Below are 72,089 nucleotides of genomic sequence, written 5' to 3'. Positions count from 1 at the left end.
TATATGAATTAAGAGGTGTGTAGTTAAAATTAATCTAAAAGCACGATTTCAGTGGATTGAGTCTTAATTTTTCATTTATACATATAAATAGCCGTTTATATTTAATTTTTGGTTATATTAAGCTCCATGATCACTAGAAGAGTCAGTTTCAAAAAATATTATTTCAAACTATAAAAAATAAAATTCGAAAGAAATGTTCATTATGGTTATACATAAATTGTAAATTTTTTAATTCAAACTGTAAATAATTTTAAATATTAAATATATATAAAATGAATAACGCTTTTTAACTAAAATGGATGTTCACCACTAACTCATTTATCAAATAAAAAAATAAAGATTTTAATATATTGAAATAAAAAAATCGAAAAACACAATTCAAATTGGAATAACTAAAAACCTAATAATACCTTTTGCCTTAAAATAATATATTTCACTAGGAGAGAATTATCCTATGCTAATTAACCAATATGAGATATCAGATGCCTTATTTAAAAAAAAAGGAAGAGTTGTCTTATTTTTTTTTTTTTTTTTGGTAGGCTGAAGAGTTGTCTTATTTAAATCATACGGATTGGTTTTAAATTATTGATATTTATTAAACAATGTTATAGGGAATATATACATTTAAATAGGAAATAATATATATATATAATCCATTATATTTGGATATGCATGATATTATGATGGCTTAATACATCATTTCCCTTCTGAACTTGTGAAAAAGTTTGATTATCTCTCTAAACTTTTAAGGTGTCTCGATAGCTCGCTCAACTTATATAAAAATCTCCATCAATTTGCGTAAAATATAACCAATTAATTACTTGGTTGTAAAAAAGTATACTGCATGTAAAAACTGTATTATATGCACTTTAAAATGTTATTACATAATCCAGATAATGAATTAAAACATATTAAAAATGAAGTTATTACTTGCTCAACCATAAAAATTATCTTCTCTAATACTATAACCGGATACTCTGACATTGGTTTTTTTACTTCTCTAAGATGCGTGCAAGACACCTTCCACATGTAATTTACTTTTTCTTTTGCAACCGAGTAACTAATTGATTACATTTTACGCAAGTTGATGGAGCTATCTGAATATTTTATATAAATTGAGCGAGTTATCGAGACACTTTAAAAGTTTGGACAAGTTTAAGGAGGCAAATGATGTATTAAGCATATTATGACATATACATGGATGGATGGTAGTAATAAGGCTTAATACATCAAGAGCCCTAAACTTTTTCCAAAAACTTAATTGATCCAATAAATTTTTAAAGTGTCTCGTTAGCCACCTTAATTTGCTTAAAATAACCTATTAGTCACCTATATTTGTTTAAAGTGACATGTTGGCTCTTCTGAACTTACTTACAGTGATCTATTGCCTTATAACTTGTTTCAAGTGATATGCATTTCAATTTATCTAAATCTATAAAAAAAAAAATCAAAATTTTAAAAATAAAGCCATAATTCGTGATTCTGAGTCTTTAAAACAAATTTACTTTTTATTTTGTACATTTTATGACGTTTTTATAGATATAGGGACTTAATCATGACACTTTAAGCAAGTTTAAGGAGTCAATGAGACATCATATAAGTTCACGGGCCAGTCAAGTTTTTTGGACAAATTCAAGGAGCATGTGACCTATTAAAATTAGTAATGATGAGAGATGTATGAATGGTGTTAGGGTTGTCAATTGGCTGAGAATTCTCCATCCTCGTTGGAGACCCGCCCCCGTTAGGGACGGGAAATCCCCGTTTGGGATCCTCATGGGACGAGAATAGTTTTTATTTTATCTCTGATATCCGGGAACGGGACAGGTATGGTTATAAATGTCTCATCCATATCTCTGTCCCCATCCCCAAATGTCCCCAATGGATCCCCAACTAAATACCCGAATATAAAAAAAACTAAAAAAATATATATGTGATTTACATAAACTAAAAAGATTTGAACTCCATTTTCAGAATTTTTTACTATAGGTTTAGGTTTTGTCTAATGCGAGGATCACAAGATGCAGCAGCAACCGCAGATGATGCCTTCATATCCACCATCAAACATAACCACTAAGCAAAACCAAAAGTATGATGAAAATAAAAAGTTATGGCAATTTTGGAAAAAAAGTTAAAAAAAGTTAAAAACTTAAACAAGGATTGAGACTCTTCGCGGGGCAGTAATGGTAACCAAATTTTTTCCATCTGTTATTCGGTGACGGAAACGAAAAATCCCCGATAAACCAGTAATCTGGGATGGTTAATGCAATCCCCGCTAACTCCATTTACAGTCGTAGATGGTGTCCCTGTGAAAAGATATTCTTAGCACCAACTACCGTTACCAAATTTGATGACAATATTTTTTAATTTAATATTTTTTTCTTCTTTTTCCTTTTAAAATATAGGCACAAATCATTAACAAGTAACTAATGATTTATTTTGGGGAAAATTACAAAACTAGGTCAAATGGGAGGCCCATTTACATATTTAACCCATTTACTCAACCTATTACATATCTAGATTCATTTTATGTGACTTTCCAAAAATACCCCTAATATTTACGCGCGGCTCGCCCCATCCCGTCTGACTTCGCATATTCCATACTATGCGAAGTCTGCGAAGTAAATGTTTGGGTTTGCTTGATGAATTTAGTTCGCATATGCGAAGCCTGGATGTGTTTTGAAGCTAATTCGCGAAGTAGTATATAACAAAAAAGGGCAAACAACAACGGATTATAACATTCAAATCATAACATTATCAAAATTTACAAAAAGATTGCCACAATAACAACATTCAAATCATAACATTATCAAAATTTACAACAAGATTGCCACAATAACTAATCTGGTACCAATTTTGAAACGAAGATTACTCATCCGCTTTAAAATTGGCACCGGATTAAGTTAAGTCCACTTTGAAGATTGGCACCATAGGATGGACGTGTCCCATGGTGCACCCCGAGATTGACACAATCTCTCCTAACGAATCATTTCAGGAGTGAATGTGTCAATCTTGGGGAAGTTCATCCCTATACAGGAAGGAAAATCATCTTCCCTGCAGCCCAGTACGTCGCCTTCCAGAAAGGGATGTTACGTATTCAACCATCTACAGAAAAAATTAACCGTGTTAGTTATGAAAAAGGACGATTTTAGATTCGCGAAATGAAAATTAGCGAAGCATGCGAATGTAAATGTGCATGGGAAGAGGTGATTTTACTTCGCATAACGATTCTTTCGCGAAGTCTGCGAGGTCTGAAATGTGACTATCTACGTCGCATATCGATGCTTTCGCGAAGTCTGCGAGGTCTGAAACGTAAGGATCTATTCGCAGACTTCGCGAACTAATAGATTCGCGAGGTAGATCCATACGTTTCAGACTCTTTCTCTTCGCAGAACGTCGCGAATTCATCGATTCGCGAAGTAGATCATCAAGTTTCAGGCTCGTTCTCTTCGCAGATCTCCGCGAATTCATCGACTATGCGAAGTGAATTCATGGAAAACGCAGGAAAAACAGCAGATACTTACATTTTTCGCTCCTAACAGTATGATAAACTGGGAAGAACGATGAAAATAACGTAGAATAACCATTTCTGGAATGGTAACAAGAAGAAAGAAACCAATTAACGAACAGGAAGATGAAGAACCATGGCTTCGTTTTCTAGGGTGAGGAAGTTGCAGAATCAAGAGATGAAAAGAGAACTTCATTGTGATTTGGAAACATGGTGCAGATTTCATGCAATTTAAAGGCAAATAGGAAGATCAAAAGTCTTCAAATCATTAATGGAGGAGCCAAACCGTTTTCGCGCACCAAGGAGAACAGGGGAGAGAAACCGATAGAGTGAGGGGAAGTGGGAAGGGTAGGGGTATTACGGGAAAGTCACACAAAATGAGTCTAGATATGTAATAGGTTGAGTAAATGGGTTAAATATGTAAATGGGCCTCCCATTTGACCTAGTTTTGTAATTCTCCCTTTATTTTGTTATATTAAACATCTCATCTTTTAGTTACGTTAATCGAGGTAATAAAATATAGAATATAAAATAGAAATAGAAGAATGAATATACTATAAGTTTGTATTTCCTGTGTGTTGAACATTAAGTATATATTTAGGCTTAATAGGCATCCAACCCTTTAATTTTTTTCACCTGCCCCCTCAATTTAGAGGACAACCTCTCAACCTCCTCAACTCTCCAAAAACATCAAATACAACCCTTTACGCCACTATGTTCGGTCAAAATATTGACACGTATAGAAAACGCGTTTGACTGTTGACCACACCAATACCACATGTCATTTTTTATTAAATTTTTCCATATTCGTGCGAGGTGATGTCACTGTTTGTCGTCGCAACCTTATTGAGGTGCTGAGGTTGGCGGTAGTGGTCGTCGAGGTGAAATGTATCCAAGTGATTGTTACAAAAATGACACGTGACATTGGTGTGGTCAACAGTCAAGCGCGTTTTCTACACGGACCAATATTTTGACCGAACATAGGGATGAAAAGGGGTTGTATGTGATGTTTTTGGAGAGTTAAGGGGGTTGAGAGGTTGTCCCCTAAATTGAGGGTGTCAGATGAAAAAAAATTACAAGTTTAGGAGGTTGGGTGCCTATTAAGCCTTATATTTATAAGTACAAAAGGAAGGATTTAGGATCACAAGATAAGAATAACACGTAAAATACAACTGGATATAAGAAATAATTATGTGCATGAAGGAATGTAAATCACTTAATATTTATCACAAAAAATATTTGATTAATACCAAATATGATATTGGTTAACACTCTCTCTAAGTTGATGTCCTTCTGAAAACGTATTTTTTAAGGCTTTACACTCGCTATCATTACCAAATTTGGTGATAAGAAGTTTTAACTTAATATTCTTTCAATACTTTTTCCTTTTAAAATATAGGCAAAAATCATCGAAAAGTAATTGATGATTCACATTTTGTCACATTGAACATCTCATCTTTTATTTAAGTAGCGTAAGTTTATAATCTTTTATTTTTAGTTACGTTTAAACTAAGAAAGTATAGAATATAAAATAGAGAATAAAAGAATGAATATACTGCAAGTTTGTATTTCTCGTGTGTTGGACCTTGAGTATACACGTTATATTTATAAGTAGAAAATGAAGGATTTAGGATCACAAAATAAGAATAACACGTGAGGTACAACTAGATACAACATATAATTATGTGCATAAAAGAAATGTAAATCACTTTATATTTATCACAAATAATATTTTGGTTAATACTAAATGTGATATCGGCTAACACCCCTCTTTAGACCGATGTCCCTCTGAAAACGCATTCATAGGGCTTTGCACCAGCTATCATTGCCAAATTTGGTGATAATAATTTTTGACTTAATATTCTTTCTATTGTTTTTCTTTTTAAAATATAGGCAAAAAGCAAAACGATTCGCATTTTGTTATATTCAACATCTCATATTTTATTTAAACAGGGTAAGTCTATGATCTTTTATTTTTAGTTACGTTTATTAAGGTAAGAAAATAAAGAATATAAAATAGAAAGGGAAAGAATGAATATACTGCAAGTTTGTATTTCCCAACCTGGAGTATATGAGTTATATTTATAGGTACATAAAGGGAAGGATTTAGGTCACAAGATAAGAATAACACTGTTACACCTAAATACAAGAGATAATTATGTGTATAAAAACTTTTATATCTTTATGTAGTTTTTTTCACTTAGGCAGATTATATATAGAGAAATTTATAAAATTGGGTTAAATGGGAGACCTATTTATATATTTAGACCAATTACCCAAACCATATCCTATCTAAACTATTTATCTGTGACTTTTCCAAAATATTCATATATATATATATATATATATATATATATATATATATATATATATATATATATATATATATATAACTTAGAAGTTTCTTACTCTTTCTTCTTTCTCTCTTCGGTTCTTTCTTAGTTTGCGAACTTGGCACTCCGTTTTTAATTATCGACTCATATATACGTAAAATCTGTCTTCTTGCGAACTTGGCACTCCTTTTAATTATTTTGTACGTTTTTCCCAGGATAATACTTTCAGTACATGATTTTACTTCGCAATTTCGCAAACTGCGAAGCCTGTGAAGGTAAATACTACTTCACAGAATGAGTTTTTTTCGCAGTTTTCGCAAAACATACATTGGCCGAATTTTATACTAATGTTTGGAAAATATTCGTGCACATGTTCGTGTTAAAGTACGTGCTAAATGAGCGCTAAACTACATGTTAAAGCAACACTAAAACTTGAGCTAAACTAAGACTAAACTTAAGTTAAACTAAGGCTAATAAGTTAAAGCCAAGTTATTTTGAAAGTCAACTCTTCCTTTTTGTCAAATTTGGCCGATATGATATTATACATGTATGCAGGGACCAAACCTGCTATTTATAGATAAAGTTGATTACAAATTACACTGTGAGTCCTTAATAAAGATGTTATATCACCACTCTTCATTTGCCTATAGATAGATAGGCAATTCTCATTATGAAGGTTGTGGAAAGAATTCAAAATTGTTGTGAAGAGAAGAAAAGCTACATTATTGTTGTGCTCAAAGCTTTGCTTGTCTTCTATTCATTCTTTTTTCCTTCCTAGAGAGATCAAAGAGAGAAGAGTGTTAGAATACAAATATACATTCTTTCATATTTGTGAGAAAGATCAAGTGTGTAGCTTGGATCTTCTTAGATTCTCACTATCTCCTAGAAAAGTGTGTTAGGTTCTTAAGCACCTGTAAGCTTAAGGTTGTAAAAGTTTCTCAATTAAGCTCTGTAAAAATTGAGGGATGAGTTTTTCTCGGTATAGCTCGTTAAAAATTGAGAGAAGAGTTTCTTAAACACTCAATAAATTTTGAGAGAAGTGGATATCAGGGAGATATTCACTTGGGTAGCTTTTAGGTTGTAAAAGGTCCGCAGACTTGATTCTTGCCCGTTAAAAGAATCACCGTGGAAAATTTAGAGAGGTTCTCTCGGGAACAGGACGTAGGCTGTAGTTGTCGAACTTGGATAAATCGTGTGGCTAAGTTTTTCAATCCCTACTCTATTTATTATCTTTGTATTTTGTTTGCAAATATTCCATTGTGATAACATTTATTATTTGCTTAAAAAGGTTTTAAAGACAATAATAAATATCTTTTATTAAAAGTACTTGATTTTCACATTTATCTAATTCTTCAAATATTTATATAAGAGTGCAAATTAATACCATTGAGCAACTTTTTAATAAGCAAAAGATATAAATTTTAAAAAGGCTATAAATCCTATTCACCTCCCCCTTTCATGTAGCATTTATATTGTCATATTGGGCCAATAAAAATTCCTTCACAAAAAACTTCAACCTGGTAATGATGATAATTAGGGCTCGTATGGTTTACATATTATTTGATGTTATTGTTTGTTGTTTGCTGTTACGGTTTGCTTTTGAAAAAAACTGCTTTTCCAAAAACTAGAGATTCTCTGCTTTTGTAAAAAACTATTTTTCATGTATAAAATGCATGTGTCTAACCAAATACCTAAAATTCTTCATTTTAAAGTGAAAAGGTAAACAGAAGAAGAAAAATGAGTAACCAAACACTCTTTCAGTAACAAGTTATCCATCTTGCTTCATTCGCATAAGGAACCATATATGATATCTCTATATTAATTGTGATATAATTTGCACACAAAAAGAATCAACTTCATTCAAAATAACTCTCATCTTCTCTCTTGAAAGTCTTGCAATTGGGAATTGAGAAGCTACGAGAGAGTTTATATATTACTTCACCCATATGATTAGGACTCTAAGAACGATAATAGAAATCGTGATATATATACATGTCTATCAAATTGAATCCAGATAAGAGTGCTATAAAAATAGTTTTCTTACCGTTGAATCCCATAGACTGAGTAAAATTATTTGATGTTATATAGTTAGAGTAAAATTTCACAACTTTTAATAGGTTGTCCGTCCAACTATCTAGTAGTATGAACATCGCTTTATCTATGAGAGCTTCACGGTTTAAGTTTCTACTCGTATAAAGCTTAGAAAGAAAGAAAGAGAAAACTAAAAAAAATAATAAAAAATAAAGTAAAATTGACAAATCAGAAGTGCTCCTATTTATTCTAATTTTGTGAATGAAGAAATTGATAAACCTCTACCTGACAAATTAGAATCACTCATCAGCGCTCTTCCACAAAAGAACCATCGCAGCTGCTGCTGCTGCCACCACTACTCTATTTCTTTCTCTCTCTTTTTCCCCCTTTCTACTCTTTTAATCAGGTTTATTTAGAAGAGAAAGAAGGAAATTTTTCTTGCTTCTTCTTCCTCCCATTTATATTTTAGATTTAGTTTTTATCTTCACATTTGCATTTTCTTGTTGATTTGAAGTTTATATAACTTATCGAATTTCTTTTTCCTCTCTTTATGGATCTTGTACTGGATGTAACATTTGTTGTGGATCGTTATGATGAAATATCTACATATTGTATGACTATAATAACATTCTGAATAGGAGATGCCTTCTTTGGTTGATGTCTATTCATATATAAATAAATAAATAAACAATTTTCAATATGAGTCACTCACAATCTATATATGTAAAAATAGTGCATATAATAAATAGACATAACTTTTTTCTAGATTTATAGTTGTGGATCACTTGTACTTGAAGTGCACTTTATAAATTTCTCTTTTCCAATAAAAAGGACTTTTGTTGGTGCTACTCATTATTTATTCCAATTTAATTTTGGGATGACATGAGATTGCATTTTTAAGACCTAAATAATTACTTTGAAAAGCATAAGATTAACAAGTCAAATGCACTAAAGACATGTTTTGAGAAAATGTTGGGTAATCCATTATCATATCCTATCTAAAGATGGAGACAGAATTTCATTATCCCACTTTCAGTTATCTCAAGGAAGATGCATATTCTAAATGCTAATACTAATAAGCAACCACCACCTTACATTATTTGCTTTTTCTTTTTTGTACTATTTAACAATATCCCTGTCCTATTTAATAACAGAATAATATTCTACACATAGACCAATTAAATACTAATTCCATCCACTATACTTTAACTTGGCTTATCCATTGGTTCTAGAAGAATTTAGCCCACCTCATCAATCAATTTATTGGGATGTTTGCTAAAATAATATCAAAAAATAAACTATTATAACATTGAAAACCAAAAAGAATCTATAAAAATAGTCAATTAAAAAAAAAAAAAGTACAAATCAACACAAAGAATTCATCTTTAACCCATCAACTAAAAAAAAATGCTATTTGAAGACTTAAAGCTTAAATTGCCTCAACTTATATTTTAGGACATCTCCAATGAAGTATCAAAATGTCTCACTCTATAAAATATAGTAAGATTTAATGATTTTTTCTAAATATATTTGTTTATATATTTTATATTATAAAAAAAAACAATAATTTATGAGTTTTGTATTTCAATGTGTATGTGAATTATATTATTTAGATAAAGAAATTTATTTTTTTATTGGTATTAAAAATTACAATAATACATATTTATTATTGAATAATTAATTTTTAATTTTAATAAATTATTAATTATGTTGTTGTTAATGAAATAAAAAATATTACAAAAAAATTGATAAAAGTTAATTTTAATTAATAAAAAAATAAATGGCATATAAAATTAATGTAATAATATTAAAATGGTATCTGTTAATGAAAATATTCTTTTTGGAATTATAAATGGAGTAAATAGTTGGAAAATATTGTGCGGAAAAATATATTTCTAATTTTATGATGTTTGTTTATATATAAAAAGAAGGGTAAAATACATGAATATCATAATTAAGTACAACATTACAACTAAGTCATATCACCAAACTTAATTCTTAATATGTCATTATTTTCTATATATTATAATTTTACACAATAATTTAAAAATTCTAGACCCTAATTCATGAATCATAAACCCTGAAAAATTTATTCTAGACTTTTAATTTATAAATTCTAATCCTTAAAATATATTAAAAGTACTGATTTTACTAGTTTGACATAATTTAAATTCATTACTTGACATAATTGTAGATAGTTTTTTAAAAGTGAATTTATATATAAATTTTTCTAAAAATAAGTAAATGGAAAATCTTAAGTTAATTAATAAGAATATAATATGAAGAAAAAGTAAAAAAAAAAAAAAAAAGTTTTAGGATAATGCATTAAAATCCTAATAAGGAGACACATACTAAAGAAAGTCTACTTTGTGGATTCAAATAGTATTTGATTTGAAGAGTCTTTCCACAAAGACTCGATATACAAGCACTAAATCTAAATGGACTTAATTGCTATCTATGCGACCTTAACAGTAACAAAATAAAACATCAATACACTAAGATGAATTAAATTAAAAAGAAATTATATGATTGGAAGCTAATTAAGACTAATGAATCTCTTAGCCTAATATATAGCAGCCGCTACTTTGATATCTATCAATCTGCAAAATGCAATGATCAGGTTGAATTTAAAACACCTGAGCCGAATGAACAAACGGTCAGAGAGGAACCGGAGTACGGCGTTCTTTCCCCGATGCTTAAGTCCCTAAGATACTTAAAGAAAGCAAATAGACTTAAAAACGAAGTGTTTATGTATGTGATTACATATCTTGTGGTATCTCAGGAATGATTATTTATAGATAACTTGGAACATACCTATCATTGAGTAGCATTTCCATGTGTAAATGGCTGATTGGCTTATGCTCTATGTGTCATTCCCTTTTCCGCATTTTACGGCGTGACATCAGGATTAGGAACGTATCTTTGGAATCCGGCTTTGTTATTGGTCCATGTGTACAAGTAGTTATGCTTTATGCCTAAAACTCTTTATTGGTACATGTGTCTGGGTCTTAATTCCATATGATATGAGATGTCCCCTTTTTGTCTTTGAACACTCACTTTCGCTTAGTTGTCCGATCTTCCTTTAGGCCTCCGACAATGACGCTGATTACGCCTCTAGGTGTGCACTCTACCTGATGCTTATCCCACAGCTCTCTTGCTTTGATTGCGTTTTTTAGGAACTTGTCCAGCTTTCATGCCTCAACTATTTTGTGAAGTTCTGCCTGTAGCTGTCTAAAGTCTTCAATATCATGGCATTTGTAGACACTGGAGTCGAAACCTTATGATGAAAACTTTTTAAAGATGATTGCAAATATGATCGAAAATGGATCACGGAAAAATCTGTCGTTAAAAACTCAACCATACTCATTCAAAGCCAAAAAATTTAGAGTACCAAATTGAATTTTAGGATATCTTAGTGAGTCATTGAGAGTGTCATAACGCATTTTTCCGGGCTCAATTCGAAAGTCTAACGAAGAATTTGTGATTAGTTGAAGTTTTCGGGTAAAATTATGGATAAAATGAATAATAACCTTAGTTCGGGTCCATTTTAGCCTCGGACCATTGGACACAAAATTATCTGTCTCGTCGAAATCAGAGGTCGTTAAGAACATTTTTAGGACTGAAACGTAACTAAGAAGTGAAAGGAGGATGGCGCTATAGCGTGACTGGCATGCTCCAGCCACGCGCTAACACATGGCTGGCATGCGTCAGTCCTAACAGCCCTACTCTCCTCCTTTTGTTGCTTTCCGCAAGAAGCTTTTAAAAAAGTTGAATGAATCTCCTTTTACTCCCTGCTATATTTAATTAATTCCAACTTTAACCCTGAACTCTAATTTGAGCCTATAAATAGCAGCTATTAGATCAGTTTAGGGACAACGAAAATACACTGAGAAATAGTCAAAACTCTGCCAAACCACTCTGAATAAATTCTAGCTGTTTCCAACCATCACATGTGTTCCATTATTTGTGATTTTTCCAATAATCTCATAACCTAAGTAAAGGTTTCTGAGGAACAAATCATGTCTATTATTTAATTTTTTTACACTGCAAAATATTGATTGCTTATCTTTTTTATTTTATTTTTTATTATTGATTTTTATTATCAATAGGCTGTCAAATATATTTTCTGCATATATTCAATCCCTAAATTGATCTAATTTAACCCTAAAAACAATGATTTATAAGTTAAATCACTTGTTTTGAGTCTTTTTATTTATTCTAATTAATCTGTTCTCTCTTTTACACTTATATTTTTGAATCTGATATTAATAATATTACAAGTTAATATTGTTGATTTAATTTATTCATTTTATTCATAACGATGATTTAAGATAAACGAACCAATTCGAGATCAATTTTATCTCATGGTCGTTTATGTACCAATAGTTATAAAACTAACTTTATTTTTATTCGTTTTTATCCCTAACCTTTATTCATTTTTATAATTTCTAATCTAATAACTTTATTTCTATTCTCTTTTAATTTCTAATCTAATAAATTTATTTTTATTCATTTTAATTCCTAACCTAATAACTTTATTTTTGTTCACTTAAATCCCTGATTTAACAAACTTTATTTATATTCACTTTAATGATTAATTTAATACTTTTTATTTTATTCGTTTTAGTCCATAATTTAGAACTTCTTGTTTTATTTATTTTAGTCCCTAATTTAGAACTTTATCTTTTATTCACATTAGTCCCTGGTGGGAAGTTTTTCTCTTTCTTTCAATTTGGTCCCCGAATAAACTTTCAAGTTTATTCAGTTTAGTCCTTTGTCCATTTTTACACCATAATTAATTGTATAACTATGTTACTTGTTTCTAACCTTATATTTAAGTGGATGTGAGTATAGAAGAACATTGTTTTGGTGCGGATTGAAGACCTGGGAATGTCCGGATGTAATTGTATTTAATTTTTTACCTATTTCATTGCTTTTGAATTGTAATATTTTTGTTGTTTATTTGATTTTGTGTATAAATGTGCAATATGACATAAAAATGATTTCCCCAAACAAATCAAGCATTCAAAACGAATTTAAAAAGGTTAAAAGAGTTATTAATAGCCTGAGTGTATTTAGAAATGCTAAGTAGGAGGCCGGTGGGTTCACCGAGCGATTTTGGGGTGCTTAATATTTCCTTTGGAGAAGATATTAACCTTCCCCAAGCGTACCTAACTTTCTGAACCCACTTGCTTCCTGCAAGGAATCTCGGTAACATTCTCAGGCCTAAAATCTTGGTGGCGACTCTTTCTCCGACACCGGTCCTACCGAGCTAGTCGTTTTCTCTATTGGACATCGAGTCCAAACAGCACCATAGTAGTTATGACGAACCTCCCGTAGGTGAAAGCCTAGCGAGGTAGGTTTCGCTATAGTAGTGACTCTACTGGGGATGTAGAGAAGTTGATTCCGAAAAGCATTTTCTTTTGTACATTTGGAACTATTCTTACTCTCTTTTAAGCTCGCATAGCATTTGCATAAAATCAAGAAAACCCTTTTGGGAAATTCTCATGAATGTGCTTCAAGATCCATTCGATACTTGGAGATTACCTAGTATCAATGCCCCCTTGTAAAATGTTTGAACTATTCTAACTCCATTCAAAAGGAATAGTTTGATCTTTTTTCAATGGTCCCCATGTCTCAAACCAAACCTCATATAATGGCTTTAGCTACTTCTCCTAGGATAAAGCATGGTTCTAATACTGATTTGAGTTTCCATTGTATTTTGGCCTTTGTTTGTCATTTGTTATAGTGTATAACATACCTGAAATTTCATACCCCTCTCAAAGAGATTTTACTTCTTTATTCAAACCCGGAAGAGGAAGCAAAATTCCAATCTAGTATGACTTTTTCTAAAAGAAACTAAGTAGTCGCTTTAACCATGGCTTATACTAGACCCAAAAGTTTCACATACCCAAAAGAGAGTTTACCTTTTTTATTAGAAAGGGAAAAATGAAATCTAAGATTGGTATGAACCATAATTCAAAGACACCACTTTGACATCTTTTGTTCAACTCATCTCATATTAGAATTTAAATTTCAGTTTGCTATAATCTATGTCAAAAGAATAGGGTTTCGTGTCTTTTAGTATAGTGTGTATTACACATGAAGTCTCCAAAAGATCATTTTACGCCTTTCAAATCAAAATAGTAATGGAGGTCAAGGTTGGTACAACCTATAGTAAATGAAACGAACATGTTCTCTAAGGTAGTGCACATCATACTTGATGCGAGAGAAAACCTTAGTAGAGATTTCAACTCTGTCCTAAGGGTACTCTCAAAACTAAAGTTGACATAACCTATTTTAAAGGACATCGACTTGTTTGGGATGACCTTTGCTATATCCAAGTTTGGGAAAACACTCTGAGGAGGCTTAAAACTCCAAATGATGAAACAAGTGAACTCCACATACTAGATTGGTATAGTTTGTCCTAAACAAGACCCTAACCGTTAAGATAGCCCACATCGTATCCCATGGTGCCACATGACCTAAAAAAAACTGATATGGTCTATCCTAAAGGCAACCTTGTATGATGATTGATTTACATTGCTTTGAGAGTTATGCATGTCGTCGGTTTCATGCACCCCATGTTGATGCAAAATGAACCAAAGCCAAAAATCCTAGGAAAGGACCTAAACCAATACGTTTATGGGAGGAATAAGGTTGGAAAAAATAATGTTGTGAAATGTGTTATGTGTGTTATGACTAATTGTTTGTTGGTTTTGTTTTCCTTTTTCTTTCTTTTTGTAAAAAAAAAACCACACACCACGAATCATGCATCCATATATAGAACGCACAAATATGTAGTTCTAGCATTCTGTTGAGCGATTTCCGCAAGTGCACGGTATACGCTTGTAGTAATAAAAGATATCGAACCCACAGGGAACGCTTTTTAACTAAAACTTTATTTAATTCGGTTTAATCACGTGTTTACGTTTAATAAAAGAAATACGTTTAGTTGATGAATAGGTTTTGGTAAATTAGGATTAGATAGAAGTATTATATCGAGTTTAGAGAACAATTCCGTTTTGGAATTTTGATTACAAAACAGATATTTCCGTAGTTGGAATAAAATAGATCTTATTTTCATAAAGCAAAGTAAACAACTTTAACTTTGTGAGATTATGGACATGTAACAATATAGCGATTTGCTCAATTGAATGGCTTCGAACTATAGAAATCCCCCTGGCGTTGAGATGATTCCTACCTTAATCAAACTAGTGTTTTATTTCTGATAAGCCGCGATCAGCGATCATGTCATCCATAAAAACTAAATTCGTTAAGTGTTCAACAAAGTTCTTATATGAATAAGATGGAATAGAACGTTTTAATAAAAACACCAATTTATCATTTTGAAAATCATTTTGTCAGAACAATATCAAAATAACAATAGTAAGAATGTATTGAACAAATAAGTATATCATTAATGAAATGTGAATTTCCACAAGTTAACAGAGAAGTAGAAACTTGGATAGCATTGCAACGAAAACTTTGAGATCCGGGTCGTCAATCTTTCTCTCAAACTCCGTAGGCTCGTCAAACCTCATGCGCTTCAGCCGTCAATTCTTCTCGCTGGATCTTCGGAATAGAGACTGGTCTCGTCCACTATCAGAATGAAAACTAAACTAATACTGTGTTTATAACTAATCTAAATACAATTCGTGTACAACACGATTGTTTACAGAAATGAAATCTAACTTTCTGATTCTTTTCTGAATCAGAAACTCAACATAACAACTTTCTTCTCTAATTTCTCTAACTTTTCCAACTTAACCAACCTTGATTTCTGAAATGGATCACGTATTCATAGTTGTTGAAGGGTTGTAAATGACGGGTTGTGTCTGCTAGTGAAGGGTCGCTTTTATCCGAACGAATAGACGCGTTTTTCCGAATTTAAACATGTGTTTTGTGTGCAGGGAGGTTCGCTGTCGCGACTGAGATTCTGAAAATCTCAATCACGACAGGGGATATAGGGGCGAGCTTGAAAACTTCATTTTCCCCCGATCTGGCCTCCGCAAGTCGCGACTGAGATTATGAGAATCTCAGTCACGACAGAGAGATGTTCTCCCTGTCTCTCGACTGCTTTTCGTCCTCCTCGAGCGTTCTTCTGACTGATATGCATTCTCGGTACGTTTTTAAGGTTTTTTGTCCATTTTAGCTCCGTTTTTTCTCCTATTTGGATTTTACCAAATATTTAGGTACCTTGCATCAAAGAAGTAAATAAAGACGTCAAAGTATTCCAAAGGAATATAATTAGCATGATTTTAATGTAAATTTAACGTATTTATATAGGATATTTTAGGTATATTTTGGGCTTAACAAACTCCCACACTTAAGCTTTTGCTAGTCCCGAGCAAAAATTTCACTGAATTTATTCTTTAATCAATCTCTTTATAAATAGAATATATACCCATATATTCCTTTTTGAATTAGTTAAACCGAAAGATAAACTTTTCATGGTAAATTTATACGCAAAGTATCAAACTAGCTAGTGTAAAAGAGATATATTACTCGTCTTGTATTTCAATTTTTATATTGAAGTATTCGGGACGGTGTAAGCACGCATGTTTCCGAATCTTTTGTCTCAAGGCATTTCTAAGCACAAAATTTCCTTTCCCAAACCTAAACTATTACAAATATAGATTTAAGGACTTAGGTTTAATATATTTGCTTAGTTACGCCCAAGATAAGGGTGGTCTCGATCGTAACTTTATACGCATTAATTCGCTTTCGTGTTCGTTTAAGAGGTACCGACCATGCCATGGATGGACGCAATCGTTACTTAAAACTTTAAACACGTTTAATTTTGCTTTAATTTCTAACGTTCCTTTCATACCTCGACCGTGATAAGGGTGGTCGCAATCGTGGCCAAAAGTAAACGGTACTTTAATGTTCTTCCCTTTCATACCTCGATTGTGATAAGGTTGGTCTCAATCGTGGCCAAAAGTTAAGAATACGACTACTTGATTTAATTAACATGAAAATAAAATTGGGAAAGAAAATAGCACATTCATCCTATATTGACTTGAAATTCAACATGTATTATGGCTAAAGTTTCCTTAAAAACTTCAATTGGTTTTTAATGTAAGACGAAAAATAATATCGAGCTAAAAAGCTAAAGTTGTTAGTTTGATTTATGCCTATAAACCTAATTGAAAATTGAAAATAAGATTTATATTTATCATGAATTCATGATATAAAGTAGAGATTTGAAACTAAAGAAATTTTACTTATATACATTTACTCGAGACGTTTTTGATAAAATCGTATCGGAGACTTGTAAAAAATATTTGTAAAAATATAGCCCGTATAGAAATATTATTGATAACCTTAAAATATGTTTAACATAATTTTTTAAAATTTATGTGTTTGAAACATATGAAATCAAAAAATATATGTTTATGAAAAATTGCTATTATTTTTGAAAAGTGTTGCACATTATATGAAAATGTTGCATTTGTTGTTTGAAAATGTTGCATATTATATTTTACTTAAACTTGAGTAACAATATGCATTTATACTTTAAATAAATAGCATTCATTCTCATTCGTGGCATTCATTCGTACTTAAAAACAAAATGATATATGAGATATCTCCTCCCACACTTAATTTGGACCATGTCCTCATTGGTGCAAAAAGCGATAAAACACGAAAAATAGTACGAAATAAATCATACGAATTAGAAATGAAAAAGATAGTACCATAACATTCAAACATTAATAATAAAGAGAATTGTATGAAATATAAGTAAAAATATTGTACCAAACCGAATAAAACATAATAATAATAACGAAAATGAGTTAAAGAGAGAAACGATAAAACCTATCAAGGTGATGGTGGTGGAGAAGGCGTAGTCTCAACTCCTTGGCGTCGGAAGAAAGAGAGCATCCGGCGACGAGTAGACTTGTGCTCACGACTCAACGTAGTGATCCTTGAACTCATTTCGGCATTATTGGCAACGACTTCATCTAACCGCAAATTCATGTGACAGTTATGCTTGTTCATTTGTGTCAAAACACGTTGCCATCCAACTTGTTCTTCTTCATTTGGTTCCACATTTACTTGTTCGTTGGCATTAACATCAACATTCTCCTCCTCCTCTTCATCTTCATTAAATTCATCTTCATCTTCCTCATCATCATCTTGGGCACCTAAACCTTGAGAACCCGAGGCTTCACTACTCATGGTAGCAAAAACACGTCTTGTGCGATCCGCATAAGATATAAAAGCGGGTGGTCCCATTTTCTTCAATAAATTGGCCCTTTGAAGTGCCGTGAGATCCAATGAAGGTAAACCAACATGAGACATATTTTGATAATCCGCTAATTCACCTCGAGCGCCCAAAACAATGCCGGTAATCAAATTACCCATAGGCACTTGCTTATTGCGGGACTTAGAAGCTCGAACTAAGTTAGTAAATATCATCTCAATACTATCAATTGTCAAACCTTTAAAAATAGCATCAAACACAACCAAATCACGAACTTGCACTTTTGAACTTTCAACCCGACCAAATAAGGAGAATGATAAAAACTTGTGAAAGAAGAATACACAATCATCCTTAATTAGTTTACTAGATGTATTCTTTGGACTAAAAACATCTAAACCGGTTAAAGTATTCCAAACCGTGTGTGAATCAAAAGGCTTTGGCTTTAAATAAAAATTTCGAGTAGGAAAACCAAACCAACGGTTCATGGCCGCATATCCAACATCATAACGAACTCCATCACTCCGAAAAGAGATAACTCCTTTCTTCTTGTCATAGGTTAGAGTAACCAAAAACTCAATAATATGCGATTTAAGACTAGGAAAACGCATACTAGCAAATCGTTTCCAACTAAGAACGGTAAGAAATTCATCAATACGCTCGGTAAAAGAAAGAGTATTTACCGTGTCGGTGTCAAGAAAAGGCATGTCGACGAACTCTATTAGGACATTAGAGAATCGGCGATATTTGCGTCCTTCGGCTTCCGACGGAATATCGAACGGTGCGTCATATTGAACCCGTAATCGATTGATTTCGGTGGCCTTGGCTTTGTTTGCAACGGTCTTTTGTCTAGGCATATGGATTTGTTTGTGCAATTTGGGTGAATGGAATGAAATTTGTGTGAAATAGATGAAGAAAATATGAAATAATGAAGGTAAGAGTAAAAGATAATGGTGGTGAATTGGGGAAGAAGATGAATAGGGTAAATATTTATGGGGAAGATGAGTGAATCTTGTTATTGGGAAGAGAAAAGATGATTGATTGGTGTAAAAATAGGTGATATAAATAGGTGTAAGTAATAGGTATTGATTAGGATAGTTGAATAGGTAGTAAATAGAGTAGGAATAGGAAAAGAGGGTGAAATTTCGCCCAATCCCGCACCTGCAGGTCGCAAGTCGCGACTGAGATTTTCAAAATCTCAGTCCCGACAGCAAGTAGGGAAGGGGCGAAATTTTGCCTAAAAAAAATTTCCTCCGCTGTCTCAACTGAGAATTCGAAATCTCAACTGAGATTCTGAAAAATCTGGGTAAAATTGAGACTGTTTTTTATGATTTTAACACTTCAAAACCAATTCCTCCGTGAAGTAAGTGACATTAATGTAAATATTAATCCCTGAAACTGAGATAAACAAAACTGAAAAATTAATTTGAAGGAAAACCAAAGGTTGTTCCTTAAATAAAAGAAATAAACTAATGAATTAATGCACTTTTATTCACTATTATAAACAATACCATAATATACATTTATATAGAAACATTATAAAAACATAATTTACAAACAATCACTCATATATATATTAAAAACAACAAACAGAAACACATAAAATATATATATCCCTAACTAGATGACAGACGACGTGCATTGGCCCTGTTAATCTTCGTTTGAACGAAGACTTGCCTCTCTGGTGCAGAAAGGAATGTTGGACCAGAACGGAAAACTCGTTTGACAAGTCCCTCGTTCTCCAAGAACTCGTAGTCTAAAATCGGGAATGGTTCTGTATCAGTCCAAGGAACAGAAATAGTTTCCTTGGCTCCTAAAATTATTCCACATATGATGTTGGCGAACCCAATCTTCCGTTTCTTCGAACGAGAAGCAGCAACTAACCCCTCCATTAAAATCTTTGAGGAGTTCACTGAGTTGCCTTGAAAAATGTCGCCCAACACATAAAGATCAGTATCTTTCACAATATTGCTACTGACTCGACCAAAAAGGCTGTGACAGAGGAATTTATGCAGATACAGCATGGACTTAGAATTAATGGATTTGTTGAAGGCAAGACGTGGATTGAATTGCCAAAATCCTGTTAGCATCCTCCATATGTCTCTAGAAGTCATATCCCTTCCAGGATGGTGTTGAGTTGTGTCTCGGGGTGGAAAGCCAACCCAATTGTGAAGTTCTGGATATCCAAAAGTGAATACCTCCTCCTCACAACGAAAACTGAGACGAACACGTCTCTTGTTGACGAACCTAACGGTGGAGAAAAATTCCAGAACCCAATTTCCAATTATAGGAAATTTCATAGAAACAAATTTGGTCCAACCCAAATTAGTCAGATAGCGATCAATGTCTTCGCTTATCCCGAGTTCCTCGTTCAGAAACTCGTCCAGATACATCATGCCAAAGAATTGAGCATATCTGAATTGCAGAAAGCGTTTCCCCTCATCATGGTTATAAATGGGAAACCATGCACCATATCTATCGGAGATATCAACTCTCCATTTTTGAGAAGAATTGTGTTTCTGAACGTTCTTCAAAGACTTAGTCATGTCTGTGATAGAAAAGAAAAATGAAGTCTGTAGGATTTGAGAATTTGAGAAAGAAATTTAGAAAGATGAAGTGAAAATGGAAGAAGTCTGATCCTACAGGAATATATAAGAACTATAAGTGAAAGGTTGTGTCTGTTAGAAAGAAATAGGTGTCAAAGTGATACCTCTTCGATTTAACTGACAGAAAATTTTGAAGAAAGAAGACTGTAATCCCTTACAGCTATTTCAAATGTAAAAAGACAGAAAATTTCTCAACTGAGATTTTCGGAATCTCAACTGAGATTTCCAAATCCTGGAACATAGAAAATCTCAACTGAGATTTCTGCATGTATAATTTCTCAACAACACTTAACACTTAATGAAAATTTCATAACATGACTAAATTAAAATTTTAATGTGAACAAAACTCATTTGTACTTAATGATAAATATATAAAAATAAAAAATTAAAGTAAATAAATTAAATTAATTAAAAAAACAAATAAATTAAAAAGAAAAGAATAAATTAAAAAGAAGAAGAATAATAATTATAAATATAAAATAAATAATAAATTAAAAAACTATAAATTAAAAACATGAAAATCAAAGAAATTAATTTTTATAAAATTTATCCACGGATTCAATTGCTTAAATAGGAACTCCGTCAAAATAAATTTTGCAACGATTACCATTGACCTTAAATCGGTCGCCATTAGACTTTTCTAGCTCCAATGTTCCGTAATCAAATGTTTGAACAACCAAAAATGGTCCAGCCCATCTAGATTTTAGTTTACCTGGAAATAACTTTAATCTAGAATTAAAAAGTAAGACATTATCTCCAACATTAAAGTTTTTAATTTTGATTTTGGCATCATGCCACTTTTTAATTTTCTCCTTATAAATGCTCGCATTTTCGTAGGACAAATAGCGTAATTCATCCAACTCGTTTAAGTCAAACAAACGCTTTTTCCCTGAGCTTTGCAAATCATAATTAAGGGTTTTTATAGCCCAATATGCTTTATGTTCTAATTCAACCGACAAATGACAAGCTTTACCATAGATTAATCTATAAGGTGTCATCCCGATAGGCGTTTTAAATGCAGTACGGTATGCCCATAGTGCATCGTCAAGTTTATGTGCCCAGTCTCTTCTAGAAGACGAAACTGTTTTCTCAAGTATCCATTTGAGTTCTCTATTTGAAATTTCTGCTTGACCATTCGTTTGAGGATGGTACGGTGTAGAGATACGATGGTGTACTCCGTATTTTTTCATAAGTAACTCAAAAGCTCTATTTACGAAGTGAGTACCACCGTCGCTTACCATAACTCTAGGAACTCCAAATCGACAGAATATTGAATTTAAAAACTTAACAACTACTTTAGAATCATTTGTCGGGGTTGCAATTGCTTCAACCCACTTTGAAACATAATCTACGACTACTAAAATATAATTTTTGCCAAAAGAAGGAGGAAAAGGACCTATGAAATCAATTCCCCATACGTCGAAGATTTCAACTTCCAATATGTTCTTAAGAGGCATGTCATCTTTCCTTCCTATATTCCCCGTTCTTTGACACTTATCACAGCGGATAATAAATGAACGGACATCTTTAAACAGAATAGGCCAAAAGAATCCGCATTCAAGTATTCTAGCTGCTGTTTTGCTTACGCTATTATGACCTCCGTAAGCGCTAGCATGACATTCTATCATTATAGAGTCATGTTCAAACTCACTAACACATCTCCTAAGTATTCCATCGCCGCATGTTTTGAACAAGAATGGATCTTCCCAAAAATATTTCTTAACTTCTGAAAAGAATTTCTTCTTTTGCTGAGAAGTCAATCCATCTGGCACAACATGTGCAGCTAAGTAATTGGCTACATCCGCATACCATGGAGTTATGACACTTTGTAATTGCATGAGATGTTCATCGGGGAAATCATCTTGAATGCCTGATGTTTCACCGATGGGACCGTTTTCATCCTCAAGTCTTGATAGATGATCGGCGACCAGGTTTTCAACTCCCTTTTTGTCTTTAATCTCAATGTCAAATTCTTGCAATAGTAAAACCCATCTAATAAGACGTGGTTTTTCATCTTTCTTAGCAAATAAATATCGTAAAGCTGCATGATCAGTATAAATGATAACTTTAGATCCTAACAAATAAGATCGGAACTTATCGCATGCAAAAACTACTGCAGTTGTGGTGTAATTTAGCTGTGCACCGGACAAAGTGTGACTCGCATAATATATAACATGAAGTTTCTTATCCTTCCTTTGACCTAATACACATCCTACAGCTAAGTCACTCGCATCATACATAATTTCGAAAGGTAGATTCCAATCGGGTTTCGATATTATAGGTGTACTGACTAAAGCCGTTTTCAAAGTATTGAAAGCTTGTAAACAATCTTTATTAAAATCAAAAGTTGAATCCTTCATAAGCAAATTAGTAAGTGGTTTGGAGATTACAGAAAAGTTCTTTATAAACCGTCTGTAAAAACCTGCATGACCTAAAAATGATCTTACTCCCTTAACAGTGGTTGGTGGGGGTAATTTTTCTATAACTGAAGTCTTTGCTCTATCCACTTCTAAACCTTTTTCAGAAATCTTATGACCTAAAACAATTCCTTCGTCTACCATGAAATGACATTTTTCCCAATTTAAAACTAAATTCGTTTCCTCACATCTAGACAATACTTTATCTAAGTTCTGTAAACATGCATCGAAAGAATCTCCATAAACTGAAAAGTCATCCAAGAAAACTTCCATTATGTCTTCAATGAAGTCATTAAATATTGCTGTCATACATCGTTGAAAAGTTGCGGGTGCATTACATAGACCAAAAGGCATTCTCCTATATGCAAAAGTTCCGTAAGGACATGTGAAGGTTGTTTTATCTTGGTCATCCGGGTAAATGTAAATTTGAAAGAATCCGGAGTAACCGTCTAGGAAACAGTAAAATGCATGACCGGCTATCCTTTCGATCATTTGATCAATGAAAGGTAGAGGAAAATGATCTTTCCTAGTAGCTTTATTTAGGTTCCTATAGTCTATACAAACCCTCCAACCGGTGGTGGTTCGTGTAGGTATCATTTCACCTTCATCATTTCTTACAACAGTTATGTCTCCCTTTTTAGGTACACAATGGATTGGACTAACCCATTCACTATCCGAGATCGGATAAATGATTCCATTGTCTAAAAGTTTAGTAATCTCATTTTTGACTACTTCTTTCATGTTCGGATTTAAGCGTCTTTGCCTATCCGCTTTAGGTGGCTTATCCTCTTCTAAGTGAATTCTATGCATTACTATACTAGGATTAATTCCTTTTAAGTCTGAAATTTGCCAACCCATACTTCCTATCCTATTTCTAACAACTTCTTTCAATTTTTCTTCTTGATCGCTTGTTAATTTGTTAGAAATAATTATAGGTAGAGAATCGCCTTCGCGTAAGAAAGCGTACCTCAAATGACTGGGTAACTCTTTAAGTTCTAATTTAGGGGGTGTTACAATTGAAGGCGGAACTGGTCCATCTTCTCTAATCAAAGGCTCTGGGTCCTTATCATCTAATTCCTCATCTATTATAGGTTCAATTATTTCTTCACTTTGAATTATATCATTGACACATTCCTCGACTAAATCAAGTTTCATACAAGCGAATTCCTCCATAGGGTATTTCATCGCTTTGTTCATGTTAAACTCGACCTTATCTTCTCTTATCCTTAAAACTACCTTCCCTTCCGACACATCTACTAGAGCGCGTCCCGTGTTCATAAACGGTCTACCGAAAATTAAAGGACAATTTACATCATATGCAAAGTCTAATATAACAAAATCGGTAGGAAAAATAAATTTATCGACTTTGACTAAAACATCTTCAATTATACCATATGGCCTCTTAGTGGTTTGATCCGCTAATTGCAAAACCATATTGGTACGTTTGATATCTTCTTCTAAACCTAACTTGTTAAAAATAGACAATGGCATTAAGTTTATACTTGCTCCTAAATCACAAAGACAACTTGGGAATTCAATATCTCCCAACTTACACGGAATAGTAAAACATCCGGGATCCTTGAGTTTAGTGGGCAAACTACTTGATAATATTGAACTACAGTCTTCAGTTAACGAAATGGATGAAATTCTTTCCCAACTGATTTTCTTTGAAATCAAATCCTTTAAAAACTTACCATAGTTAGGAATTTGTGTTATTGCATCCATAAATGTCAAATTGATATGCAAATTTTTAAGTTTATCCAAAAACGTTAGAAGTTGTTTATCATAGTCCTTATTTCGGACTTTGTGTGGAAAAGGTGGTTTGGGTACAAAAGTTTTGGTACCTGCGTCAGATGATGAAATATTTGTGTTTAAGATATCCTCTTTGGACTTTGGTAAATCATTTCCTGATAATGTTGCATCTTTGGGCATTTCAGGCCATTGATAATTTTTCCCTGAACGAAGAGTAATACCCTTCACCTGCTCTTTCGGATTTTCTTCCGTATGGCTGGGAAGACTTCCCTCTTTTCGGGATGGAATTGATTTAGCAAGTTGACCAATTTGAATCTCCAAATTATGGATGCTAGATGAGTGGTTTTTAATAAGCTGATCGAATTTATTTTTGATCCGTTTAAAACCATCGTCGTGATTACTTATTTTTCCACTGATAGCATCTTAAACTTGTCGATTTTAGAAGATAAAGTGCTAATCGTATCTCTTGACTGATTTTGATAATTAGTGGTACGATTTTGATTAGCACTGATATTATTGTTACTGTTATCTTTCCAGTTAAAGTTAGGATGATTCCTCCATCCAGAATTATAAGTATTAGAATAAGGATTATTAGTTTGGTTTTTCCCTTGGACAAAATTTACCTGTTCGATCTCACTCATATTTTCATAATCCACATCCGTTTGGATTGGATTGCCATTGGTATCTCGCGGTGCCATAAATTGGTCAATTTTGTGCGATAAAGCAGAAAATTGGGCTTGTAGCATCGCGACTGGATCAAGTTCAACTATACCTTTAACTGATGGTGAGGCTGAGGATGATGGTTTCGCCACTGGCATATGTCCACGTTCCGCGGGCCACATACTGCTGTTGATTGCCATTTCCTCCAAAAGTTCTCTCGCTTGGGCTGATGTTTTCTTCATAAATAGCCCTCCCGACATAGCATCTAATGAACCCCTAGTTGTAGGATTTAGTCCATTGTAAAATGTTTGCATTAAAAGTTCAGCGGGTAATTGGTGATGTGGGCATAAACGTTGAAGTTCTTTAAAACGTTCCCAAGTTTCATAAAGAGTCTCATTATCATTTTGAGAAAAAGATGTTAACTCCTTTATGACTCTTGCGTTTTTGCTAAAGGAAAATATTTCGATAAAAACGCTTGGGCTAATTGTTCCCAAGTGGAAAAAGTTGCGGCTGGCATAGAAGTTAACCATTCTTTGGCTCTATCCTTCAAAGTGAAAGGAAAGAGGCGAAGTTTGATTGCTTCTGCAGTCACATCTGGGATTTTAAAAGTGTCACAAATTTCTAGGAAATTTGTTAAATGGGTGTTAGGATTTTCGTTAGGTAACCCGTAAAATGTTACATTATTTTGCAACATATTAAGCAAAGCTGGCTTAATTTCAAATTGATTTGCGGTGATTCTGGGTCTAACGATACTATTGGTTACACCGGCCACACCTGGCCTAGCGTATTCCATAAGTGTTGGTGGGTCTGCCATTTTTTCTGGCTCGGTATGTGTTTTTACTGGGGTCTTATTTTTGTTTTTCTTATTTTTCTTGTTCTTCCTAATGGTTTTCTCAATTTCTGGGTCTATAGGGTCTGGTACAATGCCTGAACTTCGAGAACTGCGCATGAACCTGAAATCTTGCACGAACCGAAACTACCTACAAAACAGAATTTTGAAAAATAAATAAATTAGTAAATGAAAACTATTAAATTACAAAAGTTAAAATAAGTATGTTTAAACCTAGATTCGAAATAAAACACGAAAAATTTAAAATTTTGTCAAAAATTTTGGCGTTCCCCGGCAACGGCGCCAAAAACTTGTTGAGCGATTTCTGCAAGTGCACGGTATACGCTTGTAGTAATAAAAGATATCGAACCCACAGGGAACGCTTTTTAACTAAAACTTTATTTAATTCGGTTTAATCACGTGTTTAGGTTTAATAAAAGAAATACGTTTAGTTGATGAATAGGTTTTGGTAAATTAGGATTAGATAGAAGTATTATATCGAGTTTAGAGAACAATTCCGTTTTGGAATTTTGATTACAAAACAGATATTTCCGTAGTTGGAATAAAATAGATCTTATTTTCATAAAGCAAAGTAAACAACTTTAACTTTGTGAGATTATGGACATGTAACAATATAGCGATTTACTCAATTGAATGGCTTCGAACTATAGAAATCCCCCTGGCGTTGAGATGATTCCTACCTTAATCAAACTAGTGTTTTATTTCTGATAAGCCGCGATCAGCGATCATGTCATCCATAAAAACTAAATTCGTTAAGTGTTCAACAAAGTTCTTATATGAATAAGATGGAATAGAACGTTTTAATAAAAACACCAATTTATCATTTTGAAAATCATTTTGTCAGAACAATATCAAAATAACAACAGTAAGAATGTATTGAATAAATAAGTATATCATTAATGAAATGTGAATTTCCACAAGTTAACAGAGAAGTAGAAACTTGGATAGCATTGCAACGAAAACTTTGAGATCCGGGTCGTCAATCTTTCTCTCAAACTCCGTAGGCTCGTCAAACCTCATGCGCTTCAGCCGTCAATTCTTCTCGCTGGATCTTCGGAATAGAGACTGGTCTCGTCCACTATCAGAATGAAAACTAAACTAATATTGTGTTTATAACTAATCTAAATACAATTCGTGTACAACACGATTGTTTACAGAAATGAAATCTAACTTTCTGATTCTTTTCTGAATCAGAAACTCAACATAACAACTTTCTTCTCTAATTTCTCTAACTTTTCCAACTTAACCAACCTTGATTTCTGAAATGGATCACTTATTTATAGTTGTTGAAGGGTTGTAAATGACGGGTTGTGTCTGCTGGTGAAGGGTCGCTTTTATCCGAACGAACAGACGCGTTTTTCCGAATTTAAACATGTGTTTTGTGTGCAGGGAGGTTTGGTGTCGCGACTGAGATTCTGAAAATCTCAGTCGCGACATGGGATATAGGGGCGAGCTTGAAAACTTCATTTTCCCCCGATCTGGCCTCCGCAAGTCGCGACTGAGATTATGAGAATCTCAGTCGCGACAGAGAGATGTTCTCCCTGTCTCTCGACTGCTTTTCGTCCTCCTCGAGCGTTCTTCTGACTGATATGCATTCTCGGTACGTTTTTAAGGTTTTTCGTCCATTTTAGCTCCGTTTTTGCTCCGTTTTTGCTCCTATTTGGATTTTACCAAATATTTAGGTACCTTGCATCAAAGAAGTAAATAAAGACGTAAAAGTATTCCAAAGGAATATAATTAGCATGATTTTAATGTAAATTTAACGTATTTATATAGGATATTTTAGGTATATTTTGGGCTTAACACATTCATCTTGTACATTCATTTCATGATGTCTAGAATGTTTCACTCATGCATCTTTACCTTTTCCTTGGCTAGATTATAATCATGGCCCAATCTAGTGGTTTATACCATAATCTTGAGAGCGAAGTGCAAAAGACCTTAGTGAAGTGCCTCCTTTCTAATGAGTTCAAGAATGCTCTTAACATCTAGAAGGCTTCTGAGAATGATATGACTGATGAAACAACTAGTCGATTTGGGGAATTAAGGAAGCAAGCTTAGAGCTCCAAAGGGATAGTAAGAGATCTTGACCTCCGAGAAGCAATTAAGCAAGTCCTCCCTGATATTCTTGCTTCTATTGAATTCAAGACTGAGCTAAAAAAGTTGATTTGAGAGACCCTAAATGAGTCGTTGATCATTGAGACCCCCAAAGCTGCTATTGTGGAGCCTATTTTCCAGTTGATACCGCAGTTTTCCCCTCTAACATCCATTCCACGAAGACCTGCCTCGCATCTATCTACTCCTCAACAATAACAAGTTCCACCCAATTGGAGGAGTAAGTTTAACAAAGTTGTTCACCCTTCATCACACCCTCAGTATGTTAAGGTGAAAAGGAAAATCTCCATTTTTACTCAACCCTTGTTTAAAGTGTTCAGAAGGCTACAAATGCATAATTTTCTCCATCCTTTGCCAACTAGTGATAATTTAGCCTCTGTCCCAGCTAAATGTAATGGATGCTACAATTTCCACCAATAACATGGTCATGAGACAAACTATTATACTAGATTGAAGCATGAGATTCAAGATCTTATTAATGTGGGAAAGATAAGTGATCCAAATTCTTCCCGCAGGTGAATCCTTCAACAAAGCCTTGAACAAAGAAACTCTAGAATGAATCAGAATGAGCTAAAGAAGAAGTTCTCAAGATCGAGGATGCTAATAAAGTAAATGGACCTAAAGCTCCGTAAAGCAACATGAGAGTGGAAGATTTAAATTTTAGTCTTTTGTTTTTTATCTTTCTTTTGTTCAAGAAAAAAAACATTATGGGCTATTTCTTTCAATTTTAATAAAATTATGTTTTTTTTTGTGCGAGATTGATAATTTTGTACATTCTCATATGCACCACATATCAGCATTTGACATTCACTTGTTTGAAACACTTCCATTGTTATCATGGCATGGATGAAAGTCCTAAAAATATGCTTATTGCTCAGAACTTAACCAATGAAGAGAGAAGATTCATGGAGTGAATAAACAAAATAAATCATGAGAAGTGTTTCCTTGGCCTTACAATGATAAGCCAGACATGGATTCATTACGCAAAAGAGTTCTAACCTACTTGCACAAAAAGAAGGTTGAAAAAAAAAAAGAATTGGCAAAGTTCAAATAAAGAAGAGAAGAGGCGAGTAGTAAGGCAAAATCATACTAGTCAAGCACTAAGATTTCAGTGATTAGGTCACCTCCAATTCCAAAACGGACACGGTTATATGGATACACCATTCATGTTGAAGCAGGAAGGAGCAACCAACCCATAGATGATAAATGATCCTATTCCATTAGAAACAACATGGTTTATATCCATGATGTGATGATCCAATACTAAAAAGAAGTTGCTAGAAAATTTCAGGGGCAAAGCCTAGCAATAAGAAATCAAGATAAAGCCATCCAAAGCCATCTTGGAAGAAAATCCTTCATAATTCGAATGAGATTAAAAGCCAACACCATCAACTAAGTGGCTTCAAGGTAAAAAAAAAGTGAACAATAGTGCTTCACAAGTGGCTAATCAAGCATTCAAGGAAAGCTCACTTTAGTCAAGGAATAAAATGGAATCTATCAATCTTGCTATCAGAAGTTCATATCCAACATGGAAATTCCAAGCCAAGATCAATAGTGCAGTTAAGTGAAGACAATGACGACCACAAGTTCGGGAAGACAATCACCCTTAGTGAAGCCAAGAAATCCTTCCCATGAAAAAATATCAAAAAATTAAAAATGAAAAATGAAAATATCACAATAGGTTGAAAATCCACAAAGGACAACCTATGCAATAATAAGAGACTTCCCAATGAGTGAAGACCCGCAAATGGCATCCATTTGAAAATTCGGGAACAAATGTGAGAAAGTAAAATAGCTGAAACGTGAAAAACTGAAAAGGCACGTTTCAGTAACAATGGTTAGGAATCTGAGCAATATACAATTCAATGTATATTTATCAAGTGTTTTGTTTGAGTTTAACAGTTATAAGTTGTATATACGATGAAATGTTTGAACCAATAAATATCATACCCCAAGTGAAAAGAAAAAAATTCAAATAAATAAAATCGGAGTAAAAAAGACTACTCCTCCCTCTATATGCTCCTTGAAGCTTGGTCTCTCTGCTCCTCTGTTGTCCTCTTAAGAATTGAATTTGACTGAAGCATCTTGCTTTTGTAATCATCAAGAGTAATAAACTTGAGTCCAAATATTGAGTTCTTCTCTCCTCATCAGTATACACAGGCTGGCCAACACAATGTGTAACAAAGGTTCACTTCCAACGGTGGTGTTCCACAATATAAACGTAAATAAGGCCTCACCTCAAGTTTTTTAGGGGCATCCACCCACATGAACCTCTAGTTAGCACCCAAGCTGTAATCAGGGGTACATCCACATGATCTAATCACCTGCCAGCCAGTTCATAAGGCTTTTCCACTAGTCAAAAGATTGAGCACCAACTCACCTTCGATGATAAGTGTGGAAATCAACAAAGAAATGAATTTTAGGTCCATGCACTCCAAATTATCCAATTTCTCTTGCATCTGTGAAAATAAAGGAAAAAAATAATGTTGGATTGAAAAACCTCAAAAGAGGTTGTCCAAGCAAAATGAGAGATAGAGAAGAAACTGTGAGATGTTAAAAAGTTGAATTGAAAACCCATAGGGGCAGTTCAGGCAAAAGGAGAGATATAGAATATCATAGATATCTCGTTAAGTTGAAAACCCGAAAAGGGCGACTCAGGAAAATATTAGGGGAAAATGAGCACACGAATAATTCCTAGAAAAAAATGATGACCTCATCAAGCTGAAACCTTTCCTCCAGAGCTTCTTATGCCAGACCTATCTATCCTCGTCATTTGCAGACAGTCTAAGCTCTCACAAACTAGGCATGTCGTCAAAACATGATTTCCTAATCCTAAAGGCGCGTCATCTCTCAAGTCTAGAAAAGAGAATCTATGAAATCAGTCCATGCATACATGCATAATCTTCATATGCATCTACCAATATATCCACACAAAGTAAAATGCACGTGTAGTACATTCACACACACATACTTTCATGCATCCACGCATAAATACTTTAAGAGATTAGGCCATACCCATCAACACGCATAAGCTCATATGCATCACTAAACATAGTCATTTATCATTTCATTTGATTACTGCACGAGAAAATGGGAATCTTGCTTTAATGCAGGGAATACCTGAACTCCAGGACAATCGTCACCACAAACTAGGGGAACAAGGTTAATCTTGATAATAAACAATCAAAGGTCATTCAAGAGATCTACAACCACATGTCGATGAAGAGACATACAATCAGAGATCGTTCAAGACATCTACAACTATAGGTCATTGAAGAGACCTACAATCAGAGATCGTTCAAAAGATCCACAACCACATGTCGCTGAAGAGACCTACAATCACAGATCATTCAAGAGATCTATAACTACATGTCGTTCAAGAGACCTACAATTCAAGATCGTTCAAGAGATCTACAACTACATGTCGCTGAAGAGACCTACAACCATAGATCGTTCAAGAGATCTACAACTACATGTCATTCAAAAGACCTACAATCCAAAATTGTTCAAGAGATCTATAACCACAGGTCGCTGAAAAAACCTACAATCACAGATCGTTCAAGAGATCTATAACTATAGATCGTTCAAGAGACTTACAATCCAAGGTCGTTCAAGAGATCTACAATCACAGGTTTAGAGTTGATAAACTTCGCATTTTTTTAGAATATGTAAAAAGAGCATAACCATATTTGCACTATTAATATTAATTACTAAATTTGTATTTTTATAAATTAAATATGCATTCATAGATGTAACTTTTAATTTTTATTATTAAAAGTATTTTTATTTTTTATTTTTTAGGTAAGTTTACTTTGGTTGGATTTGGAATTTGATGTTTGAATCCAAACTCAAACAATCCAAACCCAACTAAATTAACAACACGATGGATCATGTTTGGATTGAGCATTTTTAAATAAAAACCTAATGACTCAGCCGGGCTCAGCCCATTAACAAGTTTAATCAAAGCTAATACACATCAATGAACACAACCTGATATCAGAGCTTTATTCTTTGGACTACTTTGCTTAGTTTTGGGCCATTAGAAATAAACTTCAAACACTAAATTGTAGGCTTATGGATAAAATTTTACTATTTAGTAGGTTAAGATAAATCTACACTTAACTATGATTTAATGAAAATGAAAGTTATGAGACAAGGTCATCAGTAAACAATATTTTGGGATAATATACTTCTCAGTATTCTTTCATTAAAATTAAAACATTTCCATAAGGTAAATTTTATGAGTGACTAGAAAATAAAAATTGATGTAAATTTTATACCCAGGTATTGCAGACTCACCCAATAAATGTGTACACTATTTCTAGTAGATTATCTTACTTTTATTGCAAACAACTTTGAAATCTAATCATGTAGGATTTATATAACAGCCATATACCTCGTTAGCTGTCTGAACTTACTACACGAAATTACAAATATTGATCAATTTTAGAGTCTACTTCAATCAGCAGAAGCAGATTGCATAGACTCATTTCACAACCATAATAACACAAGTTTGGAATGAGATTCAAACTTCCACTGATATAATAACATACATACATACATAGCATATCTCAATCAAGAATGATCTGTAATTGTGTACATTATTCCAGAATACTGTAGTAGCAACAACTCTTTAAATAAAAAATGTTCAATGATCCAGCAACAATGCTCGCTGGTAATAATAATAAGTACAGAGATACATGCATCTCTCAATCAAGAGTCATCTTCTTCCATTTCTGCTGAAGATGGCCCTTGATTTTGAATGCATTGCGGAAATTTATAAGGAAACTTAGTCAAAGGCTTACCATCCGATAATCCTTGACATGAAATTCCTAAACTGTGTCCTAATGCTAGAGCTACAGGAACAGCTACTGCATTCCCAATTTGAATGTACCTGAAACATAGATTCCAATTGCCACTCAGATAATAACACAAATGGATTCCAACCCGATTGACATGACTCGATTATACTTTTTGATAAATTTAGATAACATAGCACGGATATAACGGAACAATCCAAATTATCATGTGATACAGTATTAAGTTATTTGAGCTTTTGTTATGATCCGAAAACCTCATATGGGCCTAAGTCAACCCAGGCCTGCTACGATGATTAATCTTGGCCGTAGCTTGACCAAAGTCAGGACTTCAGACACCTTGATTGGCGGAAGGCTGTCTTCGGAGATGTATTTGGAAACAGATGGATCAATAAGCACGTTGGATTCCAAATACACACCCCTCGTTTTCAAAAGTACAGTGGCACGGAAAGATAGGGTCAAAAGACCAATCAAGTGTTGCCACATGTCCAAGGTACAGTATTTTATCTCTAAATAGCAGAGACATTCCATAATCTTATTGCTTCGCTTCTCTTATTTACATTAGTCTAATATGACTTTAGCATCAGAGAGGATTTGCCGGAACTCCAACCCCTTTTCTGACGTTCTTTGTAATCTCAGGTGACCGGAAGATTAACAGAGAAGCATTTATCGAGAATTGCGATAACACCATATATTAAGAAAATAAATACTGACCTCTCTTTGATTGGTCCAAACAGCTTGTAACAATCAGGAAAACCTTGTAACCTTGCAATTTCACGGATTGTGAGGACTCGATCTTGTAAAGGATGTATGAAAGCCTACAAAAAGATTCAATTCGACACATTTAATAGTAAGGACACAAATGCAATGCAACAGAAGATGGTAGGTTTAAAATGTGTAATAAAACAAACCTGATTATGAGGTTCTGCCCTTGTCACAACAGTTGCAATAATTTCGTCCCACCATAGACGACCAAATGGCCTACATTATTCAGTTTATAATCTATAAGAATACTAAAAAAAATTTGAGCAATCAAAGAAGAGTTAAATGTAGAAAGCAAAACACTTACTTGGTAGATCTCCCATGAACGAATTTCATGGCATAATCAGGAACCTAAAATCATAATTAACAATTAGATATAAGTTTTGGAAAACCAAAATTAGGAGCGAGTCATATATCAATTATACATACCAAAGGTTTGCCAGATGGAAGCATCTCTCTTTCCACTGATTCATCCCACACTACCCTATTTTTAGGGCCAACCATAACACCTGGTAGATCTCTGAAATTTGCACCCTGAAATAAAAAGAGGACAGAAAAATTAAAAGATAATACAAAGTGTACTAAGCTGTGTCTGTAAAATCATTTTGTAATGCAAATTAGTAAGAACCTTCTTCTTGGGAATGCGGCAAACTCGTTGATAATCATCATCATTCAACTTCAAAGGTCGATGATCATACAACATTTGATGAATTGGTGTAGTTTTAGAAGCACTCCCGTTACCTACAACATCTATATAACAAAATAATTTAATCATCTACACTATAACATTGTAGACTGAGTAGATAAAGATACTAAGCATTGCAAGGTAAGAGCTGTAAAATCTCCAATATGAACAGTCCTAGAGGCAAGGAAAATGTGTATTTAATTTAGGATAAATATCTGCTTAGCTATATTAACACCGATAAGATGTGAAGAAAGTGAAACCTAAACTGTGTTTTTTCTCTAGAGATTAGCTATTATTCTGTTAGTTGTTTTTGGGGAATACCCGCCTTGTTGGGGATTTCCAGGGGCTGTCCATGTGGGTGTTCTTTCCTTATTTTCAGTGAAGGTAGGGGAGACAATACTGTAGCTTGACTTAAGTTCTTATCTTTGTTTCTGAGTTTGCTGTTGAGTTCTTATCATTTGGTCCGACCTGCCGAATGCCCAGAACAGGCGACGACATGGACCCTCAGGTCCAAGAATGGATCGATGCTTTGGAGATCAGGTTTGCCAGAGTTGATGAAAAGTCTGTCAATGTGGAGAGGCAACTTTCAGCAATGGGAAATCAAGGATAACGCTTAACCCATAATGTTACTGCCTTACAAACTTCGCTGGATGAGTTGAGATTTCGATTCACGAGTCGAATCATTCGACAACTATGATAGTGAGTGACCGGGATCCGATTTTCTAGAGCAAATTTTGGTCTGAACTTTTTAAACTTCAGGGGACTCAATTGATCTCTATGTCGAGGCTTATTTGTGTTGTTTTCCAATGGAACAACCTAATTCGTGGGTGCATTGGCTGCCATGGGCAGAATTTGGTTTAACGGTACTTTTCAAGTATCATCGGGTATGACACAGATCGCCAAAAGGTCCTACACCAATTGCAATATAATTTGGGAAAGGCACAGCAACAAATGAAATTGCAAGTTGATAAGGATAGAAAAGATGTGAATTTTGACATGGGTGATTGGATTTACTTGAAATTGAGGCCTTACAATCAGCAATCGGTTGCAAGGAGGGTTAATCAGAAGCTAGCAGCCCGTTTTTATGGCCCTTTTCAAATTCAATGCCGTATCTACCCTGTTGCTTAAGAGCTAAAATTGCCTCAAGACGCCAAGGTGCATCCAGTTTTTCATGTTTCCATGCTTAAGAAGGCGAACCACCCAATCCAAGTTGATCCAACTCTTCCAGAGGGCTTTGAGCTTCCACAAGATGATTGTCACCAGCGACAACAAGGGTTAGGCACTCAATGGCTAGTTCAGTGGCAGGGCAAATCTATTGATGAAGCTACGTGAGAGGATGAGATCACTATGCGTTCACAGTTCGGGCAACAATGTTTGAGATAAGGAGGGACCCAATGTTTTAAGGGTCTATACCAGAAAGAAGAAAGGCATGCATGGTGTTGTTTTGTCTGTTTGTTAGTTAAGCTTATGAAATAATGCTTGAGGTGACTTTAGAAATTAGCCATTATTGTGTTAGTTGTTTTTTGGGAATCTCCAACTTGTTGGGGATTTCCAGGGCCTGTCCCTGTGGGTGTTCTTTCCTTAATTTCAGTGAAGGTAGGGGAGACTAACACCATAGCTTGACTTATCAATATTATAGTATTACATATAGTTTCTTTCTCTAAACTTCTTACCTTGGTGTTGAGTTCTTATCAAAGACCAATTAAAGCAAAAAAAAAAAAAAAAAAAAAAAAAAAAGAGCTTACCATCTCTTTTTAGTCGAATATATCTTTGAAACTCTGTTTTAGGAGTTGTTCCATACTTTCTCTCATCTTGAGGCTCATCATTTGCAACCTAGAATGTTAAAGAATGACACTTTTGTTAAGAACTCAAATCTCATAACTTATTTTTACAACTAAACAGAAAATAACCAATAAAAATAAAACGTACTTCTGGGAGATCGGATATGGCATCTCCAAGGGTAAGGGCTTTTTCTAATGGAAAAGAATCATCTTTTCCATAAGCAACGCAAATTTCCTGAATTCAAGTAAAGTTAACATATAAATAGATACAAAAACTAGAATAACTTTCACCATCAGTAATTAAGCATTAGTTGTACCTCAAACTCCTTTGGAATTAGCCCTTTATTAATGACATCATGGGTTGGTAATGGATATTGAGGCAAGCACTGAATATTGAGGCAAGAACATAAATATTAGGATTCATAAAGGATTTATTGTTTGCTAGTTCAAGAGATTTTGGAAACTAGACTTGCCTCCAATGGATGAGAACCCCACAAAAAAACTCTCCTTCGAAATTGTGGCAGCCCGTAAGATCCGGCAGCCATCATCCCTAGTCGGGCTTGATAATTCATAGAAACAAGACGACCAAGGGCGTAACGACCCAAAAGTCCACCAGCAAACTTTAAAATATCAACTACATTCTCCATAAGGACATGCTTTGGTTTTAAATATTCAACAATATTCATGAACACAACCATTTGTTGGTTCTTGGGATCATCCAATGGAGCTTTTGCATTTCTAAATCGATTAAAACCGCTGATTCCCTGGCATGGAGGCCCTCCACATATAAAATCAGCATTGCCCTATGTATGTGAACATGCAATTAGACTTAGAACATGATGAAGAAACACTTTTCAATTTGTGAAAAGAGAAATAGTATTTATCGAGCTTTTTAAGCTATTTTTTGCAATAAGTAATAAAAGACTCACAGGAAGAGGCAAAATGTTTGACTTGAAACCTTTTGTCACAAAATCCTTTAGCTTCTCCTTGCAATCACTAACATATAGAGAACACCAGTAACAAACAACAGTTCAGATCAAGGATAACACAATCTTTTGACGATAAATGCAAAGAAGAATAGTACCTCAAGCCTTTAATTGGCTCCCAAGTATCCTCACTTGGACCGTAACCCATCCAACGCACCTATTTCATCGCAAAAAACACTATTAGAAGAACATAATAATAATTTAAACCAGACACAGAAATCAAGCATCACTGAACCAAGCCATTGACAAATAGCACAGAACCATAACATTCAAGCACCATATTTGTTAAAAGTGCACCTCAGAATGCCATCGGAAGGCACTGTTCCATAGACACCCGCCTAGGCATGTCCTTGGACGCCTTTTCCATAGTTATGACACTCACCTCTGTGATAAACATTGTTGGAATCTAGATATGATCGTGCTTTCCGTTTTTATTGGTTAATTTGAACAAATAACTCCAAAAATTAGGAATTAGTTTGGGAAACTAAAAATTGAACATTGAACTATTGCAACTTTAATACTACAACCGCCTATTCAGAATTGTAATGGATGAAAACAGTATAGCAACTGGATATTTGCTTCAAAGAACAATTGATACTATCAAATTATTAATTGTTAATTGTAACACTTGGAGGTTCAATTCCAAGAGACTCATGTAAAAGCATGCTCAACTTAGCTCCTCAAAATTTAAGATTATATACCTTAAAGTACAATCCGGGTTGCTTAATATTATTAGGATCCCCATAACATACTGCTAGGAGCCTCTCCACTTCAAATATTTCACCGGAAGTTTCAGACTCTTTATCATTGTCTTCATTTTCCCCCTCCTCTTCCTCACTTTCTTCACCATTTTCACTTGCAGAATCAGCGCTCTGTTCGGGATCTTTTTCCGAACCAAACAATGAAAACTTCCTGCAGAGTTTTTCCCATTCCTTTAATAGAAACAGAAAATCTTCTGCAGCCTCATTTCTCACCTAACAATCATTTGAAAACAGAACATTTTATAAATAGAATTGTTTAACCATATGAACATAACACAAATAAAGATAACTATAAATAATACCTCGGTTTCGGGATGATTAATTTTTAAACTTTTGCATGCATTGGGATTTAAGTCAACTGCCCATCTCTGCATCACCAATAACAAGCATACTCAATTTAAGAAACATATATATAATAAGAATAGTATTAGCAAATAAATAGCAATGACAGTAAATGAATACTGGCTAAGTTCATAAAAGTAAAAGCCTAAGCATTTTAAACCTCAATGAGTAGCAAAAAGAAGCACAATTCTTTTGCAATAAATGTGTATCATGCATTTAAAAAAAAATTTACAAATACAAAAACCCAGTAATGCATTTGGTCTGATATCAACTAAGTTTAAAACGAGCATTAGTTCACTTACAGTCACTAATTTTACACCAGACAAAGCAGCACCCATACACAGGCCAGTGGACATGGCACCACAACCGGAATACAGGTCCAACAGATGCATCTCTGACTTTTCGCACGTACGAACTTCTGAAGGCTTATCAGAGGTGGCATTATCAACAGTTTGGTTGTTTGATTCACTGTCACTTGATATAGTAGATGTTGAGGCACTATTGCATCCAAAATCATCTATGGTTACAAAAAAATACCTCAAGTTATTAAGGAATATCAACTCCTATCTTATAACCCAAAATCACAATTTAAATTTCTAAAAGTTGCAATTCGAACAGGCATAATCTCAATGGAAAAAAGAATTACCATTTTTTATTGTTTCAAAAGTCAGATAGGGCAATGTGTATTTCATATCATAGTATAGATCACAAGGCGGGATAGTTTTCTCCTTTTCAGCTAAATCCAACTGCAGCACAAATCAGTTCAATTATGACCAGAAAAAACTCTAAAAAAAAAAAAAAGCAAACATCCAAACAAAAACATAAGAATGAGTGTCATACATTGGGTTTAACTAAGGCAATTTTTACTTTAGAGACAATGGAATCCAAGGGATTGTCATCCTTAATTTCTGAAAGGAAGACTCTTCTGGCCTCAGTTTGATTCACATGGCCCTTAATTTCCTATAAACATTTAATCAGATAGATTTTAGAGAACATTAAACAAATATCACGCAAATTAGCGAAATGTAAGAAAAAAACATCTCACCGTATCTTCAGCTCGATAAAACCATTGAGCTCTAAAATAACGCTCCCTGTCAGTGCCTTCAAATAACTCTACAATTCTAGCTATGTAATCGGGTTGTCCATCTTCAGCCTGCAATCAAATTATCCAAACAACGATTAATTCAAAGCTCCAGTGTCTATAGCAATGGAATACCACAAAAAATAGGGATTTTGAGATTAGAAGAATCAATAATTACTTTGAGATAGGCACTGTCGCCGACGTTGAACAAAGTCCCGTCTATCATTGCTTGTTCGTAATGACATTTCGCTTGTTTAGGTTCTTCTTCACCCGACGTCCTTCAATACACAATTAAAGATTCAGAAATTTTTGTATTAATAAAAAATCTCACATTAATAGAGAGAGAAAGACTCACCCATAGATACTCTTTCCTTTCTTCACCTTCCACTGATAGCGGAGAGGCCACCTCTGGCTGGCTTCGGCTTCCGGAATAGGGTCGCCTACGAATGACAACTCAGAATCGAGCTTAGCTTTCTTGGTCTTTTTAACGCCATCGGAGAATAAGCGGCCATCTCCCTCAGCGGGAATGGAGTCATCTTCCTCCGCGAGAATGGTGTCATCTTCCTCGCTGATGTCGGGTTCAGAATCTGGGTTGCTTCTTTTGGGAGATCTGGCCATCGTTGAGCGGTAGGAAGAGAGATTTTGGGGAAAGAATGGGAAAGAACCAGACTCCAAAAGATGCAGTGGGAGTGAGAATGAGAAGAAATGAAAGAGTGGGACTTTCTCTTATTTATGGAAAAAGAGGAGGGACTTTCAATTTTGGAGTGGGCGGGACTTTCCATTTCCGACATTCATATTTATTTTTCTCCCTCCGCCAAAAAACTTTTGGGTTAGGTTTTCAACAGGCCCATTACCGAACCCAATCAAATAAATAGAAAACTAAATCCATTTTGTGGAAAAATATCATACACAATATATTTTTTTTATGCTTGTTTTCTAAATGAAAAATTTTAGATTATTCAACATAAAAATTTAGTAAGAATGTTAGGAAAATGTTTTATCATTTAAAAAAAATTAAAATATTTTTATGAGATTTTACTCTACTTCATTCCTAAAGTCGTTCTCGGATATAGGTACAAGGAGCGTATGTGCATAGCTCAAATAAGAAAGGGCACAAAAGTAACATTTTACAAAAAAAAAATAGCAATTAAATCTCAAAAGATACTACGATAATGGTCTTGGATCTAGATAATCTCAACATGCATCCACGGTCCAAGAGAGATAAGGGTCTAAAAGTAAACTTTTTATAAAAACATAATACATAAATGTTACTTTTAAAGCATATTGATATACAGTAAAGCCTCTATGAATTAATAATGTTCAGGTTATGGAATTTTATTAATTTAGCTAGTTATTAATTAATCGATAAATTAATAATTAATAATTTTTTTATCTAAAATTAATGAACAAATAAGATTAAATGTGCATTATATAAGTTAATTGAACTTGGAAGTTCATTGTATTTATGTTAAAAATATTAAATGTATCATAGTTAATGAATTATTATATAAATTTATATGGAATGTTGTTTCAAATCATACCAAAAATAGACTTCTTATGAATCTGTCACAACGAATTTAGAGGAAGCAACCACTGAAAACATTCATGAGGGAATGATTGGTCAGCTTGGTTACCGCAATCCAATGAATGTCAATCAAATATTAGATTATCCAGGTAAAAACAATGAATGCTTAAGTTTAGAAGAAATCGTGTCGAGCGTTAAGCAAAATTCAATTGAGAATGAAGTTGATGATGATTCGGTACATTTGAAACCAGTCATAAGAAATGAAGCAATTATAGCATCATCAACTCTTTACAATTTTTTGTTACAATTTGACAAGGATACGTCGGAACTTTTGAATGCACTGAAAATAGTTAGAGATGAAATTCAACTAGATTTAAATTTTAAAAAAAAACAAAATAATATAAATTCATATTTTTGCTAAATTATCCTAAGTATGTATATCTATATATATTTCGCATATGTATTTGAAAAATTATTAATCTATAGAGGTAATAATACAATGTATATTATAAAGGGTTGTTCCAGAAAATTATTATCTTATTAATTTATTAAACTTGATCATTTTTTGAACTAGCCCAAGTCGGGTTCAAAATAAATTATTATTTTAAAGAGTTTATTAATTTATCAAGTATTAATTTATATAGGTTTTACTCTATAATGATTTTGCATTTAGAAATGTCCATAGATAATGTTTCGTATCAGTAACTGGGTACTTAAAACAAAATGAAATGTTTTTTCCATATGAAATTGAATGTTTTTATTAAATCTTTTGCTAAGCGTAATAAAATGTGTCATTTTTAAGAATTTTTTTCTTATAGCATTATCTGGCCTCCGACCTATCAGGGTGGGCCCTGGACATAGTCCAAGAGTGCGGCGGCCTAGGGCTCAATGCCAAAAAGGGTCCAAACTTTTTTAACTCAGAACCTTAATAATCAGAGCCTTTTTCCATGGTTGCGATAGTTGTTCTGCAAAATCCTTCGTCATAGAGATTTTTGGTCTTAAACGGTTATTATCCACAAAACCGACTGAAATTAGTCTCAACGCCTGCAGATCCCAAGGAATATATTCTTCAGGCATATCCATAACCTCATCTGTTCCGATCAGACGGAAAGCGCGGGGAGCCACCACGGTCCGGAGGATCAGGCAGTCAGGAGGGGGATGGGAAGAAGAAGCGTCTTGAAAAGACATCAGGAAAGCCTAGCAGAGCGAACCAGATCTGGAGAAAGAAGGAGACGCAGTGCCGCTCAGGTTTCTACTCGCATCAAAACCTCAAACTTTCGAGTAAAAAGATTAGAAATTTAATTAATATAATCGATGTATTGCTGATTCTCAGAAATAAGAATCACATGAAATAAACATGGATCAATTCCTATATCAGTCAGGAGAAAAGGCGATTCAAGCAAAAGGAAGAAAATCGCAAAAAAAAAGTATGGAAAAGATGAGGTTTCATTCATTTTGTCAGTGTTCGTTTTATTAATTCAATAAAAAAATTTACCTTTTTTAGTTTGGAAAATTCCACTTTAGTCTCTATTTTACTTTTTAATTTTTATTTTGTCCATATATTTATTTATTTTACTTTTTATCCTTTAATTAATTTTAGCGTTTGATCCTTGTATTATATATTTTTAGTTTATTTTTGTTTTGATCCTTTTACTTATCTATTTACACATTTTTTTATCTTTATAGACTGATTTTATTTTTAATCCTTTTACTTATTTATTTTTACCTTTTTACCCTGAAAAATAGGTTTGATCAATTTTTTTTTCTTTTATCATATTATTCAATTTTATTATTTATTTTTAGTTATTTTAAGATGATTATTTTTTAAAATATAATGTTTATACATTTTCTTTGATTAATTTTATTTTTATTTTCTCTGTTTCGTGATCTTTTGATTTTAATGTTTGAAGTAATTGATTTTAATTTTTATTAATGCATGCACATGTATAGGCACATGTATGTATAAAAAATTGTTGTTAAAAACAATCCAAGGTTTTATATTGTAGATAAGAAAACTCATGATGGAATTTATCATTCATTGAAATACTATGTAAGGCTTGTTGTTGATTTTAATTGTACTACTGGAACTCGAAAAGTGTAGATTGCTTCTGTAACTTTTATAATTGTTGTTAGAGTTTTGATAGTCACGAGTTGTATTATCTTCATATGGAATCAATAAAGTTCATATTTTTGTTTATTTTTGGATTGATAAAGCTTAAAATGCAGACAAAACTTCACGACATATTTTTTCAAGAGACTCAGTAAGGATTTCTGAACTCAAGTAGGAAATTAATAATCTCAAACAAAAAGAATTATTTTTTCCATATTAGTATACTCAACTCAAGATTCAATATGATGAATTGATTAATCTTCGTCCAATGCCCAAGTGCACCTATGATCCAGCCTGTAGATGTGGTGCTTTCAGCATCTTAGAGATCAACAGGATGCAGATCAAGTGATCACTTTTCCACAAGGTTTAAATGATCAATTTGCTACAATATGTTCTCAAATTTTATTTATTGAGGCATTGTGTTGGGGGCAACACTGATGTTGGAGCGAAAGGAAGTGCGGAACTGGAAGATAGTCACGCGCAGCGTCAGATACATCACGCTCCGCGTGGATCCCTTGCTGGAATGGGGAAAGGATCGGACTTGTGTGATCAAGAACAAAGAGTCACACACACGGAGCATGAGTCAAAAGACGCGTAGCGTGGGGAGCTGTCGGGAGAGAGGAAGATTGCCCAGAGTCGTGGGCAGAGGCAAAACATCACTCACGCGGAGCATGAGCTCAAAGACGCAGAGTGTGGGTAAAAAGGAGAAGACTTCTCTGCCAAGTTCAGGAGCTGGAAAAAGACTGAAGATTTATCAATTTATTGTTCACTTGTGAGGGAAACCCTAGCCTAACATTTTGGTCTTTTACTCCCATTTAGTGATAGGTATAAATACTTCCTATTTTGTAATGAATGAACTTTTTGATGAATATGAATTTTATTAGCCTACATTGTTGAGAGCTCTCTATTTAGGAACTTCTCCCTTCAAGTTAAGCTTGAAAAGATAGCATTCTTTGTGGATTTAAGATTAAAACCATCAGTTCGACTTCAATCTGTAACACATTGTCATCACTTAATCGAGTATTTGTCGTTACAATCCAACATGAAAGAAAATTAATTCAGGGGACTAAAATCACTAATGCAACTAAAATCCCTTTTGCTGGTTTTGCTTTCAATGGCCAATTTTAATCTCAAAATTATAATAAGCAGGGGCGGAGCCAGAGGGGGCGGGGAGGATCAGCCGACGCTCCGGCCCACAGGAACACCCTTGAAAGGGGTGGTTTCAGTAGCTCCGCCCCTAAGCTGCCATGGCTGGGAGCCCCTCCAGTCATGGCAGCTCTTCCTTCAACGAGGAAGAAGATGGGGGCTCAGCCCCCATCTGATCTATTTTATTTTTTTTAACTGCCCTAACTTAAAATGATGTAGTTTTACTTTAATACAAAAATGACGTCGTTTTATGTCAAGGCATTTTAATAGAGCAAATTCACCTGCTCATTAAGGTGCATGTGAAAATTCCTGTTTAATAGAAAGTGTACAGTGAAGTAGCCTTACAATCCTCAAAGATACAGTCCATTCCGTCAAGCCCAAAAGGCATTTTAATAAAAAAAAAACATCAAGGGATATTCATTACATTCCCCAAAGATCTATGACAAATAGTAAGAAGGGCTTTTTACATAAAAACTGAAACATGATTTTTTTTTTATAATTTCTGCAAATACAGCTCACTTTGATTTTTCTTAATCAATTCATAAATCTAATAATAAAAAAGAAGACATTGTTAAAGAATTAGCAATGCATTGATAAAAAAAATATAAGTAAAAATAAAAAGATAGCAAAATATTAATAATTTTTAAAAAATTATTTAATTTTTTTTGCTCCCAACACACTAAAATGGCAAAATTTTAGTAAGTTGGAGGTAAAAAATAATAATTTCCCTTCCCTAACGAATTTAAAAAATTGTATTAACCTAACTGGAATTGAAAAATGATGAAGAGAAAGAGATATTTCGTATATATGAAATAGAGAGGATTACAGTATTTATAGTCAAACAATTACAATTATGCATAAAGACACTAATACCCTTATCTATATGACACTAATATAGACAATGATATAACATCTGTCTATATGACACTCATATAGACAATGGTCTGTCTATATGACACTAATATAGACGATGGTCAATATATTCTAACAGCCTCCCCTCAAGTTGAGATACTCTGAATTTCAACTTGCACAACCATAATCTGCATAAGTGTACAACTGCATCTTATGCAAAGCTGTGGCCATCTGAGGTCCTGTCAAAGGCTTTGTCAGTAAATCAACAATTTGTTGAGAAGAACTCACATAAGGAGTGCTAATAAACTCTGATTCCATATGCTGTCTGACTATATGACAATCTATTTCAACATGTTTCATTTGCTCATGAAATACAGGATTAGCCGCTATGTGAATGGCTGCTTGGTTATCACAATATAAGGGAATCGGCAATTGTGGTTGATACCTGAATTCAGATAATAAGTATGACAACCATTTAAGTTCGCAAGATGTTGTGGACATAGCCATGTACTCTGCTTCAGCAGAACTTTTGCTGACTGTTCCTTGCTTTTTGGACTTCCAAGAAACCAAATTTTTCCCTATAAAAACACAATATCCTGTTACTGACTTACGTGTGATTTTGCACCTTCCCCAATCTGAATCACAGTATGCCTCCATGTTTCGCAAATCAGCTGCCACACCATAGAACAAACCAACATTAATTGAATTCTTCAAATATTTCACCACATGTATTGCTGTCTCTATATGTATTACTGTTGGATTGCTCATATACTGACTCAATTGTTGTGTAGCAAAGGAAATATCAGGCCTTGTGAATCCAAGGTAAAGCAACCTGCCAACCATTCTTCTATATCTCTCTGGTTCAGTGTATAGTGGAGAACCTTCATCATCAATTTTAACACCTGATGCAAAAGGACTAGTTACACTATGAGCTTCTGTCAATCCAGCATCCTTTATCAAATCCCTGATATACTTTGATTGAGAAATAAGCAAACCTTTGTCTGATCTTGCTAGTTCTATTCCCAAAAAATACTTGGCTTCTCCCATATCTTTGATAGTGAATGACTCATCCAAAGCTCTTTTAGTTTCTGCAATCAATTCCATTGATGTACCAGTTATAAGTACATCATCAACATATACGATTAATGCAAGGAAGTGGCCATCTGTTGTTCTTTTAGTAAATAGACAATAATCATGTATGGATTTCACATATCCCAATTGAATCAACTTGTTTGTGAAAGCTTTATTCCATTGCCTTCCAGCCTGCTTAAGTCCATATAAGGACTTTTCCAGTTTGCAAACCATGCCCTGACTATCATATCCTGCTGGTGCTTCCATGTATAATTCCTCCTCAATTGATCCATGCAAGTAAGCATTATTAATGTCTATCTGCTGGATTGGCCAATTGTTGGCCCTAGCCACTGCAAGAAAAACTCTCACTGTGGTTACTTTAGTAACAGGAGAGTAACTGTCATGATAATCCACTCCATATGTTTGGTTATAACCACGAGCCACAAGTCTGGCTTTATACCTAGAAACAGTTCCATCAGGAGCATATTTCACTTTGAAAATCCATCTGGAAGTGATAGTTGTCTTTCCTGAAGGTAGATGCACTAGCTTCCAAGTTTTGTTCCTTTCCAAGGCTTCAATTTCTTCAGACATAGCTTTCTCCCATTTAGGATTCCCTTTGGTTTCATTATAATTCTTTGGCTCATATTCTTTATTTAATTATGCCATATAAGCTGTATGCTTTTGACTGTACAAAAGGGAACTGCTTCCTTCATGAGAAATCTGATTAATCACGAAATCTCTCATCCATCCTTCTTTGGTATGCTGTCGATGAGGTCTGTTGGCAGCAATTGAAGGTAACAAGGGTGCAGGAGCATCAACTATTGTCTCTACAGGCAAAGTTGAAGTTGAATCACCAATAAGAGATGTGTCTGTCAAATGATTATCTGTAGTAAGGACTTCAACTTCTTCATCATTCGATGGAATTGACCTGAAAATGTTATTAAAATCCTCATTGCCATTATGAGAATTAGCAACTTCCTGCAAATTGTGTTGGTTAGTTGCATAAGGAAAAACATTTTCAAGAAATTTGACATCTCTTTAGGTACACAATTGCTGTGTAATTGTATTGTACATTTTCCACCCCTTTTGTCCAGCCGAATAACCCAGATATATACTCAGATTCGATCTGTCGTCAAACTTTCCCCTCTTAGGATTGACATTTAAAACATACCCTACACATCCAAAAATTCTCAAATCTGTGTAATTTGGTACCTTATTATACAACACTTCATACGGGGTCTTCCATTTCAACACTTTAGTAGGAGACATATTTAACAGCACTGTGGTATGAAGCATTGCTTCTCCCCAGAACCTGATAGGCAGTGAACCTTCCTTCAATAATGCCCTTGCAACATTTGTCAAACTCCTGTGTCTGCGCTCCACAACTCCATTTTGCTGCGGAGTGTAAACACAAGTTTTCTGATGTTCTATTCCATATTTCTGAAGAATTGATTGAGTGTTAGTTCCAATAAATTCTGTCCCATTATCCGTTCTTATACATTTCACCTCCATTTAAAATTGTGTTTTGACCAGGATTAAGAAATTTTCTAACAAACTGGCTACTTGATCCTTATGTTTGAATAGAATAGTCCAGGTGACTCTGCTAAAGTCATCAACAATTCTCAACATGTATCGATCTCCACTCAAAGAAGTCTTCTTATAAGGACCCCAACAATCTAAATGTAGCAAATAAAAAACTTTTATTGATTGAATAGAGCTATTACAAAAAGGTTGTCTGACTTGCTTAGCTCTTAAACAAACATCACACTGACTAAATTGCTGAGAGTTAGGAAACTGAAAAACATATGACAATTTATCTGAAGCCATATGACCAAGTCTTCTATGCCACAAGAACACATCAGAACAATCTTCTTTAGTAGATAAAACTGTAAACTTATTGCTAAGCATACTATTCGGACTAGACAAATTCATTATTACATCTTTATTGAAGGATTCAGAATTCAAGTAGTATAAACCATTCTTTATTCTGCCCACTGCGATGATTTCCTCACATTTCAGGTCCTGCAAAACACAATATTCAGCCCAAAATTTCACTGTAATGTGTTGATCTTTCAACAATCTACCAACTGACATCAAATTTTGCTTAAAATTGGGAACATATAGAACATTATACAATTGCAAATTCTTCTGAAATAACACCTCTCCCCTGAAACTGACTAAATGTACTTCTCCTGTTGGTAGAAAAATCCTTTTTGTGTTTGTCAACTTGGTAACATTAGTCATTATTCCTAAATTTGAGGTCATATGTGTAGTAGCACCTGAATCTATTATCCATTCAGCATATATTTCAGGATTTCGAACTGAATTATTACCTGCACAAGCACCAGCAAAACCAGCGAATGCAGAAAATTCCTGGTCTGATTGTTTTCCTTTGATAGCTCTCTGAACCTCCCTTTGCATTACCTCCAATTTTTGCAACATTTCCTGCATCGAATCTTTCCTGCATGCCTCACTATCATCAAAATCACAGTTAGATAAAGGAGTTTCGAGTTCAGAAGATGGTTCTTGTGTCATATTTGCTTGGTGTTTGGCTGGTCCAGTTATCCTCTTTCCTTTGAACCAATCTGGATATCCTTTAATCCTGAAACAATCTTGACGCTCATGTCCTTCTTTTCTGCAATAAGTACAAACCTTATCCGATTTGTTTTTAGTCTGATAACCGCTTTTTCCACTATTATAACCAGTGTTATATCCTTGTTTTCTACCACCAGCAGACATATTAACAAACTCCACAACATTGTTATTTGTGCTTCCACTTCTTTGTTTCTCAATTCGTGAAAGAATTGAAAATGCCTTATTAACAGGAGGTAATGGTTCCATGATCAAGATTTGATCTCTAACATGATCAAACTCAGCATTTAATCCAGACAAAAATTGCATCAATTGTTCATCCTCAATCTCTGTTTGAGCAAGTTTCCTTGACTCTCCACAAGTGCAATTTTCAATAGGCTTCAATATTGCATATTCATCCCACATCATTTTCATCTTATTGAAAAATCTACTAAAGACATACCTCCTTGAGTCGAACTACAAATCTCCTTGCGAAGTTGAAAGATAAGAGGACCATTACTTTCTCCATACCTTTGCTCTATCTCCTTCCACAATCCTTGAGCAGATTTTGCATGAATGAAGACTGCAGCCAATTCTTTAGTGAGAGAATTCAAGATCCAAGAGAAAACCAGATCATCCGTTTCTTTCCACTTCAAATGAGCATCTGAGGTTCGATCTGCTGGTTCATCGTTCTTCATGATGAAATTTGTCTTGCGTTTTGCACAAATGGCAAGCAACAATGCTCTCTTCCACAGATTATAATTCTTTCCATCAAGAATTATATTAACGATCATCAAACCAGGATTGTCACTGCTCTGGTTGTTTGATGAATTACCCGATGTATTCATCGTCGATTCTGGATTAGAATAGTACGATTTGAATCGTGATTAAAATCTTGATCTGAGTTGCGGTCGAAATTGCGATTAGAATTGTCACGATCTGAATTGCGATCGGAATTGCTTAATTCAGAATCACGATCAGAATTTCTTGATTCAGAATCGCTTGATTCTGATTCAACTTCTTCAAAACTTGAATTCACTATATCAGCGTACGATCTGTACTGTTGTTTCTTTCTTCTCATTCTCCGATCATCTCAATTTCCAGTCGCCGGAATCTGGAATCCACCACCCTGCTCTGATACCATATTAACCTAACTGGAATTGAAAAATGATGAAGAGAAAGAGATATTTCGTATATATGAAATAGAGAGGATTACAGTATTTATAGTCAAACAATTACAATTATGCATAAAGACACTAATACCCTTATCTATATGACACTAATATAGACAATGATATAACCTCTGTCTATATGACACTCATATAGACAATGGTCTGTCTATATGACACTAATATAGACGATGGTCAATATATTCTAACAAATTGACTCCCAACTCTATATAAATAGCTCGGCCACGGACCAAAAAGCTAAAATCAGCCCCTCCAATGACTCCGCCACTGATAATAAGTTTGCTAGTAATCTCATTTCTGCAAGCAATTTAATGGCATCTAATAATATCTCTCTTATAGTGACTTGTAAAACTTGTGTTATACATGATCATATAAGATTAGTTTTGCTAAAGAGAAAGAAGGACTTTCTCTAATCAACAAGAACAATGTGATATTTGTTAAAAGTCAAATCAGAAAAAAAGTTACCTTATACTTTTAAGTGTTAATTCAGCTATAAATTGTTTTCATTTAGTATCTGTAGACATTTGGGTCTAATTAAAGAACCTCAGCATGGTTTCTTTGTGTTTCACTGATGAAATCCAAGGCAAAAGCAAGTTGTCAGTGTCATGGAACTTTTAACTAAAAGTTCAAGCTGATAGTTAAGGCCCAATCATACTTGAACCCTCTATCATTTGGTCTGAAAGTCTCTGATACCATGTCATGAAACCGTTTTAACTAAAAGCTCCATAGATCTTATATTAATCTTTGACATCAGGATTCGAACCCTCAACCATGGTTTCTCATTGATACTATGTTAAACAACCATTTGAATCAAAAATTTAAGTTGATAGTTAAGTCCAACGAATAGCTTTTATTATAATCTCAGACTAGTTACAAAAATATATATAAATAAGGGAATTACAATAAAATTTAGCTCAAAAAAGAAATCACAAACTAGTTTTGAGCAGTACAATCTTTCCTAATTTCACCTTGATTACCAGTCAAGACTCCAACTCTTCCAAGCTTAGTAATAGCAGAAGCAAAAGCATTTTGAAAAGCAACATTGTTAGAAGCAAAAAGATCAACAGTTGGTTTAGATCTTGAATCAGTAAACAAGATTTGATCAGAAGTGAACAATCCTTTTCCTTGTTTAAGGTTTTTAAAATAAGCATTGTCAAATGTTTGAGGAGTTGTTGGGTCCATGTTAATGGCTATTCTTGGATCTACTCTTAATGGGCACATTTGCCTCAACTGTAATGCATATTGCAGATTCAATGTTGGGTCTATTCTTGTTCCTTTGCTGAAATTGTAGATCCTTTTTGAGAATCTGCTGCAGTGTGAAAATCCTAATGTATGTGCACCTGTATACGTGTACATTTTCATTTAGTCATTCACCATTAGATATGTACTCGTTAAAAAAAAAAAGCTGAAATTAATAAATACCTGATAAGGCAACCATGTCAGTTTGAGATAGACCATGTGAAGAAAATATATTGTTGAGCTGGTCTAAATTAAAATTAGGAGAAGGAAGTTTGTGCTGAACACTTGCTTTTGTAGATATTCTTCCATCACGTCTTCCCAATTCCACTTTGTAAAATGCTCCTCCTGCCTGCATTCATAAGCGGTCGCGAAATCAGAGCCAAAAACTCGGGGTTTAATGGACAAAAATTTAGTAAGAAAACACATTTTTTTTGGGATTAAGATCGACGGAAGAATCTGTCACTAAATTCCATCTGTAACTGCAAGTTCCAAATATAAAGAAATCAGCGACAGAATATTGATGTTTACTACAGAATTTTACGTTTGTAAAAATAAATTTTTTTGTTATTTTCTCATAGAGTCAGGGGTGGACGCAATGTAGTTCCACCCCTGGAGATATGTACTTAATTAAGAAAAGGTAAAAATAAAATACCAAATTAACGACGTCTCTAGTAGCGAGAGCAAAAATATCAGCACATGAAACTTTGTTTTTGCATTGTGGAATACTATCTACGGCGGGTTTAATGGACAAAAATTTAGCAAGTAAACACACTTTTTTGGGATTAAGAAACGACTGAAGAATCTGTCACTAAATTCCATTGGTAACCGCGGAAATATTCAAATTCTGTAAATAAAGAAATCATCATGGAATATTTATGTTTACTGACAGAATTTACGTCAGTAAAAATATATTTTTTTGTTATTTTAGGGGGTCGACGGATCTTCTGTGATTCCTTGTAGTTTCGCTCCTAGAAATATGTACTTAATTAAGAAAAGGTAAATATAAAATACCAAGTTAACGACGTCTCTAGTGGCGAGAGCAAGAATATCAGCACATGAAACTTTGTTCCTACATTGTGGAACACTATCTACGGCGGCCTTTGCCTTTATCACTGTATCAAATCCGTCTCCGGCCAGCGACAAGTTATCCGGATGATCTTTCTCCGCATTGCTGTTTGACGTTGCTAGTAACACCGATGCGTCACATCCCTGATTATCAATTAATTCTAACTCATCATTACATGATAATATCATTTATTAACGCTAAAAAAACGTTAAATATTTTCTTGATTTTATAATATGACATATAAATGGAGTGACTCGAAAAGTTAGAAAAGAATAAAAACGAACCCGAACAAAGCAATCGTGGAAGAAGAGACGAAGCGTTGCGGGAACCGTAACAAAAGTTTGCTGGAACTTCTTCTGGACAGCTGAGCGAACTATTGATTCCACATTTGGACATGTTTTGCTGTAAAAATTCTGGCTAAGTTGAGCAGAAACAGCAGGTTCAAGAACAAGAAGAACTAGAAGAACTGTAATCACAGAACATCTATGGCTTTCCATCATTCTAATTTTATTATTAATTAATTAATTAATTAATTTTATAGAAGCTTGCATTTGTTATTATGTGACATGTCTATTTATATATGAATCAAGATAAAAGAATATTTGGTTACACTCTGGCAAATACACTTGTACAAGATAATTAATTAATGATTAGGAAGTGACACTTGGTCCAATATCCATGCATGTTTCTATATTATATTATTATAATTATTGTTACCATGTTCTTGCAATTTTAATTTATTTATTTAACTTGTAGACATTATAGATGCCACTGGAATTAAGTATATATATATATATATATATATATATATATATATATATATATATATATATATATATATTCATAATTAAGCCCAATTATGTTAGGATAAATGACTAATTATAAAAGTGTGATGTTCCAAAATTGAACTTATAAAATAATTACAAGGACTAAATTATTGAGATTAGTTTCAATTGCACTGATTAATTCTAACTGTATATATTAAAAATTTGATACAGAAAAGTTGTACTTTGATAATTAATTTGTAGTATTCTTCTGGTGGAAGGCAAAGCTGAGTTGTGTAAATAAGAAGCAGTTGAGATTTGAGAAGAAAAAATAATGAAAGGACATGTTTCACTAGTGAAATAACTTATTATTGGCTAATATAAAACGATCAATTTTAATATAGGCTTAAACCACTATTTCGCCATCGATCTATCTAAAATTTTGTTATTTGGCCTATAATTTATTATTTGGTCACATTCGGCCTCTGATCTAACCCAATTGGTGTAATTTCACCCAATTTAAATAGAGACTTGACATAATTGTTATTTTATTAGCACGTGACGATATTTTGACAATTAAATTTGATAAATTTTAGTTTAAAGATTTGTTTTTATTTGTTTTTATTTTTTAATCTAATTAATTATTTTGACATAAGAGAGTTTAATTATGTGACAAATAAACTTCAAAACGTGTGACATGTCAAACTAATATGTAAAAATATCATTACATACGAGGGGGATAACAGTTTTGTTAAGTCTCCATCTAAATTGGATGAAATTTCACCGATAGTTCAGAGGCCAAAAGTAACCAAATAATAGATCAGAGGACAAATGACAAAACTTTGAATAGGCTCGGGGCTCAATAACACCTTAAGCCTTTTAATATATGTCTTACGTTATCTCGCACTAGTTAAGACAATAATCTAAAACTACATTTAGAAGCGGATGCAAATAAAATTTTAATAATTTTGTTGGGTGGACTGGGCTAGAGATCGGCTTGGGTTTTTGTTGGAGCTAAATTCTTTTACTCATCGTACTAAAATGTATTCTTATACTGATGAGAGGATCCGCTATAAGCTATAGTATCGGTCCGTCCTGACTACCTTATAATTTTATGTAATAAAATGTTATTATATAGTTTGATTAAAATGTAATATGATAGTATTAAATTATTGGGTTTAATGTAAGAGTAGTAGATATTTAATACTCCAAAATTGGATTAAGATGGTTGACTTAATGGAGGTGATTGAATAGAATGAATGAATGACAACTTCAATTTCGTGTCTGGTTCTAACTCCCAGCAAATCACTATATGTTCACATGCCATGGACGGTGGAATTTCAGTTTTTTTTTTTTTTTTTTTTTTTTAATTTTCCTTCTTTCAAGTTAAAAGTATGGGATTAGATAATTCAATGAGAGTTGAGTGTACACGAAATAATAATTTTGTTATAAAGATGGCAAAAAGCATCTAATAATTTTCTTTTGGTTGGTTTGTTACTTTTGTCATACTAGTTTTGGGATAAGAGTTTAATTTTATCCTAATTTTTTCTTGGAGAAATGTAGATTTGATCCTTGTTATAAAATCATGCAAATGTAATTCTAACATTTTCAAAGAAAGATCAGTTTTATCCATATCTATTGGAAATTTTAAAAGTTATTTAACGGTCATATGGATATTCTAAACAAATTTATAGATAAACCAAATCAATTTCTTAAATTTTTTTGTTGGTTATTTGTAGCTATATTAGTAACACAGTAAACATTTTACAAACTTGGACCAAAAAATCTGTGATTAACTTATACGTTGGAGACTTAGTTATTAGGTATTTTAATAGTTTTTATAATGTATTAGTAACACACTAAATATCTTAGACATAATTGATGTTTGGAATGTGCTATAGTTTTTTTTTTTTTTTTTTTGAGAAAATGCTTATAATTTCATTAGATGAAAATAGAAGAACAAGTACAACAAGCAAAATGTAAAAACTTTACATGATTACACGCTAAAACAAATACAACATTCATAAAGGGATGAAAATGACTACAAAGAGCAAAAAGAAACCATAAAAGGCATAAAAAAAATACAAAACAACAATATATTTCTCGTAAATCCAAATTTGTAGAGAGACATCTGCAATCCAAACTTCATCCTTCAGACAATTCCGAACATTCAGATCTGAGTCCTTTTTTTTGTTGCAACCACGTAGATTTCTTGATCTACGGACAAGATAAACTATTTCCGCTCTTGCTAAATCCGAAAAAAGCATAAACTATAGAATAATAGAGAGCAGATACAATCAGACGGATAAACAGTTCCGATGAAATATATGAACACAGACTAAAAAAGTAATAAAAAGAGATACAGAAATCTAACCTGGTGTGAGGAGGAAGAAGGAAGATCCTTCGTCCTCCTCAAAATAGATCAACAAAATAGAAAAAGAGAAGAGAAAGGAAGAAGAAAAATTGGCATTTTTTTTTTGTTTCTGCAACTTTTTGAGAATGTGCTATAGTTAAATAATAGTTAAACTAATATTTTCAAATTTTCGCTAATGTATGGCTAAAATTGATTTTTCTTACAAAATTTAGGGTTAAATTTATATTATTTCATATGTTAAGGTCAAATACATTTTTTCGAAAACGTTAGGGTCAAATTTGATCATTATCTTATTAATCTTTGATGACTAAAGAAGTTAACTTTGCACGTAAAAGAGATAATATCCAAATTTTTCCGTATCAGTTTGAGGAAGTGTATATTTATTATTAATGTACGAAATGGAAAAAAAATATACCTATATCATTTCCAAGCAAATATAACGGGAAATATGATCATACTGATTTGACAGTTAATTGATCCTTTATTTAACTCCTATATTGAACCTTCCAAACAAAATTTATCGATAAGTTAAAAGAATTTTGTAGATTTTGACAAGTTGTTTATAAGTGTGTAAGTAACATAATAACATTTTAGATACTTCAAGATTTTGTGTGTGATTAATTTATGGAAAATTTACAAAACTAAGTCAAATTGGATGCCCATTTATATATTTAGACCAATCACACAATAGATTACATATCTAGACTATTTATTTGTGACTTTCCTAAAATACTCTTTATTTACATATATATATATATATATATATATATATATATATATATATATATATATATATAACAACTTAGAAGTTTTGTATTTCTTCATTTGTAAACTCGAATGCACCGCTAAATCCTAAACCCAAAAGGTCAATATTTGCTCTCTAGTTAATTTGATCTTCACTTTTTTCGTCACATTCTAATCAGTCTTCACTGTGATTGATGTCTTTGTATTCAAGCTAAACAAATACTTGAATTTGATGCCTTTGTATTCAACCTTCACAAAAATTTAGTCATTTTAGAGAAATAATGAAAAAAACGCTTCGCGGTAAGCAAAATTGTGAAGCATGCGAAGGTAAATATATCATGACTAATATGAGTTTGCTTCACGATTTGCAAAAACTGTTAATCAAACTCATTTTGTAAAGTCGTTTTTTAGACAAAAAAAATAGTCTCCATACTATCATTTTGAACTATCTCTAAGCTCCATTTCGCAACAGATAGCTAAAAAATGAAAAAAGCACAACTAAACCATAAACCAAAATCACAGAAATAGATAACACGAAAATATAAAAACCCTAAAAACATTGAAATCACAAAAATACAGTAGATACTTATACCTTCTTTCCGTATTTTTCCATTAAAATCGATAATAAACATATGATAAACGCAGAAAAAAATCGTTTCTGCAAAGAAAATGGTGAATTCGAGTTCGCACAAGAAGAAAGAAACTAGGAGTGGAATAAGAAACAAGAAAATGAACAATGATGCTTTCGATTCGCACAAGAAGAAAGAAACCAAGAGAGGAAGAAGAAAGAGGAAGATGAAAGGATGCTTTCGGCTCGCACAATAAGAAAGAAAGGAAGAGAGGAAGATGAAACGATTGGGGTATTTTGGAAAGTGGATTGCTATATGTCGCCCCTATTTTACTTACCGTCGCCTCCTGTTTGACATTTTTGCCCTTTTCATTTTTCATTCAAAAAAGTGAAATTCTCTCAACCCCGAAGAACAAAACGAAGAAAAATCATGCCTCCAAAACAAGGAAAAATACTTGAACATCTAAGTTTCGTATTTACTAATAATCTGAAATTTAACGAATTTAACTTGAAACGAATTTTTTTTCCGTTGAATTTGCACTAAACGGGTAGCCCATACGATCCGGTCCATGGACCGGTAGTATGAACTACCCGTTTTTCCTAGGTAGAAACAGGTAGCCTACCCGTTTCTACCTAGGAAAAACGGGTAGCCTACCCGTTTTTCTTTAGGGAAAACGGATTTATTTTTTTATTTTTAATTATAATAAATATTAAAAATTGATTGGACGCTTCAGTACGTATTTTTTATTTCCAATTTATCTATACGTTTTTTCTATCCAATCAATACATAATTTATCAATAATTAAATTTACATTCTAAAAGATAAATAAATATAAATTAACAAATAAAAATTAATTGCACGCGTTAATACGTATTTTTTTTATTTCCAATCAATAATTTATATATACGTTTTTTCTATCCAGTCAATACATAATTTACGTATAATTAAATTTACGTTCTAAAAGGTAAATAAATATAATTTACCAAATAAAAATTAATTGGATACTTCAATACGTATTTTTTCCTATCCAATCAATATATAATTTATCTATAATTAATATTTATTATAATTAAAAAAAATAAACCCGTTTTCCCTAAAGGAAAACGGGTAGCCTACCCGTTTTTCCTAGGTAGAAACAGGTAGGCTACCCATTTCTACCTAGGTAAAAACGGGTAGCCTACCCGTTTCTACCTAGGTAAAAACGGGTAGCCTACCCGTTTCTACCTAGGAAAAACGGGTAGGTTACCTGTTTCTACCTAGAAAAAACGGATAGTTCATACTACCGGTCCATGGATCGGACCGTATAGGCTACCCGTTTAGTGCAAATTCAACGGAAAAAAAAATTCGTTTCAAGTTAAATTCGTTAAATTTCAGATTATTGGTAATACGAAACTTAGATGTTCAAGTATTTTTCCTTGTTTTGGAGGCATGATTTTTCTTCGTTTTGTTCTTCGGGGTTGAGAGAATTTCACTTTTTTGAATGAAAAATGAAAAGGGCAAAAATGTCAAACAAGAGGCGACGGTAAGTAAAATAGGGGCGATGTATAGCAAAACCCTTTGGAAAAATAAAAAATAAATAGTTTAGATATGTAATGTGTTGGATAATTGGTCTAAATATGTAATAGACCTCCAATTTGAGCCGGTTTTATAATTTTCCTTATATGCATTTGGCAAGACTTGCTTATTGATATTTTGGATATTTTTGTAATTGTATTAGTACCATAGTAAACATTTTAGACATAATTGATGTTTGGAATGACTGCTATAGCAATCAAATAGCAGTTAGAAAAAAAAAATGGTTTAATACATATATACACACCTAAACTTGGCAAGTTTTTCCCAATGGCACCCTGAACTTTTAAAATAACCTATCACAGACCTATAGTTGCATTTAAAAACCTATCACACATCTATAGTTGGCTTTAAAAACCTATCACACACCTATAGTTGGCTCATTCGGACCTCCTACACATAAAATCGTTGATTTTTCGTTTTTGACGGATGAGGTGGCATACCAGACGAACTCCCACGCTTTTCTTTTTTTCTATAACACGCATACCACCTCGTTCGTTAAAAGATGAAAGATCAACGATTTTGTGTGTAGGAGGTCCGAATGAGCTAAATATAGGTGTGTAATAGATTTTTAAAGTCAACTATAGGTGTGTAATAGGTTTTTAAAGCCAACTATAAGTGTGTGATAGGTTATTTTAAAAGTTCAGGGTGCCAATAGATAAAACGTGCCAAGTTCAAAGGTGTAAATATGCATTAAGCCAAAAAATTAACCTTACTTAAAACTGTTAGGGATAATTTTTTATGATTTAGTATGTTAGAAGTAAATCTGTCTTTAATAAATATAATTTTGTGCAAATAGATAAATATTTATGTCAATACATAAAAATAGGTGCCCGCTATGGTTACTTTGTTTTTTACAAAGTACCGTTACTTGGTGTATTTTCACCATTGGATGATGGAGCATAAAATTAATCCAATGGTGAATATGAGCACCAAGTAACAGTACTTTGTAAAAAACAAAGTAACTATAGCGGACACCCATAAAAATATATTTAAGATAATGAAAAGTATGTTTAAATTTTTATTAATACAATGAAGATTAATGAAAAAAAATACCGGTTCAATATAAATAGCGGTCTATCTTTAGTTGAACAAAATAATATTTGAGAATTTAGATAAGGAAAGATATGAAATTTTGTTAAATTGAAACAAGCTATTAAAATTAAATTTCTAAAGCATATTTGAAAACCCGTATCAATTGATTATAATTTTGTTAAAATTTCCAAAAAAAATAAGTACATAATTATAATAAAACAAACAAATTCTCTCATATTTAATGGAGTTAAGGTACAAAAATACCCCTAACATTTTGAGTCAGGAGCAATTTTACCCTTAACATCTAAAATAGTGCAATTTTACCCCTAACGTTGGAAGCCAAGAGTAATTTTACCCCTAACGTTGATAAATTGGATCAATTTCAGACACTATTATAAAATACATATATTTTTGTTCATTATTCTGCACCAATTGAATAATAATTCGTTCTAAAAAAAGGATTTCATGTTTTTTATAATTTAATAATAGAATTTGAGATTAATATTTATAAATTCTGTGGATTTTTTGAATTTTTTTGTCTAATCCGTACAAAAAGACAATATATTTTTTTTATTTTTTTTCACATCCCAACGAATGTTTATGATTTGTTACTGATAAAATGACATACGTATGAAGTGTAGATAACAAGATTCATGACCGAGAAGACATTTCTCAAATTGACCAAATTTATTAACGTTTGGATAAAATTGCTCTTGGCTTCCAACGTTAGGGGTAAAATTGCACAATTTTAGACGTTAGGGGTAAAATTGCTCCTGACCCAAAACGTTAGGGGTAATTTTGCACCTTAACCCTATTTAATATTTAATAGGTAAAGATAGTAATTAGGGAGAAAAATATCTTTTAATATAAATATTACAATTATTTAATTGAAAAAACTAGATTTTTCTAAAATATAGTTTAAGCTAAATTGTTTCTTCTTAAAATCGTTTTTTCTTCCTAATACCACTATTAAAATTTTTGATTGGTAAAATCTCTAAAAATTGTTTGAAACTTTTAATTTACCCACCCAATTTTTACTTACTAATAAATGGCCATTATAAACTTTGGCTTAAAAAAACTCGAATTTTCTATTATAAAATGCTATGTCCAATCGTATTGGATAATGGGATTGAGACGAAATTAAGGTGTAATATTTTATTATTTTGTCAAGTAAGTACAATAATATTGAAAACACTTTCCTGTTTCTTAGAAACTATAAATTTAAACAATTAATCGAGTATGATTATTAATTAAATTCTTTCCAAATTTTATATTTGATTTGATAAATTGATTTTTATGAATTTTTTCACATGGCATACCCATTGCCGCAGGTATAGCTTTTTATATATAATAGCAACCCCATTTAACTCATTGATTAATCAAGTTACTTGTATATATGTAAATAAATAAATAAAAGTGTGTAGGATGGTAACCGCATGTATTTATATTATTCGATTTTAATGGATTATCTGACATATTATTCGATTTTAATGAGATTATTCAACGAAAATAAGATTTAAAAAATTAACAATGTATAAATAGGATATATATACTCTTTCGGATACCTGACTCTACCCATTTTGCTTAAATATTTTTAAACATTAATATAGTATTTAGTTTAGTTTGAATATTATAACTAGTTATTTAATTTAATTCTTAAAAATATTGATCCAAAATGATAACGAAACTTGAATAAAATATAAAAGAACACATAATATTTTTGATATGAAATTACTAAAAATCAAATGAAATTACGGAATTTTTTTAAGTATTTAGACAAACCGAAAGTCAGACGGAGTAATCTAAGACATGATAATATCAGTTTCCGTAAGACAATTTTACCGCAGTTGACTATTATTTTCCGGGATACAACAAAAATGTGGCGAACTTGAACCGTGTGTATCAGTTACCACGGGAACAAAAACACATATCGAATAAAGGGATTAAAACGAAAAAATTGCAATGCATTGTTCTTAATTGAATTTAAAAGGAACAAAAAAATCGGAAGAAGAAAACTTTTGGAGAAATAGATTGGCTCTGTATCGTTTTTTTTCTAAAAGAGAACAAAACCATTTATATAAACAAAAGACAACAGTTTGGAACTTTGAAAATTAGAGTTTCAGGTTAGTATTTAGAATTTAACTCTTACCATATATAGCCTAAAATTGATGAAATTTATATTGTTGGAAAACATTTGGTGGTTTTATGTTAATTTTTTTTTTTTTTTACCGAAGTGGTGTTATGCTATTAAATGAAATATTAAGTAACATTATTGTATTTTTTTTATAGTTTATCTGATTTCTCGGTTCGGAGCTCGCCAGACATCGTTTAAATGGATCCTCTTCTGCTAAAGCTTTCTGCGTACACTAAGGGCCCGTTTGATTTGCTTTTGTAAAAGACTGATTTTCGGGTGTAAAAGGCAAACAGGATATCACTAACCAAACATCCAATACTGCTTTTCAGATGTAAAAGGCAAACAGAAAGATTCCAACTGCTCCTCTTGAGAGCGCTCCCGTCTAGGCCACGGGCTTCGATCGAACGCGACGGCTAGGGTTCCAAGGATGGAATCACAACTTCAGAATCTTACTATTATCGACGATGGCTTCAAATTCCCGGTGGAAGGTAATACCCAAATCTCTACAGACTTTAATCTATGCTTACTGGGAACCTTAGTTACTACCAGATCTTTCAACTTCCGAATATTCAAACATCGAAAATGGCGGAACTCTGGCGACCCGGAAAACAGATGACCATAATTGAAATGGGAGAATCACTCATTGTATTCCGCTTTTTCCATCGGTATGATTTACGTTGGGTGATGGATAATGGACCATGGACCTTCGACAACAACCTCCTCCTCCTCCATGAGATGCTCCCCAACGAAGACCCGTCTCAAATCAACCTTCATATGGCTACTTTCTGGGTACAACTCCATGGATTAAATCAGAGTTTATTTTCTGAACCTGTAGCAATTGCTTTGGGTAATTTTATCGGTACTTTTGTCAGCTATGATCCACGCAATAAATGGGCACCTGATCGGAATTATCTGCGCATCAGAGTGAGCATAGACATTCGCCAACCTCTACAAAAGGAGAAAAAAGTCCGCAAGGGAGGAGGGGAATGGCTCACCTGCACTTTCAAGTATGAAAAACTCCCGAGCTTTTGCTTTATATGTGGTTTGATTGGCCACCTGGACAGACACTGCGATTTATATTTCCATATGCCAGAGGATCAAACAATTAGAAAGTGGGATGCTACGATCAGAGCTCCCTTTTGTCGCAGTAACCCACTGGGGGGTGAACGTTGACTTCGTGAGGACACAGATATGGGAGTGAATGAGACGAACACAGGGAATGAGCTAGCTGTGAATCATCAATTCCTCAGAAACAGAACACCTCAAAGCCAAAACCAAAATCCATGCATCTGACAGGAAATTTTGGGACAAGTATATTCGGTACTGGAAAAGAAAATGAGCAACCTGAACATAGTATTGCGCTAAACACACCCGAGACTGAGGAGGGCTTAGAAATGACAAAGGAGAGAAAACGCATGAGAGGGATAAATACCACACAGATCAGTTCAGTGCTCCAACCTATTACCACGACAGCTATGGAGGTAGACAATGTCAACAAAACAGATGACACTTCTCCTCCTTCGACAACTACCACCAAGCCACCTACAACAACAATGGTATCCGGTCCAAAAAATGGGAATCAGGCAGGCCGAGGACACTAGTACAGAAAAGGCCTATGGCCACGGTCGTTTACCCTCATTAGCCACGGTTTCACGACCGTGGCCATAAGAGGCGTGGCAAATGCTTGGAATCTTTAACCACGGTTGTTCGACCGTGACCAAAAGGGCATTAGGGTCGGTTTTTACATGTAACCGACTCTAATTTTTTATGTTTTGGCCATGGTTATTACGAAAAACCGTGGCAAAAGGGGGGTCTTTAGCCACGGTCTTTCATAAAAAACGACTCCAATGCCCTGATCATTACAGTCGGTTGTAAAAAGAACCGTGGCTAATGATAAAAGCATTGGAGTCGGTTGTGGAAACAACCGACTCCAATGCTCAAATCATTAGAGTTGGTTGTGGAAACAACCGACTCCAATACTCTAATCACTAGAGTCGGTTGTTTTGTAACCGTGGCTAATGTTATTTATATTAAAGTCGGTTGTTTTGTTATTTATATTTAAAATCAGCAGATTCAAATTAAACCTGCTCTATTTTTTTGTATTACCGTAATTAACGGTAAACAAGATTTGTTATGCTCAGTCATTTACCGTAACAAAAATTGATCCTGACTGAAATTAAATGCAAAATGAATAAAAATGTACAAAAATATAAGTTACCAACTGCATATTAATGTAAACACAAAAAAAAAACTGAGATATACTAGTTCTCTATCATACTACTCTAGACATGCTAATGTCAAAATGGCTATATTTCTTTGTTTCTTTTGATAAGTCACTAATCTAACTCAACTTCATATATTTTCCCGCATAAGCAGTATTTCCCTGTCCATAAATCAAACTTTAGTTTTGGAATCTGAATAGTGAATACCTTCTCTTGATCCTAACACGCTTTTCAGTTTTCTCCATAACCTGATCCAAAACAAAAATTGAAGTATAATCAGCATTCCAAATGCTAATTGATAAACAAAAGAAAAACGACAAAGACTATAGAGCATCGTGCATTTCAAGCTAAACATAGAGATGCAATTATTTAATACAAAAATAAATTCATGTGACACAGTAACTTCTACGGACAAGTTAATACATATACCTTAATGCTTCAATTACGTGCAAATAATCTTCAGCAGACCCTAAATTCTAATACTACTTGTCCCCAGTCAATTCTCAGACGATCTATATAACCGAAAAAAAGAGTCGATATTAGAGAATCCTTTGAAGAAAATTACACCATAACCATCATATTTCAGCAACCATGGAGGTGACATAGCCATGTGATAAATTGTGAAGAGGCAGCGAAATTAAGAGGGATAACATCAATTAATATTGGACAAAGTGATGTATCTAGACATATTTATGTTCATTCACTTATTGATACTGAGCAATGTAAATTGCTTTTTTTTTGTTATGTATCTACCTGCTCCATCCGACTAAAAGGAAAACTCTAATGCTATCAAACGCTGAACTCACTCTCTCTATGGTTTATTTATGCAGAACTTTGGAGGAAAAGAAAATATAACCTGTTTCCCAATATTTCACAAACAGAAAACTCGAGATTTGAAGTCTCATCTCTATCATTTTCTTCTAAAGCTAGTAGCTACCATAAGAAATATTACATTAAAACAATAATAATATAAACACAAACTTCGCAATAATAATGGATTAAGAACAGTATTACATTACAACATACCTAATTCATGACGCAACATAAAAAGGACATAAACCGTGATGCCCAAATATCCAAAACCTCATTAAGCTCGTCCTCGGTATACGGTGAAGTTCTTCCAAAAACCTTATTAAGTAGAAAAGATAAAATACATTATCCAAAAGTGATATACATAAATAAGGATACAAATTAAAATATATACAACAAAACTTACATTTTGTAACTCTTGAGAATCACGGTGTTGCAAAATTATATCCAACATGTATCGCATTACAAAGTATCCACACTCTGCAGATCCTTTTTGTTGAGGACACTGCATGTATATTTACAAAACAACATATACAATTACAAAACCACATAATTCGACTCAACAAACCACAATGTAAATAGGAAGTTGGAAGATTGATGCAAAAAGAACAGAAATATTTATGTAATATCCATGCATCAAGCTTCATCATACATAAATAAATGGTCTAATGCTTCCCCAGCCCCCTTAACTTCTCTAGATTGGTCATTTTACCCATGCAACTCACCGAATATCCTATTTACCCCATTAACTCCATAAAAGTGCTATTTTTCGCCCCCTCAACTTTTCCATTTACCCCTCCAACTCATAGAATGTCGTATTTACCCCCTTAACTTCATAAAAGTGGTATTTCTCACCCCTCACAATTCGTTATCGAAGCCTAAATTGATACATTTTTTAAACGTTAAACTTATATTTGTGCTTTTTGTACATGGAACCTAAATTGATACTTCCCCAAAAACCATAGGCTTATTTTGGTACCTTAGCCCTACAATATAATGTCTTTAACTTGTTTATATTAATGTTCTTGTTGTTTGCATCTTTTATTTATCCTTTTTCTCTTCAACTTTTTGCTAGTTAAATTTTGATTATCTAATTATTGTAATACAATATTATTATAATAAACACATGAAAGATCGATATAATGATCAATTAAAACAAAATAAAAAGTTTATATTAAAAATATATATTTTCAAACTCATTGAATAAGTCCTATTAATTTTGCATGATAAAGGGGTAAGAAATACAACTTTTATGAAGTTATGGGGTAAATAGGATTATAAGGGGTGGGAAATACCACTTTTATAGAGTTAAGGTGGGTAAATAGGATATTCGATGAGTTGGGGAGTGGTAAAATGACCAATTTGGATAAGTCAAGGAGGTGAGAAATATCATTTTTATGGAGTTAAGAGGTAAATAGGACATTCGATTAGTTGGAGGGGTAAAATGACCAATTTGGACAAGTTAAGAGGGTTGGAGGAGTATTAAGCCTAAATAAATACATGGAATAACATCATCCATTGAAAATGAAAACCCCAACTAGCTGCTTATGAAAATGTATTTCCCCTAATTAAAGTTTGATATAAGTACAGGAAATTAAGATGAGAGTAGGAAGTGTTTTGACAAAAAGAGAGACAGAAAGAGACGGACACATGGGAATTGAAAGGAGAAAATGAGAGTGAGACACTCTTTCAGAACAGGAAGCATGAAACCATGAAAATGACCAACAACAACCTATACCCAGGCACCATTTCATTTCATTTCTTTTCTTATTATACCCCACTTATTGGGCACTCTATATGACCGACCCCCCTCCCCTATTTATTCTACATCTATAGGCACCCTTTCATTTCTTACAACTATACTCTCACCACAATAATTCTTTCTTTAAACTTCCATATTTAGGTTCACACTAATGCATTCTCTTTGTCATCAACCATTAATGTTTCTTCTAATAGTATTCTTAAATGACTACATATAACTTCACTTTCTCCCAATTCAATATACATGTTGAGGAATTCAAAATTTATTAAGCTTTTTCAGCAGCTACTGCTGTGCCTTCTCTTCTCTATATGAAAAAAAAACCCTTAAAAAGGACCCCATTCAAATACATTTACTAATTATCAGATGTATTATTGTCTATTCTTCTAACCATACGTTTCATGGTGTGAATGTGGTAGCACGGAACAAGAAGCGGCTCTAAAAGATCATGATAGAAGTGTGAATAAACTGAATTCCATATTAACAAGGGAAAAAAGTTGATTGAGCTATATTATTAAGAGGAATTTCTAATATATACATACCGAAGTCCATAAACTAAGATAAGATATACATTTAGCTATATGATTACGGAACAGCCGATTTAGCCTTCACATATAAAACACTGTCACTTTAACCTAACTTTTAACCAAGTACAAATTCAAGCCTAATTAATGGAATATGCGTTTTTTCTGGTTAAAAGAAAATGTACATTTCAAATCTTGTTGGGTGGTTAATGTTAGAGATTATATAAGTTTTAATTTAAGATTTCTGTTTAAATGGTTCTTTGATATAACATCAAAACCTCTTAAATCAATAGGTCGAAATCTTGATGATTCTCATTCTTAAAACGAAATTTTAACACATAGCCAGAAAAGCTACTTATGGTGCAGACTTTTGATTCAAATTGTTTGTTGAGAGCTAAACACTATAGGTAAAATTTAATTAATTTTACCATTTTAAAGTTAGTTTCAAATCTCCATACAATTTAACTTAAAAAACAACAAATAAGTTTTTCTAAAATGCTCTAAAGATTCAATTGATGTCCAGTTAAAATTGTATTATTTCAATAGTAATAATTTGATTGAGTGGAAATCGAATCTAAAAGCTGGTTAGAGATAATGAACTGGAAACTATAAGTTAGTATGCTAATAATTGAATTTAGATAGTCTAAAGTTAAGCATTGAGGTTGAGAAAAAAAATGAAAGATATACTTTTGACCGCCATAACAACAGTACATCCACAAATATCTACCACCTTACCTTAACAGATATTCGTAAAGCATTCCACAACCAAATATCTCTCTATCGCATTTGAATGCTTATTGGTGTTCGTTCCCATTCTAATAAAGCCTTGAAGGAAAGGAAGCATCTTCTTCTCTTTTCATATAAAACTAAACCTCCAAGCATATATTATGCATGGCTAGTAGCTATGTAATTATCACTTGTTTCTTATTGTTGTTTATTGTTATTAGTCTTGAAAGTACAAGTAGATGTTGCAATGATGAAGGCACGCAGATGCAGATGCAGATGCAGATGCAGTTTCAGGGAAGAAGATTACTTGCTGCTCTCCAAAACAAACAACATATCAAAAAAAAGGTTTGGATTTGGATATAGATATAGAAGGTCTTTCTTGAATGCAAGTGCACAGAAAGTTCCTAGTGGTCCAAATCCCATTTCTAATCGCAGACCTCTCCTTCCATCTTATTATTTAAGCTTTAATATAGCTCTTATACTTATGGTGCAGACTAATTGCAAATGCTATCAACAGGCACAGAAGAAGAAGACAGAAGTTGAGTATGACTAACAACTTCAAGAGGGTTCTCGGAAAGGGCGGATTCAGGACAGTTTACCATGGATACTTAGATGATACTGAAGTAGCTATGAAGATGCTATCTCCATCATCAGCACAAGGTTATAAGCAATTTCAAGCAGAGGTAGTTTACCATAACACGCACATCAATTCGCAATTAAAAAGTATGCAATTATCAATTCGCCTAACAAGAAATTAAAAAAAGTATGCAATTATCAATTCGCCTAACACGCACATGAAAGTCTTCGATCGGTCTTAGAAAGAAGAACGAACATGAACACTGACAGAACCCTGAAGACCAAAAACCAACAAAATCAACACCAACACACATGGAACCCAGAAGATTGAATACTGATAAACTCATATAAACACATAATAAAAGACACAAACAAACAAAATCATAAAGAAATCCAGGAGATAGAATACGAAATCCATATAATAATGAAGCTAACAATTCAAACTCATTAACTAACCTCTTTCCTGATGCTTCTGCCGCAAACACGAACGAAACAGAAGAAAGCTTGAAGGAAAATAACGGCTAGAGAAGGAAAAGAAAAACGGCGCTAGGTTGAGCAAACGAGAAGAGAAAGAAAAGGAAAAGAACGAAACAGAGAGCACGATATGTCTGTGCTTAGTGGGTCTTTAGAGTCGGTCTAATAAGTAATTGGCGTCGGTTTTCAATTGAACCGACACAATTCATTCAATTATTGGCGCCAATTGATAATTGGCCTTGGTTCAACCGATTAATTTAATATGTTAAAGAATTATTCTATTTTTTTTTCTCTATTTATCTTAATTTTTATATTGTTAATTTTTATTTTCTATACTTATTAGAATAAAAATAATATATTTTCTAATATATTTTATATTTTTCTATTCTATTTAATATATTATATTGAATAGAAATAGAATATATAAGCAAGAAATAGAAAACTATACCAAATACTAAAAAAATACTAAACCTAAATAAAAAAATAACTAAGTGAACCCAAGCCAATTACTGACTAATTAGCTTCGGTTTAACGTAAACCGAGGCTAATAATTGGGTCATCGTCCACGGTTCAATAAGAACCGAAGCTAATGACCAGCCAAACCGCCAATCAATTTTAAAAATCACATTTAAAGTCGGTTTTTTAAAAAACGGACCCCAATAACATATTTATTTGAGTTGGTTTTTTAAATAACCGACTCTAATTACCTGTAGCCACGGTTTTTTAAATAACCGTATCTAATAAGGCGTGGCCGTAGGTTATTCCTGTACTAGTGGGAGAAAGGGTCTGCCAGAAGATATGAAAGCAATTAGCTGGAACTGTCGAGGCTTAGGAAACGCCAAGGCAGTTCCGATACTGAGTGAACTCATCCGAGCTCACAAACCTGATGTAATTTTCCTTTTTGAAACTTTAGTTTGTAATTCCCGTATTGAATTCATTCGTAATAAAATTAGTTTCTCTTGCTGTTACTCGGTTAATTGTATTGGTCGTAGCGGGGGTATTTGTGTGTTTTGGAAAATTCCCCAACTTTGCAATCTACTGTCTTATTCTACTCATCACATTGATTTGGAAATTCTTGATAATGATTTGGGAAATTGGAGGCTTACAGGTTTTATGGTTGCCCCGAATGACATAGAAGGAAGGAATCTTGGGCTATTCTAAAACGACTGGCATGGCATTCGACTCTACCTTGGGCAGTAGTAGGAGACTTCAATGATCTCCTAAGCAACTCAGATAAGAAAGGCTTATTTGATCACCCTGAATGGTGTCTTCAAGGATTCTGGGAGACAATAACAGATTGTAACTTAACAGAAATTCAACTGACGGGTTATCCCTTCATATGGATTAGACACCGTGGGAAGTCGAACGAGGTTCAAGAGAGGCTGGATAGAGCTTTTGGGATTGCCGAGTGGTTTTCCTTATTCCCGGCTTGTATTCTGTGCAACACAGTGGCGCCAACATCTGATCATTCTCCTCTTTTACTCCAAATAGACTACATAGTCGAAGCATTCATTCCACGACCATTCCGGTTCGAAAATAAATGGCTACGAGAAGAAGATATTAAAGAGGTTGTAACTTAGGCGTGGGGTAATGTTGTTAATTCACACCTGACGGATAAATTAAACTACACAGCCAGCCAACTTCAGTCTTGGGGTAAATCAAAGAACCAGAACTTCAAAACAGCTCGTGCACACCTTGAATGACGCCTAGAATAACTCCAAACTGATTAGTTCGCTGGTGCAGCGATCCAATATGAGTCAGCTAGATCAGAACTGGTCAATCTTCTAGTACAGGAGGAAGATCATTGGCGATAGAGAGCTAAGGTAACCTGGTTGCAGGAAGGTGATACAAACTCTCGGTTCTTTCATAACTTCGCCAACGGAAGAAGAAAGCAGAATAAAATTGACAGACTCAAAGATAGTGAAGGAAATTAGGTCGAGGATGCACACGGTTTAAATTGAGTGGCAATGGATTACTTTCAATCTATATTTTTCGCCAGCGACTGATCTGCAGTTACAAATCTCCTTCCTTAGTCGATATCCGCTACGGACAACGATCAGCTCCCGGCTCCATTCAGTAAGGATGAATTCAAATCAGCCTTATTCAGCATGCATCCTGATAAGGCACCTGGTTCAGATGGCTTCAGCCCCGATTTTTTCCAAAAATTCTGGAATCTAATTGGTGACGACATTTACCAGGCTGGCAACACATGGCTATCTCAAGGTTATTTCCCCACCAACCTCAACAACACGATCCTCACTCTAATCCCAAAATGTCCTGAACCGAGCTCCATGAAGGATTTTAGACCAATTGCACTTTGTAATGTGGTATTTAAAATTGTTTCCAAAGTCTTGGCGAATCGGCTAACAACTATCCTGCCAAATCTAATCTCAGAAAATCAATCAACATTCATCAAAGGGAGGTCGATCCATGACAATGTTCTGATTGCATTTGAAGCCATTCACAGTATGAAGAGGAACTATCTAGATTGACATTAGCAAGGCTTACGACAGGGTGGATTGGAACTATATAGAAGTTGTTATGGTTAAAATGGGATTTGCTGACAGATGGGTTAATCTTATCATGTAATGTGTTACCTCAGTTCAGTACATGATCAAAGTTAATGACCAACTAGTGGGTCCAATTTGTTGGAAATTAGGCTAAGGTATAGCAGCGGAAATATAAAAATTTTAACCTATTTCCATAAACCACAAGATCCCTTAACCGTTATTTCATATAAAGAGGGATAAGAAGAATTACCTCTTGATGATCAATCTACCGTTGTTAATGAAGTGCCCACAACTTCAAAAGAGATAGAAACTGTCTACCAATCTTCCCCTATCCGAAACAGACGTTCCAGACCTCCGAACGACAATCCCTTCAGTGGAAACGTGGAAGAATATGTCTAGACGCTCCTGTCCAAAAATCGCGACGATCCGACGGTTCAATCTCCGGGAATCCGCGAAATCGTGAATTGACCTGATGTAGGATTAGTAAAACGAATTTCTCCCTTTTGTTTGTTTTTCTTCTTCGAGTTTCCAAACACGAAATAAAACACGGGAAGATTAATTTAGTATCAACCGTTGAATATCAACCAAAGTAGATTGCCTCTAATTAATCAACACAAGATCAAGGATAAAAGAAATAGATGAAAATCAATTGATCAAACGAAGCCGTAGAGAAATCTCGTCCTCGAACTAGGGGTGTCGAATTTTCTCTCTCTTGGACTAGGTGAATTTCGAAAATCACAAGTAGGGTATGGCTTGCTTGGATTTCGAAAATCTAAAGGGAAGGGGTATTTATAATCTCTTGTATCTAATCCCTAGTTAGATAAAATTAGGTTACTGA

General features: G+C 33.6%; 2 protein-coding genes and 1 non-coding gene across 3 annotated transcripts; 1 reads left to right on the top strand and 2 right to left on the bottom strand.

Annotated features, from left to right (window-relative positions):
• Nucleotides 1-25,838: 25,838 nt before the first annotated feature.
• Nucleotides 25,839-25,945, top strand: LOC136204284 (small nucleolar RNA R71). The gene has a single exon (XR_010675131.1). It is a non-coding gene; the product is annotated as a small nucleolar RNA R71 (small nucleolar RNA).
• A 7,040-nt stretch (nucleotides 25,946-32,985) lies between these two features.
• On the bottom strand, nucleotides 32,986-40,408 carry LOC136203512 (putative DNA (cytosine-5)-methyltransferase CMT1). The gene is made up of 20 exons (XM_065994678.1): nucleotides 40,044-40,408; nucleotides 39,867-39,966; nucleotides 39,653-39,760; nucleotides 39,448-39,567; nucleotides 39,254-39,353; nucleotides 38,910-39,124; nucleotides 38,568-38,633; nucleotides 38,206-38,478; nucleotides 37,603-37,661; nucleotides 37,448-37,514; nucleotides 36,992-37,321; nucleotides 36,836-36,904; nucleotides 36,667-36,753; nucleotides 36,483-36,570; nucleotides 34,681-34,802; nucleotides 34,482-34,586; nucleotides 34,360-34,403; nucleotides 34,202-34,271; nucleotides 34,005-34,108; nucleotides 32,986-33,367 (listed from the first exon to the last, which is right to left on the bottom strand). The coding sequence occupies exons 1-20, from the start codon at nucleotides 40,304-40,306 to the stop codon at nucleotides 33,187-33,189; spliced, it is 2,571 nt and encodes an 856-aa protein (XP_065850750.1). The 5' UTR covers nucleotides 40,307-40,408; the 3' UTR covers nucleotides 32,986-33,186.
• Nucleotides 40,409-51,086: 10,678 nt separating this feature from the next.
• LOC136203382 (peroxidase 16) lies at nucleotides 51,087-52,958 on the bottom strand. The gene is made up of 4 exons (XM_065994528.1): nucleotides 52,743-52,958; nucleotides 52,404-52,601; nucleotides 51,576-51,741; nucleotides 51,087-51,493 (listed from the first exon to the last, which is right to left on the bottom strand). The coding sequence occupies exons 1-4, from the start codon at nucleotides 52,956-52,958 to the stop codon at nucleotides 51,087-51,089; spliced, it is 987 nt and encodes a 328-aa protein (XP_065850600.1).
• Nucleotides 52,959-72,089: the final 19,131 nt, after the last annotated feature.

Source organism: Euphorbia lathyris, chromosome 8 (assembly GCF_963576675.1).
Source record: "Euphorbia lathyris chromosome 8, ddEupLath1.1, whole genome shotgun sequence".
NCBI lineage: Eukaryota > Viridiplantae > Streptophyta > Magnoliopsida > Malpighiales > Euphorbiaceae > Euphorbia > Euphorbia lathyris.
The sequence above is the reverse complement of the archived record's forward strand: the minus strand, read 5'-3'. Positions and strand labels throughout refer to the sequence as shown.

Bases quoted from the DNA above. Each gene is read 5' to 3' on its own strand.
- LOC136203512 (XM_065994678.1), bottom strand. From the start codon at position 40,306: ATGGCCAGATCTCCCAAAAGAAGCAACCCAGATTCTGAACCCGACATC. The intron at 39,568-39,652 runs GTGAGATGTTTT...AAATGTTTATAG, and splicing joins TTTATCGAGCTGAAGATACG to GAAATTAAGGGCCATGTGAA. The intron at 39,354-39,447 runs GTATGACACTCA...TTTGTGCTGCAG, and splicing joins TTGCCTTAGTTAAACCCAAT to TTGGATTTAGCTGAAAAGGA.
- LOC136203382 (XM_065994528.1), bottom strand. From the start codon at position 52,958: ATGATGGAAAGCCATAGATGTTCTGTGATTACAGTTCTTCTAGTTCTT. The intron at 51,742-52,403 runs GTATTTTATATT...TTATGAATGCAG, and splicing joins CTAGAGACGTCGTTAACTTG to GCAGGAGGAGCATTTTACAA. The intron at 51,494-51,575 runs GTATTTATTAAT...ACACGTATACAG, and splicing joins TGACATGGTTGCCTTATCAG to GTGCACATACATTAGGATTT.